Source organism: Pleurodeles waltl, chromosome 11 (genome assembly GCF_031143425.1).
Source record: "Pleurodeles waltl isolate 20211129_DDA chromosome 11, aPleWal1.hap1.20221129, whole genome shotgun sequence".
Taxonomy (NCBI): Eukaryota; Metazoa; Chordata; class Amphibia; order Caudata; family Salamandridae; genus Pleurodeles; species Pleurodeles waltl.
In genome coordinates, this window is record NC_090450.1 from 2,266,689 (window position 1) to 2,338,777 (window position 72,089).

The following is a 72,089-nucleotide window of genomic DNA, read 5'->3' on the forward strand; positions in this document are numbered from 1 at the left end:
CACAAACTCAAAAACTCCCTGCTACCTGCTAGGTTTTGCTACATTTAATACAATACGATACAATAACTTTATTCGAATACGAAAGTATCCATAAAAGTGCAAACACAACAGAAAATACATACAGAATAAAAAAAATGCATAAAATAGGTTAAAGAGTCTTAAAATAAAAAGCTACAAACAAAAGCTGTGCAGGGACATCCGGACAGCTGTGCAATAATAATTTCATCAAACTTAATGAGTGTTCATGGAGCGTCGGGCACGCGCTGCTGCGCTCAGGAGCGCGCCAACACGAGCAATTCATCATCATTGCCAAGTTGCAAAAAAGAACCAATGGAAAGCACGAGCGGTACCCAATGTACCCCCCTGAACAACAAGCTCCGACCCCATCGGCCCATTAATCTACGCGCGTGCCCCACGGTGCATTATGGAATTCAGGGAAGCGGCCAGGCTGGACCTCCCCAGGTCTCTGGACATCCTTTTTGAAGATCCGGGCTAACAGGGCAACTGCAGCTGCTGTTTATTGATGGTAAGGTTGCTCTCAGGATTCATCAAACATGGTGAAAGCCGGGGGATCTCAGCGCCTTTGTCAAAACCAAGGCAGTCCCCGATGACATCTCTTGGAGGCTCGCTTGTTCCTCCACGCTGCATCCATGTTAGGGGTGGGAGGGCTCGGCTAGACATTGCTAAGCACGGGATGCCACATTCCCTTGGGCAGGACAGACGGGGAGATGAGATCGGGGACCCCAGCACCTTTTACAGAACCTGTTTTCTTTGATCTGTATTCTGTTGTGTTTTTGGACACCCCAGATCCCTGTGAGGTACATTGGGAAGGTAAACACGGCAGTTTATAAATTTTTAATAATGGGATAAGTGCAGCCCCACCCCAAGGTTGTTGCAAGCTAAGCCAAGCACTAGTTGCCCTTGTTAGCTTTATCCTGCAATGGGCAGCATGTGGCACTCAGGAACCAGTGCAGCAGAGGTTAGACCTAAGTAAGTTTCAAGCTGCTGTCGCCAGCGTCTGCTGCAGGCAATTGATATTTCTTCGGGACACAGGCCATGATATAGGATCTGGCAAAATTTGGCTGCAGACCTAATTCAGTCATAAAGCCCACAAAACCCTGAATTAAAAGGTGCAGAACTATTGGGGTTTGTGCCATTAATCCAGCATTGTCCGCATACAGGAGTGGCGTCACCATGTGTTTAATCTAACCCTGGCCTTCACCTCTGTGTGCAAATAAGCTAAAAAAATGCACTAATGCTTTGTTCATTCCAAATGCAAGAAGATTCAACCACAGCTTCCAGCAATTAATGCTGTCAAAGGCTGATGTCAAATCCATAAAAGCCAAATACATCCTCCAGCACTGGGGGGTCACGGATGCTCACGCCCAGTGACTAGGACGGGTTCCCGTAGAGGCGGAGGGTGTTCCAAACATGGCGGCTGGAAGCTTGCAGTTGCGCAACTGCTGAGGGGAATGGAGCAAAAGTGCATGCTGTCGGCCGGTGGTAGACGGCGATCCTGCCGTACATTGAACTCAGGTGAGCTCAGTTGAAGTCAGATGGTCAGCAGGAACGGTGTTTCCCGCCATTGGGAGCTACGCGTAACAAGCAACACAACCAACACAACCAACAAGCAACACTTCCAGATGGCTGCAGGGGGGCGAAGTAAAAAGATATCTCGGATTTAAAGCTGAGCGGTAAGGCAAGTGCAGCCTGGGCAGCAAGACGTGACTAGTCGTGGTAAAATTGCATTGTGGTGATCTCCAGTGACATTGGAACTAAATCTATGTATTTTCCTGGAGGGGCTTCAGCTAAAAGCCTATACCCCTGTTTGAGCCCCAATAAACAAGTGATGGTGACACCTGACGGGGTCACTTTCTTGTAAATTGGCAATACATGGCCACCTGGGGGCTCAGTAGGGACAAGATGGGCTGGGTGAGGAACCGGATGGCATAGTCGTGGGTGTGGTTTCCTGCCACCAAGCTATACATTCTTTCCTTTTTCGATCACACTAATCTTGTATTTCACCATAACCCTACGCTCGATAAGAGACGAAACACAAGCTTGAAGCATGACAAAGAGGCTATCAAGGGAAACTTCACTGTGCCCCCACACCATCGGCAAAACATCAAAGACTCCGGGGGTCAGTACTTCCAATAGCCCCAAGGCATGAAAATATGGGAGATTTAGCTAGTTTTATAATCAAGTCAGAGACCACCCTACATTCTGCCTCGCCAGAAAGCACTAAGTTGGAGGGCCTACCGTTATCAGGAACATCGCAATGCCCCTTTCAAAAATATTGCAGGTCCCATGCGAGAAAGTCCCTACTGAACATATTGTTGCAGAAAGAGTGGAGAGAATAGTGCAAACCTGGTCTACCGACAGAACTAATAATACAGTAACTGTTGTAGAACACAGGACAGAAAGTTTTGCAACGTGAGTGGGAAATATATCAAGAACCCTATTAAAATATCCCATATTCTCTGCCACAAATACAGGGAACCCGCAGGCCCTGCAAGATCAGTTAATAGAACAATAAGCCACATGCAAGAGTGGGCAAGAATGAGCCATCTCACCACAATGAACAGTTGATCTGGAGAATATTGATGGAACCTTCACTCAAACAACTCCTGGTACTGAAGCTGGGCCTCCTAGTGTCACAAGGGGGCCCCTTGCTTGAATCCTTGAGGAAAGTGGGGGATTGAATGCATCATCCTTGGCTCCTCCCTTGCATACCGGCTCTGGATGATCAGGGACAGTTTCAACCCCGTTGTCTACACTCTCAGTAGAAACTCTTCTGCATCAGGTCTTGGGAGAAGTTGGTGAGGTGAAGATACCTCAGAAAGAGGCCTGTAAGAAAACAAACAAACAACTCAGTCAACTTAATTCAAATATACAGCTTTTAAATACTGGTATGTCTCAGGCAGATCAAAGAATTTCAGACTTGGAGGACTTTAAACAGAAGACAGATCTAGCAACTTTAAAACTACAGTTTGAGTTGGCAGATATTCAATGGAAGCTCGATGATTTGGAGAACCGATCTCGCAGGTCCAATATGCGCTTCCTTGGTGACACGGAAGGAGGAAAGAGTGGGACCACCGTTACAGCAGTTCTTTCTGAGCTCATTTATAATTATGTATGCCCTGACTTGGCAGTTAAAGAAGTGGATCTTACCATGTCTAGAGCACATCTTATGGCTTCAAACCAGAACCCCAATTTCCAGCCCACACAAACCATTTTGGTTAACTTTGGAGATTTCTGGATAGAAGAACTGAGCCTATCACAATGAAAAAGAAGGTATATCATACAGCAGACAATTTTGTGTTCAGAGTGTTTCCCAACATGTCACTCATGGCAGCTCAACACCTCAAAGAACTGAAAGGGAATGATTGATACCTTCAAAGCATTAGGGGCACCAGTGGAAATGGTCCAACAGTCAAAACTGAAAGTCCTCTATAAGGGACACTCCCATATCCATCAGTCAGTAGAACAAGGCAAAACGTTTTTGGACCGAATTCGCTTGAACTTATAAACTGTACAGTGGGTGGTTTCTCTTTTCAGGAATCAGGCTTTTTGTGTCGCAGGTGGCAATAAGGGTTATATGGGTCAGGCTTTTGAGGGCAACTAAACAATATCTACCTGAATCACTGAGGGTTGGGAAGTCCGTAGCATCCTCTGACTTTCCTTCTCCTTGAAACCTGCCCCAGGCGCCATGTCAGTGTGTCGCAATTCAAGGAAGGTCGCTGCGGGGGCAGGAGGACGGATGGGGGTGGAAAGGATCAAGTGGGGGGCGTGTAATGGGGTGGGTCCTCCCAGAGACCCTAGGTGGGGAGGGTTTCAGGTACAGGGAGCGTGGGGGAGTGGTCAAGGGAGGTGGAAGGACACAGGGTGGGGGAGCCTATATGTTAAAAATTATAACCAGAGTAAAGCACTCAGTAGCATCAAGGGCCCCACCAGGCCAAAAGCTTATCCAAGCTGTAAGGACAAAGGCAGGCCATGTTTAGGCTGAGAGTTGGGAATAGATTGGCATGGCTAAGCTAACGGTAAAAAGTGTTCAGAGATATTTCATGCAATAGCAATGGTTTTAATAACCCAAATAACCGTAGGTCCATCGTGTCATGGCTTTAATCAACAGGAGCACAAGGAATTTTTCTTCAGGAAACACACTTAAAGATAACCGCAAAACAAACGGCTCTGCCACCAATGTAGCGGTGGGGGGAGTCACTATTCTACCTACCCAAAAGTTGACATGGGAAGTATCACAGGTGGAGCACAATCCTAAATCTCGATGGACTCTGGTGTGTGTAAGAACTAATAACATAAATATCCATCTTGTTAGCTTTATGGAACCAGAGAAGATGAGTAGACTTCATGCCAGGGATTGCATGATCTTTTCCTCCCTCCGACTGGCTTAATCCTAATTGGCTGGGATTTTAATCTCATAGAATAAACCACTCTGGATTGCTCTCAGTAGAGCAAAGTACAGAGTAAACCAACACCAGTAAGAGAATTGGTACAGATTAAATGGGGTCTTGTCTTGATTGATCCATGGAGAACGGACTACCCCACTGTGTGGGAATTTTGATGTTTTCCTAAATGTTTCCATGCTGCGTCCCGCATTGATTACTTCTTGATAACCCATAGCTGTGGAAGAACAGGATCTGGCATTTTCTCAAGTCCATTTACCGATCATTCAGCCCTTATCCTAAAACCAGTAGGTGAATGAAGCGGGCAACACAATGGACCCCAGAATGGTCCTTGCTGACTCAAGAGGGGTGGGCTGCCAATATGCAGGTGGCACTAACACAGTTTCTACAAACATACCAGGGTTCTGCCTCAAGGTATGACCTGGGGGGCATGTAAGATCTTAATACGAGGCTACAGCATTGCCTTTGCAGCTTGGCAACATTCAGAAAGATGCAAAGAAATGGGTGTGCTTCATTGGGAGTTCGTTGAGGTTAGCAGGGTGGATAACAGGCTAAAGACAGCCCAATCTCGCACCAGCGCTCGGGCAGGGAAATGCAGAGTTCTGATTGGCTGCCAGCACTTCAACCTGGAAGTGTTGGGAGCCATCTTGAGACTCTGCATCAACCAAGAACTAAAAGATTATTTTGTGTTACATTATTAGTCAAAAGACCTGTTTCCAGAGAGTTTATGAGGAAAGCGATCATACTGGGCGCCTCCTAGCATAGTCAATTAAAAAACAGCGTAACAAAGGGATAATTTGAGCTATATTTGATCCTAACAATAGGGTGGTAACAACTGAAAGTGATCAAATAGGACGACCCTTTTTGGAACACTATGGTGATTTGTACTCCAACAGTGACTCTCCTCCACCTGACTTCGTTAATACTTTTCACAACTCAGACAGATTTCCAGTATTAAAAAAGGACTTATAGAAATGCATTATCACAGCTGCAGTTATCCCCGCCGTGAATGGGCCCATATGGGCTTTCTCTGTCCCAAACTATTTGAGATTTGCAATTAAATCTATTGCTTTATGAGTTACAATCCACAGGTTCAAATTAAACCAGATTTATGGGGAGCCCTATTTAGAACCCCCCCGCCAATTGCCAACTGGATCTGCAAGAGCAACAATTCTTTTTTATCCGCTGATTCTGCAAAAATGGAAGTCCACAAGTTCTATATTTGAAACTTGGATCACTAAAATGAGTCAGGTTCAGAGGCTAGAAGAAACATACGCACAAAGAGTGGGGGCAAGGAGAAAAGCCATAGGTAGTTGGAAATATATGGGGGGAAGGGAGGAGGAATCTTGCAATTTAGTATTTTTACTACACAATGAATTAACTAACTTAGATGCATATTTACAAGAAAGAGACACATCAGTCCCAATGCGCCACTTTTCTTGCGTCACCAGTGTCCCACCTATTTGCAATATGGTTGTTCGGACAAAAGAGTCAACATTTTGGACTATTGTGGGGCTTTGGTGCACTAGTGTAAAAAAATCTGATGCTAGTCCAGCAAAGCACAGGGAGGCTCATTGGTTAAAATGGGTGCATCATTTTAATGCCTGCTGTGATCAGACGCTAAAAACGATGGAAAAAAATTCACAGTGAAATGTTGTAAATTCACTGCGCCATTTATTCGGTCCTCCCTGTGTCAGAACAACCCGCTTGTATACTTTATGCCTGTCGCAGGCATAATGTGGCACAAGGGTTTACAAAGTGGTGCAAAGCAAGCATTGTACCACTTTGTAAATACGGCGCAGGAGAAAAGCCTCCTTAACCCCTTCGCTGCCAGGCCTTTTCCCCCTCCTGTGCCGAGCCTTTTTTGGCTATTTGGAACAGTTCGCGCTTAGGCCCTCATAACTTTTTGTTCACGTAAGCTACCCATGCCAAATTTGCGTCCTTTTTTTCCAACATCCTAGGGATTCTAGAGGTACCCAGACTTTGTGGGTTCCCCAGAAGGAGGCCAAGAAATTAGCCAAAAAACAGTGAAAATTTCGTTTTTGTAAAAAAAATTGGAAAAATGGGCTGCAGAAGAAGGCTTGTGGTTTTTTCCCTGAAAAGGGCATCAACAAAGGGTTTGCGGTGATAAAATCACCAGCTTCCCAGCTTTCAGGAACAGGCAGACTTGAATCAGAAAACCCAATTTTTCAACACAATTTTGGCATTTTACTGGGACATACCCCATTTTTATGATTTTTTGTGCTTTCAGCCTCCTTCCAGTTAGTGACAGAAATGGGCATGAAACCAATGCTGGATCCCAGAAACCGCAACATTTCTGAAAAGTAGACAAAATTCTGAATTCAGCAAGGGGTAATTTGTGTAGATCCTACAAGGGTTTCCTACAGAAAATAACAACTGAAAAATATTGAAATTGAGGTGAAAAAAACATCCATTTTTCTCTAGGTTTTACTCTGTAATTTTTTCCTGCAATGTCAGATTTTCGAAAGCAATATACCGTTACGTCTGCTGGACTCTTCTGGTTGCGGGGATATATAGGGCTTGTAGGTTCATCAAGAACTCTAGGTACCCAGAGCCAATAAATGACCTGCACCCTGCAGTGGGTTTTCATTCTATGCCGGGTATACAGCAATTCATTTGCTGAAATATAAAGAGTAAAAAATAGCTATCAAGAAAACCTTTGTATTTCCAAAATGGACACAAGATAAGGTGTTGAGAAGCAGTGGTTATTTGCACATGTCTGAATTCCAGGGTGCCCATACTAGCATGTGAATTACAGGGCATTTCTCAAATAGATGTCTTTTTTACACACTGTCTTACATTTGGAAGGGAAAAATGTAGAGAAAGACAAGGGGCAATAACACTTGTTTTGCTATTCTATGTTCCCCCAAGTCTCCCGATAAAAATGATACCTCACTTGTGTGGGTAGGCCTAGCGCCCGCGACAGGATACGCCCCAAAACACAACGTGGACACATCGCAGAAAACAGACCTGTTTTTAGCAAAGTGCCTACCTGTAGATTTTGGCCTGTAGCTCAGCCGCCACCTAGGGAAACCTACCAAACCTGTGCATTTCTAAAAACAAGAGACCTAGGGGAATCCAAGATGGGGTGACTTGTGTGGCTGGGACCAGGTTCTGTTACCCAGAATCCTTTGCAAGCCTCAAAATTTGGCTAAAAAAACACATGTTCCTCACATTTCTGTGGCAGAAAGTTCTGGAATCTGAGAGGAGCCACACATTTCCTTCCACCCAGCGTTCCCCCACGTCTCCCGATAAAAATGATACCTCACTTGTGTGGGTAGGCCTAGCGCCCGCGACAGGAAACGCCCCAAAGCGCAACGTGGACACATCACAGAAAACAGACCTGTTTTTAGCAAAGTGCCTACCTGTAGATTTTGGCCTGTAGCTCAGCCGCCACCTAGGGAAACCTACCAAACCTGTGCATTTCTGAAAACTAGAGACCTAGTGGAATCCAAGATGGGGTGACTTGTGTGGCTGGGACCAGGTTCTGTTACCCAGAATCCTTTGCAAACCTCAAAATGTGGCTAAAAAAACACATGTTCCTCACATTTCTGTGGCAGAAAGTTCTGGAATCTGAGAGGAGCCACAAATTTCCTTCCACCCAGCGTTCCCCCACGTCTCCCGATAAAAATGATAACTCACTTGTGTGGGTAGGCCCAGCGCCCACGACAGGAAACGCACCAAAGCGCATCGTGGACACAACCAAATTTTTGAAGGAAAACAGAGGTGTTTTTTGCAAAGTGCCTACCTGTAGATTTTGGCCTGTAGCTCAGCCGCCACCTAGGGAAACCTACCAAACCTGTGCATTTCTAAAAACTAGAGACCTGGGGGAATCCAAGATGGGGTGACTTGTGTGTCTGGGACCAGGTTCTGTTACCCAGAATCCTTTGCAAACCTCAAAATGTGGCTAAAAAAACACATGTTCCTCACATTTCTGTGGCAGAAAGTTCTGGAATCTGAGAGGAGCCACAAATTTCCTTCCACCCAGCGTTCCCCCACGTCTCCCGATAAAAATGATACCTCACTTGTGTGGGTAGGCCTAGCGCCCGCGACAGGAAACGCCCCAAAGCGCAACGTGGACACATCACAGAAAATAGACCTGTTTTTAGCAAAGTGCCTACCTGTGGATTTTGGCCTGTAGCCCAGCCGCCACCTAGGGAAACCTACCAAACCTGTGCATTTCTGAAAACTAGAGACCTAGGGGAATCCAAGATGGGTTGACTTGTGTGGCTGGGACCAGGTTCTGTTACCCAGAATCCTTTGCAAACCTCAAAATTTGGCTAAAAAAACACATGTTCCTCACATTTCTGTGGCAGAAAGTTCTGGAATCTGAGAGGAGCCACACATTGCCTTCCACCCAGCGTTCCCCCACGTCTCCCGATAAAAATGATACCTCACTTGTGTGGGTAGGCCTAGCGCCCGCGACAGGAAACGCCCCAAAGCGCAACGTGGACACATCACAGAAAACAGACCTGTTTTTAGCAAAGTGCCTACCTGTAGATTTTGGCCTGTAGCTCAGCCGCCACCTAGGGAAACCTACCAAACCTGTGCATTTCTGAAAACTAGAGACCTAGGGGAATCCAAGATGGGGTGACTTGTGTGGCTGGGACCAGGTTCTGTTACCCAGAATCCTTTGCAAACCTCAAAATGTGGCTAAAAAAACACATGTTCCTCACATTTCTGTGGCAGAAAGTTCTGGAATCTGAGAGGAGCCACAAATTTCCTTCCACCCAGCGTTCCCCCACGTCTCCCGATAAAAATGATAACTCACTTGTGTGGGTAGGCCCAGCGCCCACGACAGGAAACGCACCAAAGCGCATCATGGACACAACCAAATTTTTGAAGGAAAACAGAGGTGTTTTTTGCAAAGTGCCTACCTGTAGATTTTGGCCTGTAGCTCAGCCGCCACCTAGGGAAACCTACCAAACCTGTGCATTTCTAAAAACTAGAGACCTGGGGGAATCCAAGATGGGGTGACTTGTGTGTCTGGGACCAGGTTCTGTTACCCAGAATCCTTTGCAAACCTCAAAATGTGGCTAAAAAAACACATGTTCCTCACATTTCTGTGGCAGAAAGTTCTGGAATCTGAGAGGAGCCACAAATTTCCTTCCACCCAGCGTTCCCCCACGTCTCCCGATAAAAATGATACCTCACTTGTGTGGGTAGGCCTAGCGCCCGCGACAGGAAACGCCCCAAAGCGCAACGTGGACACATCACAGAAAATAGACCTGTTTTTAGCAAAGTGCCTACCTGTGGATTTTGGCCTGTAGCCCAGCCGCCACCTAGGGAAACCTACCAAACCTGTGCATTTCTGAAAACTAGAGACCTAGGGGAATCCAAGATGGGTTGACTTGTGTGGCTGGGACCAGGTTCTGTTACCCAGAATCCTTTGCAAACCTCAAAATTTGGCTAAAAAAACACATGTTCCTCACATTTCTGTGGCAGAAAGTTCTGGAATCTGAGAGGAGCCACACATTGCCTTCCACCCAGCGTTCCCCCACGTCTCCCGATAAAAATGATACCTTACTTGTGTGGGTAGGCCTAGCGCCCGCGACAGGAAACGCCCCAAAGCGCAACGTGGACACATCACAGAAAACAGACCTGTTTTTAGCAAAGTGCCTACCTGTAGATTTTGGCCTGTAGCTCAGCCGCCACCTAGGGAAACCTACCAAACCTGTGCATTTCTGAAAAATAGAGACCTAGGGGAATCCAAGATGGGGTGACTTGTGTGGCTGGGACCAGGTTCTGTTACCCAGAATCCTTTGCAAACCTCAAAATGTGGCTAAAAAAACACATGTTCCTCACATTTCTGTGGCAGAAAGTTCTGGAATCTGAGAGGAGCCACAAATTTCCTTCCACCCATCGTTCCCCCACGTCTCCCGATAAAAATGATACTTCACTTGTGTGGGTAGGCCTAGCGCCCACGACAGGAAACGCCCCAAAGCGCAACGTGGACACAACCAAATTTTTGAAGGAAAACAGAGGTGTTTTTTGCAAAGTGCCTACCTGTAGATTTTGGCCTGTAGCTCAGCCGCCACCTAGGGAAACCTACCAAACCTGTGCATTTCTGAAAACTAGAGACCTGGGGGAATCCAAGATGGGGTGACTTGTGTGTCTGGGACCAGGTTCTGTTACCCAGAATCCTTTGCAAACCTCAAAATGTGGCTAAAAAAACACATGTTCCTTCCATTTCTGTGGCAGAAAGTTCTGGAATCTGAGAGGAGCCACAAATTTCCTTCCACCCAGCGTTCCCCCACGTCTCCCGATAAAAATGATACCTCACTTGTGTGGGTAGGCCTAGCGCCCGCGACAGGAAACGCCCCAAAGCGCAACGTGGACACATCACAGAAAATAGACCTGTTTTTAGCAAAGTGCCTACCTGTGGATTTTGGCCTGTAGCCCAGCCGCCACCTAGGGAAACCTACCAAACCTGTGCATTTCTGAAAACTAGAGACCTAGGGGAATCCAAGATGGGGTGACGTGTGTGGCTGGGACCAGGTTCTGTTACCCAGAATCCTTTGCAAACCTCAAAATTTGGCTAAAGAAACACATGTTCCTCACATTTCTGTGGCAGAAAGTTCTGGAATCTGAGAGGAGCCACAAATTTCCTTCCACCCAGCGTTCCCCCACGTCTCCCGATAAAAATGATACCTCACTTGTGTGGGTAGGCCTAGCGCCCACGACAGGAAACGCCCCAAAGCGCAACGTGGACACAACCAAATTTTTGAAGGAAAACAGAGGTGTTTTTTGCAAAGTGCCTACCTGTAGATTTTGGCCTGTAGCTCAGCCGCCACCTAGGGAAACCTACCAAACCTATGCATTTCTGAAAACTAGAGACCTGGGGGAATCCAAGATGGGGTGACTTGTGTGTCTGGGACCAGGTTCTGTTACCCAGAATCCTTTGCAAACCTCAAAATGTGGCTAAAAAAACACATGTTCCTCACATTTCTGTGCCAGAAAGTTCTGGAATCTGAGAGGAGCCACAAATTTCCTTCCACCCAGCGTTCCCCCACGTCTCCCGATAAAAATGATACCTCACTTGTGTGGGTAGGCCTAGCGCCCGCGACAGGAAACGCCCCAAACCGCAACGTGGACACATCACAGAAAATAGACCTGTTTTTTGCAAAGTGCCTACCTGTGGATTTTGGCCTGTAGCTCAGCCGCCACCTAGGGAAACCTACCAAACCTGTGCATTTCTGAAAACTAGAGACCTAGGGGAATCCAAGATGGGGTGACTTGTGTGGCTGGGACCAGGTTCTGTTACCCAGAATCCTTTGCAAACCTCAAAATTTGGCTAAAAAAACACATGTTCCTCACATTTCTGTGGCAGAAAGTTCTGGAATCTGAGAGGAGCCACACATTGCCTTCCACCCAGCGTTCCCCCACGTCTCCCGATAAAAATGATACCTTACTTGTGTGGGTAGGCCTAGCGCCCGCGACAGGAAACGCCCCAAAGCGCAACGTGGACACATCACAGAAAACAGACCTGTTTTTAGCAAAGTGCCTACCTGTAGATTTTGGCCTGTAGCTCAGCCGCCACCTAGGGAAACCTACCAAACCTGTGCATTTCTGAAAAATAGAGACCTAGGGGAATCCAAGATGGGGTGACTTGTGTGGCTGGGACCAGGTTCTGTTACCCAGAATCCTTTGCAAACCTCAAAATGTGGCTAAAAAAACACATGTTCCTCACATTTCTGTGGCAGAAAGTTCTGGAATCTGAGAGGAGCCACAAATTTCCTTCCACCCATCGTTCCCCCACGTCTCCCGATAAAAATGATACTTCACTTGTGTGGGTAGGCCTAGCGCCCACGACAGGAAACGCCCCAAAGCGCAACGTGGACACAACCAAATTTTTGAAGGAAAACAGAGGTGTTTTTTGCAAAGTGCCTACCTGTAGATTTTGGCCTGTAGCTCAGCCGCCACCTAGGGAAACCTACCAAACCTGTGCATTTCTGAAAACTAGAGACCTGGGGGAATCCAAGATGGGGTGACTTGTGTGTCTGGGACCAGGTTCTGTTACCCAGAATCCTTTGCAAACCTCAAAATGTGGCTAAAAAAACACATGTTCCTTCCATTTCTGTGGCAGAAAGTTCTGGAATCTGAGAGGAGCCACAAATTTCCTTCCACCCAGCGTTCCCCCACGTCTCCCGATAAAAATGATACCTCACTTGTGTGGGTAGGCCTAGCGCCCGCGACAGGAAACGCCCCAAAGCGCAACGTGGACACATCACAGAAAATAGACCTGTTTTTAGCAAAGTGCCTACCTGTGGATTTTGGCCTGTAGCCCAGCCGCCACCTAGGGAAACCTACCAAACCTGTGCATTTCTGAAAACTAGAGACCTAGGGGAATCCAAGATGGGGTGACGTGTGTGGCTGGGACCAGGTTCTGTTACCCAGAATCCTTTGCAAACCTCAAAATTTGGCTAAAGAAACACATGTTCCTCACATTTCTGTGGCAGAAAGTTCTGGAATCTGAGAGGAGCCACAAATTTCCTTCCACCCAGCGTTCCCCCACGTCTCCCGATAAAAATGATACCTCACTTGTGTGGGTAGGCCTAGCGCCCACGACAGGAAACGCCCCAAAGCGCAACGTGGACACAACCAAATTTTTGAAGGAAAACAGAGGTGTTTTTTGCAAAGTGCCTACCTGTAGATTTTGGCCTGTAGCTCAGCCGCCACCTAGGGAAACCTACCAAACCTATGCATTTCTGAAAACTAGAGACCTGGGGGAATCCAAGATGGGGTGACTTGTGTGTCTGGGACCAGGTTCTGTTACCCAGAATCCTTTGCAAACCTCAAAATGTGGCTAAAAAAACACATGTTCCTCACATTTCTGTGCCAGAAAGTTCTGGAATCTGAGAGGAGCCACAAATTTCCTTCCACCCAGCGTTCCCCCACGTCTCCCGATAAAAATGATACCTCACTTGTGTGGGTAGGCCTAGCGCCCGCGACAGGAAACGCCCCAAACCGCAACGTGGACACATCACAGAAAATAGACCTGTTTTTTGCAAAGTGCCTACCTGTGGATTTTGGCCTGTAGCTCAGCCGCCACCTAGGGAAACCTACCAAACCTGTGCATTTCTGAAAACTAGAGACCTAGGGGAATCCAAGATGGGGTGACTTGTGTGGCTGGGACCAGGTTCTGTTACCCAGAATCCTTTGCAAACCTCAAAATTTGGCTAAAAAAACACATGTTCCTCACATTTCTGTGGCAGAAAGTTCTGGAATCTGAGAGGAGCCACACATTGCCTTCCACCCAGCGTTCCCCCACGTCTCCCGATAAAAATGATACCTTACTTGTGTGGGTAGGCCTAGCGCCCGCGACAGGAAACGCCCCAAAGCGCAACGTGGACACATCACAGAAAACAGACCTGTTTTTAGCAAAGTGCCTACCTGTAGATTTTGGCCTGTAGCTCAGCCGCCACCTAGGGAAACCTACCAAACCTGTGCATTTCTGAAAAATAGAGACCTAGGGGAATCCAAGATGGGGTGACTTGTGTGGCTGGGACCAGGTTCTGTTACCCAGAATCCTTTGCAAACCTCAAAATGTGGCTAAAAAAACACATGTTCCTCACATTTCTGTGGCAGAAAGTTCTGGAATCTGAGAGGAGCCACAAATTTCCTTCCACCCATCGTTCCCCCACGTCTCCCGATAAAAATGATACTTCACTTGTGTGGGTAGGCCTAGCGCCCACGACAGGAAACGCCCCAAAGCGCAACGTGGACACAACCAAATTTTTGAAGGAAAACAGAGGTGTTTTTTGCAAAGTGCCTACCTGTAGATTTTGGCCTGTAGCTCAGCCGCCACCTAGGGAAACCTACCAAACCTGTGCATTTCTGAAAACTAGAGACCTGGGGGAATCCAAGATGGGGTGACTTGTGTGTCTGGGACCAGGTTCTGTTACCCAGAATCCTTTGCAAACCTCAAAATGTGGCTAAAAAAACACATGTTCCTTCCATTTCTGTGGCAGAAAGTTCTGGAATCTGAGAGGAGCCACAAATTTCCTTCCACCCAGCGTTCCCCCACGTCTCCCGATAAAAATGATACCTCACTTGTGTGGGTAGGCCTAGCGCCCGCGACAGGAAACGCCCCAAAGCGCAACGTGGACACATCACAGAAAATAGACCTGTTTTTAGCAAAGTGCCTACCTGTGGATTTTGGCCTGTAGCCCAGCCGCCACCTAGGGAAACCTACCAAACCTGTGCATTTCTGAAAACTAGAGACCTAGGGGAATCCAAGATGGGGTGACGTGTGTGGCTGGGACCAGGTTCTGTTACCCAGAATCCTTTGCAAACCTCAAAATTTGGCTAAAGAAACACATGTTCCTCACATTTCTGTGGCAGAAAGTTCTGGAATCTGAGAGGAGCCACAAATTTCCTTCCACCCAGCGTTCCCCCACGTCTCCCGATAAAAATGATACCTCACTTGTGTGGGTAGGCCTAGCGCCCACGACAGGAAACGCCCCAAAGCGCAACGTGGACACAACCAAATTTTTGAAGGAAAACAGAGGTGTTTTTTGCAAAGTGCCTACCTGTAGATTTTGGCCTGTAGCTCAGCCGCCACCTAGGGAAACCTACCAAACCTGTGCATTTCTGAAAACTAGAGACCTGGGGGAATCCAAGATGGGGTGACTTGTGTGTCTGGGACCAGGTTCTGTTACCCAGAATCCTTTGCAAACCTCAAAATGTGGCTAAAAAAACACATGTTCCTCACATTTCTGTGCCAGAAAGTTCTGGAATCTGAGAGGAGCCACAAATTTCCTTCCACCCAGCGTTCCCCCACGTCTCCCGATAAAAATGATACCTCACTTGTGTGGGTAGGCCTAGCGCCCGCGACAGGAAACGCCCCAAACCGCAACGTGGACACATCACAGAAAATAGACCTGTTTTTTGCAAAGTGCCTACCTGTGGATTTTGGCCTGTAGCTCAGCCGCCACCTAGGGAAACCTACCAAACCTGTGCATTTCTGAAAACTAGAGACCTAGGGGAATCCAAGATGGGGTGACTTGTGTGGCTGGGACCAGGTTCTGTTACCCAGAATCCTTTGCAAACCTCAAAATTTGGCTAAAAAAACACATGTTCCTCACATTTCTGTGGCAGAAACTTCTGGAATCTGAGAGGAGCCACAAATTTCCTTCCACCCAGCGTTCCCCCACGTCTCCCGATAAAAATGATACCTCACTTGTGTGGGTAGGCCTAGCGCCCACGACAGGAAACGCCCCAAAGCGCAACGTGGACACAACCAAATTTTTGAAGGAAAACAGAGGTGTTTTTTGCAAAGTGCCTACCTGTAGATTTTGGCCTGTAGCTCAGCCGCCACCTAGGGAAACCTACCAAACCTGTGCATTTCTGAAAACTAGAGACCTAGGGGAATCCAGGATGGGGTGACTTGTGTGGCTGGGACCAGGTTCTGTTACCCAGAATCCTTTGCAAACCTCAAAATGTGGCTAAAAAAACACATGTTCCTCACATTTCTGTGGCAGAAAGTTCTGGAATCTGAGAGGAGCCACAAATTTCCATCCACCCAGCGTTCCCCCACGTCTCCCGATAAAAATGATACCTCACTTGTGTGGGTAGGCCTAGCGCCCGCGACAGGAAACGCCCCAAACCGCAACGTGGACACATCACAGAAAATAGACCTCCTCCACCTGACTTCGTTAATACTTTTCACAACTCAGACAGATTTCCAGTATTAAAAAAGGACTTATAGAAATGCATTATCACAGCTGCAGTTATCCCCGCCGTGAATGGGCCCATATGGGCTTTCTCTGTCCCAAACTATTTGAGATTTGCAATTAAATCTATTGCTTTATGAGTTACAATCCACAGGTTCAAATTAAACCAGATTTATGGGGAGCCCTATTTAGAAACCCCCTGCCAATTGCCAACTGGATCTGCAAGAGCAACAATTCTTTTTTATCCGCTGATTCTGCAAAAATGGAAGTCCACAAGTTCTATATTTGAAACTTGGATCACTAAAATGAGTCAGGTTCAGAGGCTAGAAGAAACATACGCACAAAGAGTGGGGGCAAGGAGAAAAGCCATAGCTAGTTGGAAATATATGGGGGGAAGGGAGGAGGAATCTTGCAATTTAGTATTTTTACTACACAATGAATTAATTAACTTAGCTGCATATTTACAAGAAAGAGACACATCAGTCCCAATGCGCCACTTTTCTTGCGTCACCAGTGCCCCACCTATTTACAATATGGTTGTTCGGACAAAAGAGTCAACATTTTGGACTATTGTGGGGCTTTAGTGCACTAGTGTAAAAAATTCTGATGCTAGTCCAGCAAAGCACAGGGAGGCTCATTGGTTAAAATGGGTGCGTCATTTTAATGCCTGCTGTGATCAGACGCTAAAAACGATGGAAAAAAAATTCACAGTGAAATGTTGTAAATTCACTGCGCCATTTATTCGGTCCTCCCTGTGTCAGAACAACCCTCTTGTATACATTATGCCTGTCGCAGGCATAATGTGGCACAAGGGTTTACAAAGTGGTGCAAAGCAAGCATTGTACCACTTTGTAAATACGGCGCAGGAGAAAAGCCTCCTTAACTCCTTCGCTGCCATGCCTTTTCCCCCTCCTGTGCCGAGCCTTTTTTTGGCTATTTGGAACAGTTCGCGCTTAGGCCCTCATAACTTTTTGTTCACGTAAGCTACCCATGCAAAATTTGATTCCTTTTTTTCCAACATCCTAGGGATTCTAGAGGTACCCAGACTTTGTGGGTTCCCCAGAAGGAGGCCAAGAAATTAGCCTAAAAACAGTGAAAATTTTGTTTTTTTTAAAAAAATTGGATAAATGGGCTGCAGAAGAAGGCTTGTGGTTTTTTCCCTGAAAAGGGCATCAACAAAGGGTTTGCGGTGATAAAATCACCAGCTTCCCAGCTTTCAGGAACAGGCAGACTTGAATCAGAAAACCCAATTTTTCAACACAATTTTGGCATTTTACTGGGACATACCCCATTTTTACGATTTTTTGTGCTTTCAGCCTCCTTCCAGTCAGTGACAGAAATGGGCATGAAACCAATGCTGGATCCCAGAAACCGCAACATTTCTGAAAAGTAGACAAAATTCTGAATTCAGCAAGGGGTAATTTGTGTAGATCCTACAAGGGTTTCCTACAGAAAATAACAACTGAAAAAGAAAAATATTGAAATTGAGGTGAAAAAAACATCAATTTTTCTCTAGGTTTTACTCTGTAATTTTTTCCTGCAATGTCAGATTTTCGAAAGCAATATACCGTTACGTCTGCTGGACTCTTCTGGTTGCGGGGATATATAGGGCTTGTAGGTTCATCAAGAACTCTAGGTACCCAGAGCCAATAAATGACCTGCACCCTGCAGTGGGTTTTCATTCTATGCCGGGTATACAGCAATTCATTTGTTGAAATATAAAGAGTAAAAAATAGCTATCAAGAAAACCTTTGTATTTCCAAAATGGGCACAAGATAAGGTGTTGAGAAGCAGTGGTTATTTGCAGATGTCTGAATTCCAGGGTGCCCATACTAGCATGTGAATTACAGGGCATTTCTCAAATAGATGTCTTTTTTACACACTGTCTTACATTTGGAAGGGAAAAATGTAGAGAAAGACAAGGGGCAATAACACTTGTTTTGCTATTCTATGTTCCCCCAAGTCTCCCGATAAAAATGATACCTCACTTGTGTGGGTAGGCCTAGCGCCCGCGACAGGATACGCCCCAAAACACAACGTGGACACATCGCAGAAAACAGACCTGTTTTTAGCAAAGTGCCTACCTGTAGATTTTGGCATGTAGCTCAGCCGCCACCTAGGGAAACCTACCAAACCTGTGCATTTCTAAAAACAAGAGACCTAGGGGATTCCAAGATGGGGTGACTTGTGTGGCTGGGACCAGGTTCTGTTACCCAGAATCCTTTGCAAACCTCAAAATTTGGCTAAAAAAACACATGTTCCTCACATTTCTGTGGCAGAAAGTTCTGGAATCTGAGAGGAGCCACACATTTCCTTCCACCCAGCGTTCCCCCACGTCTCCCGATAAAAATGATACCTCACTTGTGTGGGTAGGCCTAGCGCCCGCGACAGGAAATGCCCCAAAGCGCAACGTGGACACATCACAGAAAACAGACCTGTTTTTAGCAAAGTGCCTACCTGTAGATTTTGGCCTGTAGCTCAGCCGCCACCTAGGGAAACCTACCAAACCTGTGCATTTCTGAAAACTAGAGACCTGGGGGAATCCAAGATGGGGTGACTTGTGTGTCTGGGACCAGGTTCTGTTACCCAGAATCCTTTGCAAACCTCAAAATGTGGCTAAAAAAACACATGTTCCTTCCATTTCTGTGGCAGAAAGTTCTGGAATCTGAGAGGAGCCACAAATTTCCTTCCACCCAGCGTACCCCCACGTCTCCCGATAAAAATGATACCTCACTTGTGTGGGTAGGCCTAGCGCCCGCGACAGGATACGCCCCAAAGCGCAACGTGGAAACATCACAGAAAATAGACCTGTTTTTAGCAAAGTGCCTACCTGTGGATTTTGGCCTGTAGCCCAGCCGCCACCTAGGGAAACCTACCAAACCTGTGCATTTCTGAAAACTAGAGACCTAGGGGAATCCAAGATGGGTTGACTTGTGTGGCTGGGACCAGGTTCTGTTACCCAGAATCCTTTGCAAACCTCAAAATTTGGCTAAAAAAACACATGTTCCTCACATTTCTGTGGCAGAAAGTTCTGGAATCTGAGAGGAGCCACACATTTCCTTCCACCCAGCGTTCCCCCACGTCTCCCGATAAAAATTATACCTCACTTGTGTGGGTAGGCCTAGCGCCCGCGACAGGAAACGCCCCAAAGCGCAACGTGGACACATCACAGAAAACAGACCTGTTTTTAGCAAAGTGCCTACCTGTAGATTTTGGCCTGTAGCTCAGCCGCCACCTAGGGAAACCTACCAAACCTGTGCATTTCTGAAAACTAGAGACGTAGGGGAATCCAAGATGGGGTGACTTGTGTGGCTGGGACCAGGTTCTGTTACCCAGAATCCTTTGCAAACCCCAAAATGTGACTAAAAAAACACATGTTCCTCACATTTCTGTGGCAGAAAGTTCTGGAATCTGAGAGGAGCCACAAATTTCCTTCCACCCAGCGTTCCCCCACGTCTCCCGATAAAAATGATACCTCACTTGTGTGGGTAGGCCTAGCGCCCACGACAGGAAACGCCCCAAAGCGCAACGTGGACACAACCAAATTTTTGAAGGAAAACAGAGGTGTTTTTTGCAAAGTGCCTACCTGTAGATTTTGGCCTGTAGCTCAGCCGCCACCTAGGGAAACCTACCAAACCTGTGCATTTCTGAAAACTAGAGACCTGGGGGAATCCAAGATGGGGTGACTTGTGTGTCTGGGACCAGGTTCTGTTACCCAGAATCCTTTGCAAACCTCAAAATGTGGCTAAAAAAACACATGTTCCTTCCATTTCTGTGGCAGAAAGTTCTGGAATCTGAGAGGAGCCACAAATTTCCTTCCACCCAGCGTTCCCCCACGTCTCCCGATAAAACTGATACCTCACTTGTGTGGGTAGGCCTAGCGCCCGCGACAGGAAATGCCCCCAAAGCGCAACGTGGACACATCACAGAAAATAGACCTGTTTTTAGCAAAGTGCCTACCTGTGGATTTTGGCCTGTAGCCCAGCCGCCACCTAGGGAAACCTACCAAACCTGTGCATTTCTGAAAACTAGAGACCTAGGGGAATCCAAGATGGGGTGACGTGTGTGGCTGGGACCAGGTTCTGTTACCCAGAATCCTTTGCAAACCTCAAAATTTGGCTAAAAAAACACATGTTCCTCACATTTCTGTGGCAGAAAGTTCTGGAATCTGAGAGGAGCCACAAATTTCCTTCCACCCAGCGTTCCCCCACGTCTCCCGATAAAAATGATACCTCACTTGTGTGGGTAGGCCTAGCGCCCACGACAGGAAACGCCCCAAAGCGCAACGTGGACACAACCAAATTTTTGAAGGAAAACAGAGGTGTTTTTTGCAAAGTGCCTACCTGTAGATTTTGGCCTGTAGCTCAGCCGCCACCTAGGGAAACCTACCAAACCTGTGCATTTCTGAAAACTAGAGACCTGGGGGAATCCAAGATGGGGTGACTTGTGTGTCTGGGACCAGGTTCTGTTACCCAGAATCCTTTGCAAACCTCAAAATGTGGCTAAAAAAACACATTTTCCTCACATTTCTGTGGCAGAAAGTTCTGGAATCTGAGAGGAGCCACAAATTTCCTTCCACCCAGCGTTCCCCCACGTCTCCCGATAAAAATGATACCTCACTTGTGTGGGTAGGCCTAGCGCCCGCGACAGGAAATGCCCCAAACCGCAACGGGGACACATCACAGAAAATAGACCTGTTTTTAGCAAAGTGCCTACCTGTGGATTTTGGCCTGTAGCTCAGCCGCCACCTAGGGAAACCTACCAAACCTGTGCATTTCTGAAAACTATAGACCTAGGGGAATCCAAGATGGGGTGACTTGTGTGGCTGGGACCAGGTTCTGTGACCCAGAATCGTTTGCAAACCTCAAAATTTGGCTAAAAAAACACATGTTCCTCACATTTCTGTGGCAGAAAGTTCTGGAATCTGAGAGGAGCCACAAATTTCCTTCCACCCAGCGTTCCCCCACGACTCCCGATAAAAATGATACCTCACTTGTGTGGGTAGGCCTAGCGCCCGCGACAGGAAACGCCCCAAAGCGCAACGTGGACACATCACAGAAAACAGACCTGTTTTTAGCAACGTGCCTACCTGTGGATTTTGGCCTGTAGCTCAGCCGCCACCTAGGGAAACCTACCAAACCTGTGCATTTCTGAAAATTAGAGACCTAGGGGAATCCAAGATGGGGTGACTTGTGTGGCTGGGACCAGGTTCTGTTACCCAGAATCCTTTGCAAACCTCAAAATTTGGCTAAAAAAACACATGTTCCTCACATTTCTGTGGCCGAAAGTTCTGGAATCTGAGAGGAGCCACAAATTTCCTTCCACCCAGCGTTCCCCCACGTCTCCCGATAAAAATGATACCTCACTTGTGTGGGTAGGCCTCGCGCCCACGACAGGAAACGCCCCAAAGCGCAACGTGGACACAACCAAATTTTTGAAGGAAAACAGAGGTGTTTTTTGCAAAGTGCCTACCTGTAGATTTTGGCCTGTAGCTCAGCCGCCACCTAGGGAAACCTACCAAACCTGTGCATTTCTGAAAACTAGAGACCTAGGGGAATCCAGGATGGGGTGACTTGTGTGTCTGGGACCAGGTTCTGTTACCCAGAATCCTTTGCAAACCTCAAAATGTGGCTAAAAAAACACATGTTCCTTCAATTTCTGTGGCAGAAAGTTCTGGAATCTGAGAGGAGCCACAAATTTCCTTCCACCCAGCGTTCCCCCACGTCTCCCGATAAAAATGATACCTCACTTGTGTGGGTAGGCCTAGCGCCCGCGACAGGAAACGCCCCAAAGCGCAACGTGGACACATCACTGAAAATAGACCTGTTTTTAGCAAAGTGCCTACCTGTGGATTTTGGCCTGTAGCCCAGCCGCCACCTAGGGAAACCTACCAAACCTGTGCATTTCTGAAAACTAGAGACCTAGGGGAATCCAAGATGGGTTGACTTGTGTGGCTGGGACCAGGTTCTGTTACCCAGAATCCTTTGCAAACCTCAAAATTTGGCTAAAAAAACACATGTTCCTCACATTTCTGTGGCAGAAAGTTCTGGAATCTGAGAGGAGCCACACATTTCCTTCCACCCAGCGTTCCCCCACGTCTCCCGATAAAAATGATACCTCACTTGTGTGGGTAGGCCTAGCGCCCGCGACAGGAAACGCCCCAAAGCGCAACGTGGACACATCACAGAAAACAGACCTGTTTTTAGCAAAGTGCCTACCTGTAGATTTTGGCCTGTAGCTCAGCGCCACCTAGGGAAACCTACCAAACCTGTGCATTTCTGAAAACTAGAGACCTAGGGGAATCCAAGATGGGTTGACTTGTGTGGCTGGGACCAGGTTCTGTTACCCAGAATCCTTTGCAAACCTCAAAATTTCCTCACATTTCTGTGGCAGAAAGTTGTGGAATCTGAGAGGAGCCACAAATTTCCTTCCACCCAGCGTTCCCCCACGTCTCCCGATAAAAATGATACCTCACTTGTGTGGGTAGGCCTAGCGCCCGCGACAGGAAACGCCCCAAAGCGCAACGTGGACACAACCAAATTTTTGAAGGAAAACAGAGGTGTTTTTTGCAAAGTGCCTACCTGTAGATTTTGGCCTGTAGCTCAGCCGCCACCTAGGGAAACCTACCAAACCTGTGCATTTCTGAAAACTAGAGACCTGGGGGAATCCAAGATGGGGTGACTTGTGTGTCTGGGACCAGGTTCTGTTACCCAGAATCCTTTGCAAACCTCAAAATGTGGCTAAAAAAACACATGATCCTTCCATTTCTGTGGCAGAAAGTTCTGGAATCTGAGAGGAGCCACAAATTTCCTTCCACCCAGCGTTCCCCCACGTCTCCCGATAAAAATGATACCTCACTTGTGTGGGTAGGCCTAGCGCCCGCGACAGGAAACGCCCCAAAGCGCAACGTGGACACATCACAGAAAATAGACCTGTTTTTAGCAAAGTGCCTACCTGTGGATTTTGGCCTGTAGCCCAGCCGCCACCTAGGGAAACCTACCAAACCTGTGCATTTCTGAAAACTAGAGACCTAGGGGAATCCAAGATGGGGTGACGTGTGTGGCTGGGACCAGGTTCTGTTACCCAGAATCCTTTGCAAACCTCAAACTGTGGCTAAAAAAACACATGTTCCTCACATTTCTGTGGCAGAAAGTTCTGGAATCTGAGAGGAGCCACAAATTTCCTTCCACCCAGCGTTCCCCCACGTCTCCCGATAAAAATGATACCTCACTTGTGTGGGTAGGCCTAGCGCCCGCGACAGGAAACGCCCCAAAGCGCAACGTGGACACATCACAGAAAACAGACCTGTTTTTAGCAAAGTGCCTACCTGTGGATTTTGGCCTGTAGCTCAGCCGCCACCTAGGGAAACCTACCAAACCTGTGCATTTCTGAAAACTAGAGACCTAGGGGAATCCAAGATGGGGTGACTTGTGTGGCTGGGACCAGGTTCTGTTACCCAGAATCCTTTGCAAACCTCAAAATTTGGCTAAAAAAACACATGTTCCTCACATTTCTGTGGCAGAAAGTTCTGGAATCTGAGAGGAGCCACACATTTCCTTCCACCCAGCGTTCCCCCACGTCTCCCGATAAAAATGATACCTCACTTGTGTGGGTAGGCCTAGCGCCCGCGACAGGAAATGCCCCAAAGCGCAACGTGGACACATCACAGAAAACAGACCTGTTTTTAGCAAAGTGCCTACCTGTAGATTTTGGCCTGTAGCTCAGCCGCCACCTAGGGAAACCTACCAAACCTGTGCATTTCTGAAAACTAGAGACCTGGGGGAATCCAAGATGGGGTGACTTGTGTGTCTGGGACCAGGTTCTGTTACCCAGAATCCTTTGCAAACCTCAAAATGTGGCTAAAAAAACACATGTTCCTTCCATTTCTGTGGCAGAAAGTTCTGGAATCTGAGAGGAGCCACAAATTTCCTTCCACCCAGCGTACCCCCACGTCTCCCGATAAAAATGATACCTCACTTGTGTGGGTAGGCCTAACGCCCGCGACAGGAAACGCCCCAAAGCGCAACGTGGACACATCACAGAAAATAGACCTGTTTTTAGCAAAGTGCCTACCTGTGGATTTTGGCCTGTAGCCCAGCCGCCACCTAGGGAAACCTACCAAACCTGTGCATTTCTGAAAACTAGAGACCTAGGGGAATCCAAGATGGGTTGACTTGTGTGGCTGGGACCAGGTTCTGTTACCCAGAATCCTTTGCAAACCTCAAAATTTGGCTAAAAAAACACATGTTCCTCACATTTCTGTGGCAGAAAGTTCTGGAATCTGAGAGGAGCCACACATTTCCTTCCACCCAGCGTTCCCCCACGTCTCCCGATAAAAATGATACCTCACTTGTGTGGGTAGGCCTAGCGCCCGCGACAGGAAACGCCCCAAAGCGCAACGTGGACACATCACAGAAAACAGACCTGTTTTTAGCAAAGTGCCTACCTGTAGATTTTGGCCTGTAGCTCAGCCGCCACCTAGGGAAACCTACCAAACCTGTGCATTTCTGAAAACTAGAGACCTAGGGGAATCCAAGATGGGTTGACTTGTGTGGCTGGGACCAGGTTCTGTTACCCAGAATCCTTTGCAAACCTCAAAATTTGGCTAAAAAAACACATGTTCCTCACATTTCTGTGGCAGAAAGTTCTGGAATCTGAGAGGAGCCACACATTTCCTTCCACCCAGCGTTCCCCCACGTCTCCCGATAAAAATGATACCTCACTTGTGTGGGTAGGCCTAGCGCCCGCGACAGGAAACGCCCCAAAGCGCAACGTGGACACATCACAGAAAACAGACCTGTTTTTAGCAAAGTGCCTACCTGTAGATTTTGGCCTGTAGCTCAGCCGCCACCTAGGGAAACCTACCAAACCTGTGCATTTCTGAAAACTAGAGACCTGGGGGAATCCAAGATGGGGTGACTTGTGTGTCTGGGACCAGGTTCTGTTACCCAGAATCCTTTGCAAACCTCAAAATGTGGCTAAAAAAACACATGTTCCTTCCATTTCTGTGGCAGAAAGTTCTGGAATCTGAGAGGAGCCACAAATTTCCTTCCACCCAGCGTACCCCCACGTCTCCCGATAAAAATGATACCTCACTTGTGTGGGTAGGCCTAACGCCCGCGACAGGAAACGCCCCAAAGCGCAACGTGGACACATCACAGAAAATAGACCTGTTTTTAGCAAAGTGCCTACCTGTGGATTTTGGCCTGTAGCCCAGCCGCCACCTAGGGAAACCTACCAAACCTGTGCATTTCTGAAAACTAGAGACCTAGGGGAATCCAAGATGGGTTGACTTGTGTGGCTGGGACCAGGTTCTGTTACCCAGAATCCTTTGCAAACCTCAAAATTTGGCTAAAAAAACACATGTTCCTCACATTTCTGTGGCAGAAAGTTCTGGAATCTGAGAGGAGCCACACATTTCCTTCCACCCAGCGTTCCCCCACGTCTCCCGATAAAAATGATACCTCACTTGTGTGGGTAGGCCTAGCGCCCGCGACAGGAAACGCCCCAAAGCGCAACGTGGACACATCACAGAAAACAGACCTGTTTTTAGCAAAGTGCCTACCTGTAGATTTTGGCCTGTAGCTCAGCCGCCACCTAGGGAAACCTACCAAACCTGTGCATTTCTGAAAACTAGAGACCTAGGGGAATCCAAGATGGGGTGACTTGTGTGGCTGGGACCAGGTTCTGTTACCCAGAATCCTTTGCAAACCCCAAAATGTGACTAAAAAAACACATGTTCCTCACATTTCTGTGGCAGAAAGTTCTGGAATCTGAGAGGAGCCACAAATTTCCTTCCACCCAGCGTTCCCCCACGTCTCCCGATAAAAATGATACCTCACTTGTGTGGGTAGGCCTAGCGCCCACGACAGGAAACGCCCCAAAGCGCAACGTGGACACAACCAAATTTTTGAAGGAAAACAGAGGTGTTTTTTGCAAAGTGCCTACCTGTAGATTTTGGCCTGTAGCTCAGCCGCCACCTAGGGAAACCTACCAAACCTGTGCATTTCTGAAAACTAGACGCCTGGGGGAATCCAAGATGGGGTGACTTGTGTGTCTGGGACCAGGTTCTGTTACCCAGAATCCTTTGCAAACCTCAAAATGTGGCTAAAAAAACACATGTTCCTTCCATTTCTGTGGCAGAAAGTTCTGGAATCTGAGAGGAGCCACAAATTTCCTTCCACCCAGCGTTCCCCCACGTCTCCCGATAAAACTGATACCTCACTTGTGTGGGTAGGCCTAGCGCCCGCGACAGGAAACGCCCCAAAGCGCAACGTGGACACATCACAGAAAATAGACCTGTTTTTAGCAAAGTGCCTACCTGTGAATTTTGGCCTGTAGCCCAGCCGCCACCTAGGGAAACCTACCAAATCTGTGCATTTCTGAAAACTAGAGACCTAGGGGAATCCAAGATGGGGTGACGTGTGTGGCTGGGACCAGGTTCTGTTACCCAGAATCCTTTGCAAACCTCAAAATTTGGCTAAAAAAACACATGTTCCTCACATTTCTGTGGCAGAAAGTTCTGGAATCTGAGAGGAGCCACAAATTTCCTTCCACCCAGCGTTCCCCCACGTCTCCCGATAAAAATGATACCTCACTTGTGTGGGTAGGCCTAGCGCCCACGACAGGAAACGCCCCAAAGCGCAACGTGGACACAACCAAATTTTTGAAGGAAAACAGAGGTGTTTTTTGCAAAGTGCCTACCTGTAGATTTTGGCCTGTAGCTCAGCCGCCACCTAGGGAAACCTACCAAACCTGTGCATTTCTGAAAACTAGAGACCTGGGGGAATCCAAGATGGGGTGACTTGTGTGTCTGGGACCAGGTTCTGTTACCCAGAATCCTTTGCAAACCTCAAAATGTGGCTAAAAAAACACATTTTCCTCACATTTCTGTGGCAGAAAGTTCTGGAATCTGAGAGGAGCCACAAATTTCCTTCCACCCAGCGTTCCCCCACGTCTCCCGATAAAAATGATACCTCACTTGTGTGGGTAGGCCTAGCGCCCGCGACAGGAAACGCCCCAAACCGCAACGGGGACACATCACAGAAAATAGACCTGTTTTTAGCAAAGTGCCTACCTGTGGATTTTGGCCTGTAGCTCAGCCGCCACCTAGGGAAACCTACCAAACCTGTGCATTTCTGAAAACTATAGACCTAGGGGAATCCAAGATGGGGTGACTTGTGTGGCTGGGACCAGGTTCTGTGACCCAGAATCGTTTGCAAACCTCAAAATTTGGCTAAAAAAACACATGTTCCTCACATTTCTGTGGCAGAAAGTTCTGGAATCTGAGAGGAGCCACAAATTTCCTTCCACCCAGCGTTCCCCCACGACTCCCGATAAAAATGATACCTCACTTGTGTGGGTAGGCCTAGCGCCCGCGACAGGAAACGCCCCAAAGCGCAACGTGGACACATCACAGAAAACAGACCTGTTTTTAGCAACGTGCCTACCTGTGGATTTTGGCCTGTAGCTCAGCCGCCACCTAGGGAAACCTACCAAACCTGTGCATTTCTGAAAATTAGAGACCAAGGGGAATCCAAGATGGGGTGACTTGTGTGGCTGGGACCAGGTTCTGTTACCCAGAATCCTTTGCAAACCTCAAAATTTGGCTAAAAAAACACATGTTCCTCACATTTCTGTGGCAGAAAGTTCTGGAATCTGAGAGGAGCCACAAATTTCCTTCCACCCTGCGTTCCCCCACGTCTCCCGATAAAAATGATACCTCACTTGTGTGGGTAGGCCTCGCGCCCACGACAGGAAACGCCCCAAAGCGCAACGTGGACACAACCAAATTTTTGAAGGAAAACAGAGGTGTTTTTTGCAAAGTGCCTACCTGTAGATTTTGGCCTGTAGCTCAGCCGCCACCTAGGGAAACCTACCAAACCTGTGCATTTCTGAAAACTAGAGACCTAGGGGAATCCAGGATGGGGTGACTTGTGTGTCTGGGACCAGGTTCTGTTACCCAGAATCCTTTGCAAACCTCAAAATGTGGCAAAAAAAAACACATGTTCCTTCAATTTCTGTGGCAGAAAGTTCTGGAATCTGAGAGGAGCCACAAATTTCCTTCCACCCAGCGTTCCCCCACGTCTCCCGATAAAAATGATACCTCACTTGTGTGGGTAGGCCTAGCGCCCGCGACAGGAAACGCCCCAAAGCGCAACGTGGACACATCACAGAAAATAGACCTGTTTTTAGCAAAGTGCCTACCTGTGGATTTTGGCCTGTAGCCCAGCCGCCACCTAGGGAAACCTACCAAACCTGTGCATTTCTGAAAACTAGAGACCTAGGGGAATCCAAGATGGGTTGACTTGTGTGGCTGGGACCAGGTTCTGTTACCCAGAATCCTTTGCAAACCTCAAAATTTGGCTAAAAAAACACATGTTCCTCACATTTCTGTGGCAGAAAGTTCTGGAATCTGAGAGGAGCCACACATTTCCTTCCACCCAGCGTTCCCCCACGTCTCCCGATAAAAATGATACCTCACTTCTGTGGGTAGGCCTAGCGCCCGCGACAGGAAACGCCCCAAAGCGCAACGTGGACACATCACAGAAAACAGACCTGTTTTTAGCAAAGTGCCTACCTGTAGATTTTGGCCTGTAGCTCAGCCGCCACCTAGGGAAACCTACCAAACCTGTGCATTTCTGAAAACTAGAGACCTAGGGGAATCCAAGATGGGTTGACTTGTGTGGCTGGGACCAGGTTCTGTTACCCAGAATCCTTTGCAAACCTCAAAATTTGGCTAAAAAAACACATGTTCCTCATATTTCTGTGGCAGAAAGTTCTGGAATCTGAGAGGAGCCACAAATTTCCTTCCACCCAGCGTTCCCCCACGTCTCCCGATAAAAATGATACCTCACTTGTGTGGGTAGGCCTAGCGCCCGCGACAGGAAACGCCCCAAAGCGCAACGTGGACACAACCAAATTTTTGAAGGAAAACAGAGGTGTTTTTTGCAAAGTGCCTACCTGTAGATTTTGGCCTGTAGCTCAGCCGCCACCTAGGGAAACCTACCAAACCTGTGCATTTCTGAAAACTAGAGACCTGGGGGAATCCAAGATGGGGTGACTTGTGTGTCTGGGACCAGGTTCTGTTACCCAGAATCCTTTGCAAACCTCAAAATGTGGCTAAAAAAACACATGTTCCTTCCATTTCTGTGGCAGAAAGTTCTGGAATCTGAGAGGAGCCACAAATTTCCTTCCACCCAGCGTTCCCCCACGTCTCCCGATAAAAATGATACCTCACTTGTGTGGGTAGGCCTAGCGCCCGCGACAGGAAACGCCCCAAAGCGCAACGTGGACACATCACAGAAAATAGACCTGTTTTTAGCAAAGTGCCTACCTGTGGATTTTGGCCTGTAGCCCAGCCGCCACCTAGGGAAACCTACCAAACCTGTGCATTTCTGAAAACTAGAGACCTAGGGGAATCCAAGATGGGGTGACGTGTGTGGCTGGGACCAGGTTCTGTTACCCAGAATCCTTTGCAAACCTCAAAATGTGGCTAAAAAAACACATGTTCCTCACATTTCTGTGGCAGAAAGTTCTGGAATCTGAGAGGAGCCACAAATTTCCTTCCACCCAGCGTTCCCCCACGTCTCCCGATAAAAATGATACCTCACTTGTGTGGGTAGGCCTAGCGCCCGCGACAGGAAACGCCCCAAAGCGCAACGTGGACACATCACAGAAAACAGACCTGTTTTTAGCAAAGTGCCTACCTGTGGATTTTGGCCTGTAGCTCAGCCGCCACCTAGGGAAACCTACCAAACCTGTGCATTTCTGAAAACTAGAGACCTAGGGGAATCCAAGATGGGGTGACTTGTGTGGCTGGGACCAGGTTCTGTTACCCAGAATCCTTTGCAAACCTCAAAATTTGGCTAAAAAAACACATGTTCCTCACATTTCTGTGGCAGAAAGCTCTGGAATCTGAGAGGAGCCACAAATTTCCTTCCACCCAGCGTTCCCCCACGTCTCCCGATAAAAATGATACCTCACTTGTGTGGGTAGGCCTAGCGCCCACGACAGGAAACGCCCCAAAGCGCAACATGGACACAACCAAATTTTTTAAGGAAAACAGAGGTGTTTTTTGCAAAGTGCCTACCTGTAGATTTTGGCCTGTAGCTCAGCCGCCACCTAGGGAAACCTACCAAACCTGTGCATTTCTGAAAACTAGAGACCTAGGGGAATCCAGGATGGGGTGACTTGTGTGGCTGGGACCAGGTTCTGTTACCCAGAATCCTTTGCAAACCTCAAAATGTGGCTAAAAAAACACATGTTCCTCACATTTCTGTGGCAGAAAGTTCTGGAATCTGAGAGGAGCCACAAATTTCCTTCCACCCAGCATTCCCCCACGTCTCCCGATAAAAATAATACCTCACTTGTGTGGGTAGGCCTAGCGCCCGCAACAGGAAACGCCCCAAAGCGCAACGTGGACACATCACAGAAAACAGACCTGTTTTTAGCAAAGTGCCTACATGTGGATTTTGGCCTGTAGCTCAGCCGCCACCTAGGGAAACCTACCAAACCTGTGCATTTCTGAAAACTAGAGACCTAGGGGAATCCAAGATGGGGTGACTTGTGTGGCTGGGACCAGGTTCTGTTACCCAGAATACTTTGCAAACCTCAAAATTTGGCTAAAAAAACACATGTTCCTCACATTTCTGTGGCAGAAAGTTCTGGAATCTGAGAGGAGCCACAAATTTCCTTCCACCCAGCGTTCCCCCATGTCTCCCGATAAAAATGATACCTCACTTGTGTGGGTAGGCCTAGCGCCCACGACAGGAAACGCCCCAAAGCGCAACGTGGACACAACCAAATTTTTTAAGGAAAACAGAGGTGTTTTTTGCAAAGTGCCTACCTGTAGATTTTGGCCTGTAGCTCAGCCGCCACCTAGGGAAACCTACCAAACCTGTGCATTTCTGAAAACTAGAGACCTAGGGGAATCCAAGATGGGGTGACTTGTGTGGCTCGGACCAGGTTCTGTTACCCAGAATCCTTTGCAAACCTCAAAATTTGGCTATAAAAAAACACATGTTCCTCACATTTCTGTGGCAGAAAGTTCTACAATCTGAGAGGAGCCACAACATTCCTTCCACCCAGCGTTCTCCGATGTCTCCCGATAAAAATGATACCTCACTTGTGTGGGTAGGCCTATCGCCCGCGACAGGAAACGCCCCAAAGCGCAACGTGGACACATCACAGAAAATAGACCTGTTTTTAGCAAAGTGCCTACCTGTAGATTTTGGCCTCTAGCTCAGCCGCCACCTAGGGAAACCTACCAAACCTGTGCATTTCTGAAAACTAGAGACCTAGGGGAATCCAAGATGGGGTGACTTGTGTGGCTCGGACCAGGTTCTGTTACCCAGAATCCTTTGCAAACCTCAAAATTTGGCTATAAAAAAACACATGTTCCTCACATTTCTGTGGCAGAAAGTTCTACAATCTGAGAGGAGCCACAACATTCCTTCCACCCAGCGTTCCCCGATGTCTCCCGATAAAAATGATACCTCACTTGTGTGGGTAGGCCTATCGCCCGCAACAGGAAACGCCCCAAAGCGCAACGTGGACACATCACAGAAAATAGACCTGTTTTTAGCAAAGTGCCTACCTGTAGATTTTGGCCTCTAGCTCAGCCGCCACCTAGGGAAACCTACCAAACCTGTGCATTTCTGAAAACTAGAGACCTGGGGGAATCCAAGATGGGGTGACTTGTGTGTCTGGGACCAGGTTCTGTTACCCAGAATCCTTTGCAAACCTCAAAATGTGGCTAAAAAAACACATTTTCCTCTCATTTCGGTGACAGAAAGTTCTGGAATCTGAGAGGAGCCACAAATTTCCTTCCACCCAGCGTTCCCCTAAGTCTCTCCATAAAAATGGTACCTCACTTGTGTGGGTAGGCCTAGCGCCCACGAAAGGAAATGGCCCAAAACACAACGTGGACACAACATATTTTTTCACAGAAAACAGAGGTGTTTTTTGCAAAGTGCCTACATGTGGATTTTGGCCTCTAGCTCAGCCGGCCCCAGGGGGGGGGGAAATGCCTAAAATAAATTTGCCCCCTGAACCCCCCCTCCCCCCCCCCCCCGGAGCGACCATTGCCTACGGGGTCGCTCCCCCTGCGTGACATTGGCGCCAAAAAACAAATCCCCGGTGCCTAGTGGTTTCTGCCCCCTTGGGGCAGATTGACCTAAAATCGACCAATCTGCCCCCAAGGGGGGCAGAAATGGTCTAAACACAGTTTGCCCCCCAGGGGAGCGACCCTTGTCTGATGGGTCGCTCCCCATCTCTAAAAAAACAAACAAACTAAAAAAAAAAACACAAACATTTTTTTGCCCTGGCAACAAGAGGTTTCTGCCCCCAGGGGGGGCAGGAATGGCCTAAAATAAATTTGCCCCCTGAACCACCCCCCCCCCCCGGAGCGACCATTGCCTACGGGGTCGCTCCCCCTGCGTGACATTGGCGCCAAAAAACAAATCCCGGTGCCTAGTGGTTTCTGCCCCCTTGGGGCAGATTGACCTAAAATCGACCAATCTGCCCCCAAGGGTGGCAGAAATGGTCTAAACACAGTTTGCCCCCCAGGGGAGCGACCCTTGTCTGATGGGTCGCTCCCCATCTCTAAAAAAACAAACAAAAACAAAACAAAAAAATTGCCCTGGCGCCTACAGGTTTCTGCCCCCCCCTGGGGGCAGATCGGCCTAATAATAGGCCGATCTGCCCCCAGGGGGGGCAGAAATGGCCTAAAATAAATTTGCCCCCGAACAACCACCCCCCCCACCCCCCGGAGCGACCCTTGCCTACGGGGTCGCTCCCCTTGCGTGACATTGGCGCCAAAAAACAAATCCCCGGTGCCTAGTGGTTTCTGCCCCCTTGGGGCAGATTGACCTAAAATCGACCAATCTGCCCCCAAGGGGGGCAGAAATGGTCTAAATACAATTTGCCCCCCAGGGGAGCGACCCTTGCCTGATGGGTCGCTGCCCATCTCTAAAAAAAAAAAAAAAAAAAACACGAAAACAAAATTTGCCCTGGCGCCTAGAGGTTTCTGCCCCCCCTGGGGGTAGATCGGCCTAATACCAATAGGGCGATCTGCCCCCAAGGGGGGCAGAGATGGCCTAAAATAATTTGTCCCCCCCACCCCCCCGGGGAGCGACCCTTGACTACAAGGTCGCTCCCCTTGTGTGACGGCGCAAAAAAAAGATCCCTGGTGCCAGTGGTTTCTGCCCCCCATGGGGGCAGATTGACCTAAAATCGGCCGATCTGCCCCCAAAGCGGGCAGAAATGGCCTAAATACATTTTGCCCCTCCAGGGGAGCGACCCTTGTCCAAGGGGGTCGCTCCCCATCTGTAAAACAGAAAAACAAAAAAATCCCTGGTGCCTAGTGGTTTCTGCCCCCCTTGGGGGCAGATCAGCCGAATCAAAATAGGCTGATCTACCCCCCCCAGGGGGGCAGAAATGGCCTAAAATTATCCCCCCCCCCCAGGGAGCGACCCTTGCCTAAGGGGTCGCTCCCCTTGCGTGAAATTCACGCAAAAAAAAAACTCCCTGGTGTCTAATGGTTTCTGCCCCCCTTGGGGGCAGATTGGCCTCATCAAAATAGGCCAATCTGAAAAAGAAAACATAACAAAAAGCAAAAAAAAAAAAAGATCCCTGGTGCCTAGAGGTTTCTGCCCCCCCTGGGGGCAGATCGGCCTAATAATAGGCCGATCTGTCCCCAGGGGGGGCAGAAAAGGCCTTCCCAAAAAAATGCCCCCCCTGGGAGCGACCCTTGCCAAAGGGGTCGCTCCCGTTGCGTGAAATTCGCGCGCGTAACAAACTCCCTGGTGTCTAATGGTTTCTGCCCCCCTTGGGGGCAGATTGGCCTCATCAAAATAGGCCAATCTGCCCCCAAGGGGGGTAGAAATGGCCTAAATATATATTGCCCCGTAGGGGAGCGACCCTTGCCTAAGGGATCGCTCCCCACCTAAAAAAAAAAGAAATCATCACAAAAAAAAAAAAAAAAAAAAGGGTCCCTGGTGCCTAGAGGTTTCTGCCCCCCCCGGGGGCAGATCGGCCTAATAATAGGCCAATCTGCCCCCAGGGGAGGCAGAAAAGGCCTTCCTAAAAAAATGCCCCCCCGGGAGCGACCCTTGCCCAAGGGGTCGCTCCCTTTTGCCAATTTCACTGAAAAAAAAAAAAATCCCTGGTGTCTAGTGGGGTTTCAAAAGCCGGATTGCAAGCAATCCGGCTTTTGAAACCTGTGAGAGACTTCAAAGGGAAGGAAATACATTTCCTTCCCTTTGAAGCCTCTCGGGGCCTCCCCCATGGGATTGAAAAAGAAATGCAAAAGCATTTCTTTTTCAATCGCGCTGGAAGCTCTGCTTCCAGCGCGATGGGGGAGACCCTGTGACTAATCAGCGCGCGCTCGCGCGCTGACGTCACAGGGGGGGTTGGGGGGGTTGGGGGGGGTCGGGGGTGGGAGGGGAAGGGCTTCCACTTCCATCCCTGACTTGGGGGGGTGGGGGGGAACCCCACAGAGGGAGCGAGAGCGCTCCCTCTGGGCTCTGTGCACAGGACGGAATGGTTACGTCCTGGGCACAGCAGCACTGTGCCTCAGGACGTAACCATTACGTCCTGGGCACAGAAGGGGTTAACGCCGCCTTAGCATAAACAAAAATGATGCTGAGCGGTGCAAGGTGGCGCTAGCGGCTTGTAAATATGCACGTTATTATTTTTACTAAACAGTAAATGAATTAACTTATTATACTTCCAAATATTTTCTCTTTTAGTTTCATTTTTGGATGCTTAGTTCCTGCTATAATGATATATATTGAAAGCCAAATGCTTATAATCCTGATCATCTAATAAAAAGATGAAATAAAAAAGCCAAATACAGGGGCTTTGTTTAGCGATGGTACATTTCCCAATTCTCAGGGACAGACTTAAGCATTGCTCAGGAGTGCCAATGTGGCTCCTAAAGCTTCTTCTCGATCCGTCCCTTGAATCCTGTTGTACAGAAATCTGCCCAAGATCTTAACCGTGGTATCGATTAGGAAGATGGGCTTGTAGCACCCTGGCTGTAACCAGTCGCCCTTTTTAAAATTTGGGAGAATGATAGAGGTTGTCCATGAGCTTGGGAGTTGGCAGTGGGCAACACCGTTAAAAATGTTCTTGTGTAATGGTGCTCAAAACCATTAAATCAATGGGAATGCCATGAGGCCCGGATGCCCTGCCTTCGATGCTCTGTGCTATGGCCTCGTCCACTTCATTCAAGGATGGATACCTCTACTCCCCTTGGGTTAGATCTCACTGAGAAGTCACTTAAAGCTGAGGAGCAGTATAGATTCTAGCAAAATTAGCTGTCAAACAGGTCCCACTGTCAAACAGCGGAGCGTTCATCTTTGTTTCCGGCACGCATGCAGTGAACAGAGATAAAGGCTTTAAGGCTTCCCCCGTGGTGCCATGTAGCCCATAAAGGGCATTTTGTAAAAATATAATAAATAAATACATATGTAGGGACCATGGGGGAGCCCTTGAGTGCTCCCTTGCGGTCCCAGATAGCCCAAAAATGGCTAAAAGAAAACATAATAAAATAAGAAAAGCCATATCCCAGTGTAAAGGTCATAGACCTTCACAATGAGCAATCAGGGTTCAAGTCCAGCTGGACTAATTTCCCTCTTTTTTATTTTTTTACATAAAGTACAAATTATTATATTTTTTAAAGATACAAAAACATGTTTTACTTTAAATTGCACACAAATATCCAATTCTAAGTAAATCACACATCAAAGCCTAAACAACTATGGCCCTCATTTCAACCCTGGCGGCTGGTGTTAACTTGGCGGTAGCACTGTCAACAGGCTGGCTGTAATTACCTCCAAATTGTGACATTGGTGGTTTGGAACATGCCAAACCGCCAATGTACCACACTGTCCGCCACGGCGGTAATGACCGCCAGGCTGGAGACAACGGTTTCCAGCCCAGCGGCCTTCACTAGTCCACCTGCGGAATAATTACTCCGCATAGCGCAATGGTTTTCGTGGTTTCTGTACCGCCACGAAAACCATGGCGGTAGGCACTATTAGTGCCAGGGAATTCCATCCCTGGCACTGATGGGGTCTCCCCCGCCCCCCTCCCCAGAGTCCTCCCTCAACAGCCACGACCCCCCTACCACCTCCTAGAGGTGGTAGTGCCCCCTCCCCTCCCACATCCCCAAAATCCATGGGCCCCCCAGACATAACCCCATCCCCCCACTCATGCATGCACACACCACTCACACACAAACATGTGCACAAACATGCATATATACATCCCCCCGACACACATCACCCTCTGCATACATACACGTACTCACACCCTCACTCTAAACACTCACAGTCACACCCCCATTCACGCACACACCACACAATACCTCCCCACCCCCCAATGCTGTCGGACGATGACCCTACCTGCCTCAGTGGATGTCTGGGAGGGAACGGGTTCCATGGGGCCTGCTCCGCCGCCAGCACCCGGTCACCAGAGCACCACCACGCAGAATACTGAAACGTAATTTGGTGGGCGGTGTTCTGATGACGTGGCAGTGGCGGAGGAGCAACTGCCAACCGCCAAAAAAGTGTACCGGTTATTCTTGTTGCACACAGAAAGTTTTGGAGTGATCTGTCAAGCAGGGGCCGAGGAAAAGAGGGGGATCAAAAAAGTTGTGTTTACTATGTTAATTTCCATAGGACCTTTGAACACGACTACAGCCCAAACCACTGAACAAAATTACACCAATTGTGGCTGAAAGCAAGCTGTCGGTACGTAGATTGTGCACTGGGGGTTTGGTGTAAATCTGTTCATTGGTTTAGAAGAAATGAAAGGAAAGACACATTTCTGTAACTGAGGTCAGGAAGACTTCTCAAATCATAATAAGCTCATGCAGGGAAATGCAGGGCTCTGATTGGCTGCCAACAGTTCAAACAGGAAGTGTTGGCAGCAATCTTGTGACTCAGCAGCAGCTGAGTCCCTCAAAAAAGTTTTAAAAAAGACAAGGGGCTAGGGTAGAGTCACCAGGACCACTCAGCTCCGGTGTGGGGTCCTAGAGAGTTCCCCTCTGAGCAAAAAACATATATTTAAAAAAACGTTTCCTGCCAATTCTTGAAGACGTAGTGAATTTGAGAAAAATAAAGAAATAAATAAGTGTGGGCTCCAGAGCTTGTGTTTTAGAAGACCCCGAGTGGGCTAGGTCCCGGGGGGATTAAAATTTTCTATGCGGCGGAATGCCCAGCCCCCCAAAGCCCCGGCCACCACCACCTTCCCAGGGCACTTAATTAAAATAATGCAGGGAGGGCACCATGCCCCACCCTCAGCCTCAGGGACCGCCCCCTCCCTGGGGCACTGAAGAAAAATAATGCAGGGGGCCTGGGGATCGCCACCTCCCAGGGACTTTGAAGAAATATGAAGCAGGTGGGCCGTGTGACCTCCGCGCAGTCCTGGGGACTGCCAACTCCCCAGGGCTTTAAAGAAATATCATGTGGGGGCGTTGGATACCCCCACAGCCGTTGGGACCACCACATTCCTTGTGTTTCTCGTAAATACAGTGCTGAAGGGCCGCACAGCTCTCTGCACACCCGGGGGCTGCCACCTCCCCAGGGCTACAATAAAAGAGTGACGGGTCAGTTTCGGACCCCAGAGCTCCGGGGACCACCACCTCCCCAGGACAATGCTCGTTGAAGCCAGTGATGGCCTGGGGACTGCCACCCCTCACGGCTGGTTTTGCTTGATAGGAGCCTAAAGATGAAAGGTGATCTCACTCTTTTTAATTGACAAATACATTTTTCTTTTCAATTTGTCCAGAAATATCTCATTCTAAGTATGTTATCCATGAAAGTCTAAAAAACTCTTTCTCTCTCTCTTTCAATATCTTTGATTTCAATATCTTTCTCCCTCTCACACACCCACTCAGACCCTTACTCACCCACTCACAGACCCACTCAGACACTCAGGCACCCACTCACAGACCCACTCAGACCCTCGTGCACCCACTCACAGCTGCACTCAGATCCTCACAACCCAACTCACAGACCCACTCAGACTAACACACACCCACTGAAATCCTCATGCACCCACTCACAGACCCACACAGACACTGACGTACTCACTCACAGACCCACCAACACTCTGATGCACCCACTCTCCCACCCAGACAGACGCTCTCACATCCAGATACACCCTGTCACACCTATTCTTACACCCAGAAAGACAGGCTGCGACCAACTCCTGCTCTGCACAGCCATAGGCCATGCGCTGCATGGGGTTTGGTGGTTGGGGGGCTGGCTGCAGAATCTGGCCACAGGCCAGACCCTGCGGCCGTCCTGTTGATTGGTGTGAGTTATAGTTACCTTAGGGCACGAGTTATAGTTACTTGAGATAACTCTAACTATGATTGGTAAATTTCCAGGTTACGTATGTTTAAAATGTGAGCCTAACTATAACAACCCTGTAACTTTTGTTTTTATGAGTGAAAAAAAAATATTATATTTGTATTTATATATATATATATTACATATTTCTAAATTGATTATATAATAGCCTCTTTGGAATTTAAAAATAATGTAACCATAATTGTTTTACAATAATTACATTCATTTTAATTATTTTATTGATGGGAACTTTTTTTTTTAATTTAAAGTTCAGGAAAATAATGTTAATTTAATTTAACAATTTTACAATGCTAATGTAAGCACTGGGCTGACACGTTAATGTAAGCACTGGGCTGACAGTGTTAATGTAAGCACTGGGCTGACAGTGTTAATGTAAGCACTGGACTGACACCATAATGTAAACAATGGGCTGACACATTAATATGAACACTGGGCTGACATGTTAATGTAAGCACTGGGTGACACGTTAATGTAAGCACTGGGCTGACAGTGTTAATGTAAGCACTGGGTGACACGTTAATGTAAGCACTGGGCTGACAGTGTTAATGTAAGCACTGGGCTGACAGTGTTAATGTAAGCACTGGACTGACACCATAATGTAAACAATGGGCTGACACATTAATATGAACACTGGGCTGACATGTTAATGTAAGCACTGGGTGACACGTTAATGTAAGCACTGGGCTGACAGTGTTAATGTAAGCACTGGGCTGACACGTTAATGTAAGCACTGGACTGACACCATAATGTAAACAATGGGCTGACACATTAATGTAAACACTGGGCTGACATGTTAATGTAAGCACTGGGTGACACGTTAATGTAAGCACTGGGCTGACACATTAATATGAACACTGGGCTGACAATGTTAATGTAAGAACTGAGCTGACAATGTTAATGTAAACACTGGGCTGACATTGTTAATGTAAGAACTGAGCTGACAATGTTAATGTAAGAACTGAGCTGACAATGTTAATGTAAGAACTGAGCTGACAATGTTAATGTAAGAACTGAGCTGACATTGTTAATGTAAACACTGGGCTGACATTGTTAATGTAAGCTCTGGGCTGACAATGTTAATGTAAACACTGGGCTGACAATGTTAATGTAAACACTGGGCTGACATTGTTAATGAAAGCTCTGGGCTGACAATGTTAATGTAAACACTGGGCTGACAATGTTAATGTAAACACTGGGCTGACATTGTTAATGTAAGCTCTGGGCTGACATTGTTAATGTAAACACTGGGCTGACAATGCTAATGTAAGAACTGGACTGACACCATAATGTAAACAATGGGCTGACACGTTAATGTAAGCACTGGGCTGACAGTGTTAATGTAAGCACTGGACTGACACCATAATGTAAACAATGGGCTGACACATTAATGTAAACACTGGGCTGACATGTTAATGTAAGCACTGGGTGACACGTTAATGTAAGCAGTGGGCTGACACATTAATATGAATACTGGGCTGACAGTGTTAATGTAAGCACTGAGCTGACAATGTTAATGTAAGCACTGCGCTGACCATGTTAGTTTAAGCACTGAGCTGACAATGTTAATGTAAGAACTGAGCTGACAATGTTAATGTAAGAACTGAGCTGACAATGCTAATGTAAGCTCTGGGCTGACAATGTCAATGTAAACACTGGGCTGACATTGTTAATGTAAGCTCTGAGCTGACAATGTTAATGTAAGCACTGCGCTGACCATGTTAGTTTAAGCACTGAGCTGACAATGTTAATGTAAGAACTGAGCTGACAATGTTAATGTAAGAACTGAGCTGACAATGCTAATGTAAGCTCTGGGCTGACAATGTCAATGTAAACACTGGGCTGACAATGCTAATGTAAGCTCCGGGCTCTTAAGTCCTTATGTTGCCCATATTTCCCATTACTCCCGTTTTTGATACTAAGCATAATGTTAAAACCACGCGCCCAATGCTCTATTAACGTATTAACTTTCACGTTCTGCTTCATCTAGCATACTTGGATCTTCATCCTTACTCGCGTGTTTGTATATTTTTTATTTACCTATAGCAACTTACATTTGGACCTACCAGGGTCCCTCTACTTAGATGAACAACCTCGCACGGGTCTTTTTTGGAATTTCCACTATATGCTGATGACGATTACCTAGAGGTATTTTCCCAATAAACACTTGGTTTATTTCGTTCTCTTGTATTACGTATAGGAGAACAACTAGGCTTAGGATAACACTACTCACCAAGCATATTATATTTTATCATTATTTTCCCCTTTTTGTTTCCCCTTTTCTACTTCCCCTCTGTGTAGATTACCAAGTTAATATTTGTGCTTTCATAGGTCCTGAGATGCATTGGACCTTTTTTCATATAACCTTTGTCGTTATTCTTCGGGTAGGTTTTTTCTCTTTCGTTTTTTCTCTTTCTTTTTCTTCTTCTTTTTCTTTTCTTTTTCTTTTTCTTTTCCTTCTTCTTTCTTTTGGAACCTGCTAGGCTTAGGCGCCTATGGTACACTTCTTCTAGCCATGCTTTGGTCTACTCTTAGCCATGTCCTTCACGGTCCAACAGTTCTCACTCTTTCCTAATTTCTCTGACCTTGTCACATTTCACGTATAGTTCTGTATACACAACTTCACTACCTTGTCACAATATAATCATGTTCTGTACTGATTTGCTACACTGACATCAGGCATATATGTACATGTTTATTCACAGCCTTGAAAAAGTCACTGGTGTGACGAAACACGTGTTGAGATTACCAAGTTAATATTTGGACTTTCATAGGTCCTGAGATGCATTGGACCTTTTTTCATATAACCTTTGTCGTTATTCTTCGGCCTTGAAAAAGTCACTGGTGTGACGAAACACGTGTTGGCTGTCTTGGAAAGATGCTTTCTGTCTTACTGAACGTTACTTCGCTTTGAATAAATGAACTTCTTTCTGAAGACAAGACTTGAATACCGATATGTGTGATTGCTTCATTCAACCTAATACATTACGACAAAAATGTCTCAATCTCGTTCATATTTGACCATTGTATATTGTGTGCTGTGATCTCTTTTGTATGCTATTATCTGTGTATTAACCCTACACATTATTGTTGCCCAAGGGTAGTAGGGCATCTGATCACCTGCACCACGTCCTGTTTTCCAGACTTACAGTTCTTATGTACATTCGCCTTGAGTGCGGCCAACTCTCACCCTTACTACCCATCATATTTATTACTTTAAGCTCCGGGCTGAAAGGTTAATGTAAGCACTGGGTGACACATTAATGTAAGCACTGGACTGACATGTTAATGGAAGCACTGCGCTGAAACGTTAATGTAAGCACTGGGCTGACCATGTTAATGTAAGCACTGGGCTGCCCATGTTAATGTAAGCACTGGGCTGACACGTTAATGTAAGCACCAGACTGACCATGTTAATGTAAGCACCGGGCTGACAATGTTAATGTTAGCACTGGGCTGTCCATGTAAGCACCCGGCTGACTATGTTAACGTAAGCAGCCGGCTGACTATGTTAACGTAAGCACCCGGCTGACTATGTTAACGTAAGCACCGGGCTGACCATGTTAATGTAGGCACCCGGCTTTAGGAGGCTGGCCTGGCTTGTAGTGGGTACCAGAGGTACTTACACATTGTGCCAGGTCCAGTTATCCCTTATTAGTGTAGAAGAGGTGTTTCTAGCAGCTTAGGCTGATAGAAGGTAGCTATGGCAAAGCAGCTTAGGCTGAACTAGGAGACATGTAAAGCTCCTACTATACCACTGGTGTCATATGCACAATATCATAAGAAAACACAATACACAGAAGTACTAAAAATAAAGGTACTTTATTTTTATGACAATATGCCAAAAGTATCTCAGTGAGTAAAGACTGCAAACAAGCCTTGCTAGCTGCAAGGGTCGCGGTTAGGGTTTTTGGATGCTGCTGTGGCCCAGGAGGGACCACGATGTTGCCACTTGGAAGAGGAGACAGAGGGGGCACCCAGCAAGTCAGGGAGCCCTCAAAGAAGCAGGCAGAACCCGCAGAAGTACCAGAACAGGCACTTAGAAGAGGAGTGAACCGGAGTCCACGCAAAGTCACAAAACAGATTCCCACGACGCCGGAGGACAACTCAGAAAGTTGTGCACTGCAGGTTAGAGTGTCGGGGACCCAGGCTTGGCTGTGCACGAAGGAAATCCTGGAAGAGTGCACAGGAGCCGGAGCAGCTGCAAATCACGGGGTACCCAGCCATGCAGTCTAGCATGGGGAGGCAAGGACTTACCTCCACCAAACTTGGACTGAAGAGTCACTGGACTGTGGGAGTCACTTGGACAGAGTTGCTGAGTTCCAGTGACCACGCTCATTGTGCTGAGAGGGGACCCAGAGGACCGGTGATGCAGTCTTTTGTTGCCTGCGGTTGCAGGGGGAAGAGTCCGTTGACCCACAGGAGATTTCTTCAGAGCTCCTGGTGCAGAAAGGTGGCAGGCTACCCCCAGAGCATGCACCACCTGGAAACAGTCGAGAAAGCCAGCAGGATGAGCGATACAAGTTTGCTAGTAGTCGTCTTTGCTACTTTGTTGCGGTTTTGCAGGCGTCCTGAGCAGTTAGCGGTCGATCCTTTGGCAGAAGGTGAAGAGGGAGATGCAGAGGAACTCTATTGAGCTCTTGCATTCGGTATCTGAAGAATTCCCCAAAGCAGAGACCCTAAATAGCCAGAAAAGGAGGTTTGGCTACCTAGGAAGGACGATTGGCTACTAAGAGAGTTAAGAGCCTATGAGAAGGAGTCTCTGACGTCACCTGCTGGCACTGGCCACTCAGAGCAGTCCAGTGTGCCAGCAACACCTCTGTTTCCAATATGGCAGAGGTCTGGGGCACACTGGAGGAACTATGGGCACCTCCCCTGGGAGGTGCAGGTCAGGGGAGTGCTCACACCCCTTTCCTTTGTCTAGTTTCACGCCAGAGCAAGGCTGGGGGATCCCTAAACCGGTGTAGACTGGCTTATGCAGAGATGGGCAGCATCTGTGGCCATCAAAGCATTTCCAGAGACTGTTGGAGGCTACTCCTCTCCAGCCATCAAACCTATTTCCAAAGGGAGAGGGTGTCACACCCTCTCTCAGAGGAAATCCTTTGTTCTGCCTTCCTGGGCCAGGGCTGCCTGGACCCCAGGAGGGCAGAAATCTGTCTGAGGGGTTGACAGCAGCTGCAGTGGAGACCCCGGAAAGGCAGTTTGGCAGTACCCGGGTTCTGTGCTAGAGACACGGGGGATCATGGAATTGTCTCCCCAATGCCAAAGTGACAATTCCATGATCTTAGACATGTTACATGGCCATGTTCGGAGTTACCATTGTGACGCTATACATAGGTAGTGACCTATGTATAGTGCACGCGTGTAATGGTGTCCCGCACTCACAAAGTCCGGGGAATTTGCCCTAAACAATGTGGGGGCACCTTGGCTAGTGCCAGGGTGCCCACACACTAAGTAACTTTGCACCCAACCTTCACCAGGTGAAGGTTAGACATATAGGTGACTTATAAGTTACTTAAGTGCAGTGGTAATTGGCTGTGAAATAATGTGGACGTTATTTCACTCAGGCTGCACTGGCAGGCCTGTGTAAGAATTGTCAGATCTCCCTATGGGTGGCAAAAGAAATGCTGCAGCCCATAGGGATCTCCTGGAACCCCAATACCCTGGGTACCTCAGTACCATATTCTAGGGGATTATAAGGGTGTTCCAGTATGCCAACGTGAATTGGTGAAATTGGTCACTAGCCTGTTAGTGACAATTTGGAAAGCAGAGAGAGCATAACCACTGAGGTTCTGGTTAGCAGATCCTCAGTGAGACAGTTAGTCATCACACAGGGAACATATACAGGGCACATACTTATGAGCACTGGGGCCCTGCCTGTCCCAGTGACGCATACACTAAAACAACATATATACAGTGAAATATGGGGGTAACATGCCAGGCAAGATGGTACTTGCCTACACCGGCTGACTATGGTAATGTAAGCACTGAGCTGAGACGTTAATGTAATCACCCGGCTGACCATCTTTATGTTAGCAGTGGGCTGTCCATGTTAATGTAAGCACCCATTTGACCATGTTAATGTAAGCACCGGGCTGACATTGTTAATGTATGCACTGGGCTGTCCATGTTAATGTAAGCACCTGCATGACAATGTTAATGTAAGCACTGCGCTGACACGTTAATGTGAGCACCAGGTTGACCATGTTAATTTAAGCACTGGGCTGACGTCAGAGCAGGGCAGCTAAGAGTTTATGTAGCCATGAATGAGCTGCCTGATTAGCTCTAGAAGTGGTCCTACCAGTTTTCTGACTTTCACAATCCACCCTTACGGATTTGCTGCCAAGAATCATAGCCTGACGTCATTAATTGTCTCAGAAGTGCATTTAACGTGGGTGGGTATTGAAGCTTTCAGGAAATATCAGTCTTATCCCCATTAAACAAGCACATGAATGAAGTGCTTAAAAGGGCGACATAAATCTTAATGACACACACACCCTTCACTTTACATAAACCACTCACAATGGTTTGTATACTAATACAGATGGCAGTTACACAGATGTCAGAAATGATCTTCAGTTAGCTGGAGTGGCGGCTTGTAATATCCATGTTTTCATCCTTGACATGTACAGCCCCCTCTCAAGCTGCACATTTGCATATCACTGTGCAGGGACTGTTGACTCTTTCTAGCTGTGGTCATCCACAGCAGCCATATTGGAGGTGCTCCTACTTCCGCTGTGTGTGACGCTGGTGTATCGCCATTTTAATGTAAGCACTGCAGTGACCACATTAACATAAGCACTGGGCTGTTCAGGTCTCTCACGCTGCACATTTGCTTATCACTGTGCAGGGACTGTTGACTGGTTCTAGCTGTGGTGTGGTCGTCTACGGCAGCCATCTTGGAGGTGCTCCTTCTTCCGCTGTGTGTGACGCTGGTGTATCGCCATTTTTATGTAAGCACTGTGCTGACCACATTAATGTAAGCACTAGGCTGTTCAGATCCCTCTCAGGCTGCACATTTGCTGATCACTATGCAGGGACTGTCACCTCTTTCTGGTTCTGGTCGATTGCGGCAGCCATCTTGGGCATCATCCTACATCCACTGTGTTTGCCACTGGTGCATCACCATGTACATGTAAGCACTGAGATGACAATGTTAATGTAAGCACTGTGCTCACCACCTTAATGTAAGTACTGGGCTTTTTCCACTCCCTCTGACAGTTGAATAGTTGTTGCCGACTTCTGGCTGTGTTGGCTATGGCAGCCATCTTGGAGGTGGTCCTTCTTCCGCTGTGTGTCACGCTGGTGTATCGCCATTTCAATGTAAGCACTGCGCTGACCACATTAATGTAATCACTGTGCTGTTGAGCTCCCGCTCATGCTGCACATTTGCTTATGACTTTGCAGGGACTGTCGCCTCTTTCTGGCTCTGGTCGTCTGTGGCAGCCATCTTGGAGGTGCTCCTTCTTCTGGTGTGTGTGAAACTGGTGTATCACCATTTTAATGTAAACACTGCGCTGACCGCATTAATGTAAGCACTGGGCTTATTCAGTTCCCTCCCATAGTGCAATGGCTGTCGCGTCATTCTGGCTGTTATTGTCTACGGCAGCCATCTTGGAGATGCTTCTACTTAGCTCTGTGTGACACTGGTGTATCACCATGGCATAGTGTAGGAAGCTGGACTGGCTTGTAGTGGGTACCAAGAGGTACTTACACCTTGCACCAGGCCCAGGTATCCCTTATTAGTGTAGAGGGGTGTCTAGCAGCATAGGCTGATAGAAAAGGTAGCTTAGCAGAGCAGCTTAGGCTGAACTAGGAGACGAGTGAAGCTCCTACAGTACCACTAGTGTCATATGCACAATATCATAAGAAAACACAATACACAGATATACTAAATATGCCAAAGTATCTCAGTGAGTACCCTCAGTATGAGGATAGCAAATATACACAAGATATATGTACACAATACCAAAATATGCAGTAATAGCAATAGAAAACAGTGCAAACAATGTATAGTCACAATAGAATGCAATGGGGGCACATAGGGATAGGGGCAACACAAACCACATACACTAGAGGTGAAATGCGAACCACGAATGGACCCCAAACCTATGTGACCTTGTAGAGGGTCGCTGGGACTATAAGAAAACAGTGAGGGTTAGAAAAATAGCCCACCCCAAGACCCTGAAAAGTGGGTGCAAAGTGCACCTAAGTTCCCCAAAGAGCACAGAAGTCGTGATAGGGGAATTCTGCAAGGAAGACCAACACCAGCAATGCAACAACAATGGATTTCCTGATGAGAGTACCTGTGGAACAAGGGGACCAAGTCCAAGAGTCACGATCAAGTCGGGAGTGGGCAGATGCCCAGGAAATGCCAGCTGTGGGTGCAAAGAAGCTGCCACTGGATGGTAGAAGCTGTGGATTCTGCAAGAACGACAAGGGCTAGAAACTTCCCCTTTGGAGGATGGATGTCCCTCGTCGTGAAGAGTTGTGCAGAGGTATTTCCGTGCAGAAAGACCGCAAACAAGCCTTGCTAGCTGCAAGGAATGTAGTTAGGGTTTTTGGATGCTGCTGTGGCCCAGGAGGGACCAGGATGTCGCCAATTGCGTGAGGAGACAGAGGGGGCGTCCAGCAAGACAAAGAGCCCTCGCAAAAGCAAGCAGCACCTGCAGAAGTGCCGTAACAGGCACTACAAAGTGGAGTGAACCAGAGCTCACCCGAAGTCACAAAGGAGGGTTCCACGACACCGGAGGACAACTCAGGAAGTCGTGCACTGCAGGTTAGAGTGCCGGGGACCCAGGCTTGGGTGTGCACAAAGGAAATCCTGGAAGAGTGCACAGGAGTCGGAGTAGCTGAAAAAAACACGCGGTTCCCAGCAATGCAGTCTAGCATGGGGAGGCAAGGACTTACCTCCACCAAACTTGGACTGAAAAGTCACTGGACTGTGGGAGTCACTTGGACACAGTTGCTGAGTTCAAGGGACCTCGCTCGTCATGCTGAGAGGAGACCCAGAGGACCGGTGATGCAGTTCTTTGGTGCCTGCGGTTGCAGGGGGAAGATTCCGTCGACCCACGGGAGATTTCTTCGGAGCTTCTAGTGCAGAGAGGAGGCAGACTACCCCCACAGCATGCACCACCAGGAAAACAGTCCAGAAGGCGGCAGGATCAGCGTTACAAGGTCGCAGTAGTCGTCTTTGCTACTTTGTTGCAGTTTTGCAGGCTTGCAGCACGGTCAGCAGTCGATTCCTTGGCAGAAGGTGAAGAGAGAGATGCAGAGGAACTCTGATGAGCTCTTGCATTCGTTATCTCAGGAATTCCCCAAAGCAGAGACCCTAAATAGCCAGAAAAGGAGGTTTGGCTACCCAGGAGAGAGGATAGGCTAGCAACACCTGAAGGAGCCTATCAGAAGGAGTCTCTGGCGTCACCTGCTGGCACTGGCCACTCAGAGCAGTCCAGTGTGCCAGCAGCACCTCTGTTTCCAAGATGGCAGAGGTCTGGAGCACACTGGAGGAGCTCTGGGCACCTCCCAGGGGAGGTGCAGGTCAGGGGAGTGGTCACTCCCCTTTCCTTTGTCCAGTTTCGCACCAGAGCAGGGCTGGGGGATCCCTGAACCGGTGTAGACTGGCTTATGCAGAGATGGGCACCATCTGTGCCCATCAAAGCATTTCCAGAGGCTGGGGGAGGTTACTCCTCCCCAGCCCTGACACCTTTTTCCAAAGGGAGAGGGTGTAACACCCTCTTTCTGAGGAAGTCCTTTGTTCTGCCTTCCTGGGCCAAGCCTGGCTGGACCCCAGGAGGGCAGAAACCTGTCTGAGGGGTTGGCAGCAGCAGCAGCTGCAGTGAAACCCCGTGAAAGGTAGTTTGGCAGTACCCGGGTCTGAGCTAGAGACTCGGGGGATCATGGAATTGTCTCCCCAATGCCATTCTGGCATTGGGGAGACAATTCCATGACCTTAGACATGTTACATGGCCATGTTCGGAGTTACCATTGTGACGCTATACATATGTTGTGACATATGTATAGTGCACGCGTGTAATGGTGTCCCCGCACTCACAAAGTCCGGGGAATTTGCCCTGAACAATGTGGGAGCACCTTGGCTAGTGCCAGGGTGCCCACACACTAAGTAACTTAGCACCCGACCTTTACCAGGTAAAGGTTAGACATATAGGTGACTTATAAGTTACTTAAGTGCAGTGGTAAATGGCTGTGAAATAACGTGGACGTTATTTCACTCAGGCTGCAGTAGCAGGCCTGTGTAAGAATTGTCAGAGCACCCTATGGGTGGCACAAGAAATGCTGCAGCCCAGAGGGATCTCCTGGAACCCCAATACCCTGGGTACCTCAGTACCATATACTAGGGAATTATAAGGGTGTTCCAGTATGCCAATATAAATTGGTGAAATTGGTCACTAGCATGTTAGCGACAATTTGGAAAGAAAATGAGAGAGCATAACCGCTGAGGTTCTGGATAGCAGAGCCTCAGTGAGAAAGTTAGTCATAACACAGGTAACACATACAGGGCACACTTATGAGCCCTGGGGCCCTGGCTGGCAGGGTCCCAGTGACACATACAACTAAAACAACATAAATACAATGAAATATGGGGGTAACATGCCAGGCAAGATGGTACTTTCCTACACATAGCACCAGACATGGTACTAACAATGTCATCCATCAGGACAGCCCTAACCATGCCCCACAACCACAACATCACGGACCATAAGGAAAGGAAGGAATTGGGCTCCAGGCTGCTGTTTGAAGTGTGAAATACAGCAATAATCAGGATTCACTGGCCCTAGTGACCCTGCACCTGAAGTACCAATGGAATTTAGAATGTATGACTGAAATGTACAAGCATTAAAAACACTAACACAACACTAACACGCAGACTTGAGCATACACATGCACCTAAAGTTAAACTTAGGACTTCTTCTGAGTCGAAACTATAATAACAGATTGAATGACTTCAAATGCTCTAAGGAAATGCAAGATCAGATTCTGAACTCCAAAGTGGCACCCAATTAATATTTCAAATTGAGATTATTTAAAGTGCTATCAGTGGAATACCTTACCTAAGGCGGGAGACAACATAAGGGAACTATTAAAATAATTTAACATGCTATGAGAGCAAACTCTATGTCAAGACGTGCAACTTACTGCTGTGAATGAGACTATATTTTGGGGCGAGGGACCAAGACCAAAAAGTAGAGCTCCCTGATGGAACCAGTGGCTCGACTCACAAAGTTTAGACCAAAAGTGTAAGTTTAGACCCAAAGTCACTTTACTGCTAGTAGACATGTCACGCGCCTAAATATAAATATTGAGTTAAGTTTGCGCTGAATTAGCATCCAAAAAATTGACGCTAATTCAGTACAAACAGAGAATAAATATGTCCCTTAAAGCCTGAAATATGTTGATGAGACAGCGCTGACTGACCAGACCCCCATCGACTGGCGGGACTGCTCAGTGGACTGGCCCATCACTGAGAGCTGGACAACCTCCTCAATAGCTGAGCTAAGTACAAGGTCATGATTATTTTGGCACAAATTGATTAAAAGAGTCTCTTGATCCTTGCATAATGAAAAGACAGAGAAAGTGCCAGTCTTTAAATATCCAGGGCCAGATTTACTAAAAAGAGGCGCAGCGCCAAAATTGGCAGCGCCACGCTGCGTCACTTTAGAAACACAGGTATGTGCCGTATTTACTAGAATATGGCTCATACCTGCATTTCCCCCTGCGCTGGCGCTAAATTTAGCTGCCAGCGCAGACATCCTTGCACTATCGTGCTGTCACCTTCCCACACATGAACTATCAGTTCTGTCATTTTGCTCTTTCTTTGCATGGAAGAGGTGTGCAGTGGGTGTTGCTGTGGGCGTGCCACAGTAACGTCCATTGCATTTTGACGCTGCCTCAGATTTACGAGTTTTCGTAAACCTGAGGCAGCACCAAAATCTTACGTCGCCCCATGGGTGGCGTTGGCAAAGCACAACAAGGAGGAATACTTTTATTGGTCCTCATTTTTTGCTTTTTCTATGTGTGCTGCATTCTGCAGCACACAAAGAAAGAGCGAAATGCCAGAAATTATAGTTTGAGTGGGAAGGTGTACCTTCCTGCACATAAACAATCATTTCAAAATGTTGCTTTGCCACTTCTATGTGTGTTGCATTCTGCAGCACCCACAGAAGTGCCAAAGCACCATTAGAGATTGTTTATGTACGGGAAGGGACACCTTCCCTCACTTAAACAATCAAACCCCTCAACGCAGACATCCTTGGCAGCTAAATTTAGCACCAGCGCAGGGGGAAACGCAGGGATGTGCCATACTCGAGTAAATACGGCACATCCCTGCGTTTCTAAAGTGACACAGCGCTGCCAATTTTGGCGCTGCACCACTTTTTTCTCTGCTTTTCATTATGCAAGGAACAAGAGATTATTTTAATCAATTTGTGCCAAATTATCATGACCTTGGATTTAGCTCAGCTATTGAGGAGGTTGTCCAGCTCTCAGTGATCGGCCAGTCCACTGAGCAGTCCCTGCCGGCTGATGGGGGTCTGGTCGGTCAGCGTTGTCTCTTCAACATATTTCAGGTTTAAGGGGCATATTTATACTCTGTTTGCAACTAATTAGCGTTAATTTTTTTACGCTAATTTAGCTCAAATTTAACTCCATATTTATATTTTGGTGCTAGACATGTCTCGTGCCAAAATATTGGAGTTAAAGTCATTTTTTGCCTGCGGAAATCTACCTTGCATCAATGAGATGCAAGGTAGGTGTTCCTGGGTAAAAAATCACTTTAAGGCCCTAGCGCCTTATTTATCCTCCCGTGCAAAAATGGTGCAGGGGAGGAAGGCAGGCCTAAATAATGGTGCTAAGCTTTCTTAGTGCCATTATTTAACACCTGAGTCAGGGCAGGCATAAGGGGACCTGTGGGCCTATTTCCATGGTGAAACACCATGGAATAAGCCCACAGGTGCCCTCCCCAGACCCCAGGGACACCCCCACCCACCCCATCCCAGGAAAGTATAGGTAAGTAGAGGTAAGTATTTCTGTATTTTCTTAAAAGTGCCATTGAGGGCCCTGAAATGGGACCCCCCCACATGGCACTGGGTGAAATGGCCATGCCCAGGGTCCCTTGTCCCTTGGCTTTTGGGGTGGTGGGCATGACTCCTGTCTTTTATAAGACAGGAGTCACGTGGTGTGGATGGTTTTGCGTCAAGAAATGACTGATTAGAGTAATCTTTTTTGCCTCTAACCAGCCTAACGTCATTTTTTGGTGAAAAAACCCCTTTTCCCATACCGCCACCCCCACTCGGCTAACGTCATTCTCCATGACGTTAGCCCACCCTTTGCGCCGGATTGCGTCACTCCATAAATAGGCTGCCCAGCCGGTGTCTTGGAATGGCGCTAGCCAGCGGTATACTTTTTGATGCTAAACTGCCTTAGCGCAGTTTAGCGTCAAAAGGTATAAATCAGGGCCTAAATTCTCTTGCCTGCCTGACTTGGCTGAAGAGCCTGTGCGTCATCCAGGTGGGATTTTAACCTGCAAAGTAAACATTAAATAGCAAAGGTTTGAGAATGCGCCCTTGTTTTAACCTTTGTTGACAACTAATGTTTCTGAGGGGTCCCCTTTTGAGCCATGGGTTGGAACACAGGGTAATTGTTGCAAGAGGGGTGACAGGACGCCCATAAATCTAGTTTAGCCCTTAGATTTTCTTTTGACACATTACCAAAGGCGGCGATGGAGGTGCAGAAAGGGAACCCGCACCCGTCACACAAGGAGGCAACAGTCCACCTCTCCTGGGGACCCCACTACCCTTCATGCTTGCCTCTAACTCTTTACAGCGCCCTGCTCGTGTTTAGTTGGGTTTGCATTATACAAAGTCCACATACATACATACACACATGCATTCATACATAAATACACACCCATACATGCATACATACATACACACATGCATATGTACATTTATACAGACACGTACATTCAGACATACATAAACACAAATACATCCATGTGTTCATACATACACACATACACTCATACATTCAGACATTCATACATACACACACACATACACACATACTTTCATACATACATAGATGCACACATGCATACATACATACATACATTCATACAAACATGGACACATAAATACATTCATGCACATATAAATGCATCCATTGACACATACATATGTACATTCATACATACATAAATACATACTAATTGCATACATACATTCATACATGCTTTCATACATGCACACAGACATACATACATGCATGCATACATACACGCAGACATACATACATTTATACATACACGCAGACATACGTACATTCATACATTCACGCACGCATATATACATTGATACATACATACGTACATTCATACATACATACACACATACATACATACATAATTTCACACATACATACATACATTCACACACACATGCAGACATACATCCATACATACACACACGCATACATACATACATACGTACATACAGAATTAATAACAGAAGCATTACCCTCACACCCGTTTTTCCACATCCCAGTGCTAACTAAACTGACGTCCTCAGAGGGAAAACATTGGAGGAAGCCAGATAATGTCACTTCCAGAAAGCTCAACCTTCTCCCCTTAATATTATGCAACTTCACATCACCATAGAACTCAGCGCAGCCCCTCCACTTATATGTCTCTGACTCCCATAGAGCCATTGCTTTTAAGCTTGTCCAGAAAAATATGGGACATTTTACAAGAAAGTGGAGAATCAGTCCTGAGGCACCACTTTTCTTGCTTCGCCCTGCACCCCCTCACGACGCCATGTGTGCGTCATATTTACAGTATGGTGCACCGCGGTGCACACTTGGCCAATAACGTGAAAAACGTTGATGCTATTGTGGCGAATCTCGCAAAGTCAAGGAAGGCCCACTGAAAACAACGGCAGCGTCACTTTCATGCCTGCCTCAGAAAGACGTTAAAAATGATGCTAAAAATAGCGCAGTGAAAGCTTGTAAATTTCACTGTGCTATTTTTCGGGCCTCCCTGGGTGGGAACACCCTCCTTACATACATTATGGCCCTCGTTATGTCAATGGCGGTAATGACCGCCTACCGCCGCGGCCACTGCTGCCAAAACACCGCCCCGTGGCTACCTACCATCCGCCATATTATGACCATAACCGGAATTCTACCAGAAGGCTGGTGGAATTCCGGCTACGTTCATGGGGGCAGACGGCAGTAAAGTGGCACTGCTGCCAGCAGCAGCGCCATGCCAGTAGACCACCGCAGACCTTATCATGATCCATGATATGGCCTGGCGGTGTTCTGCCGGCGGACGCTGCTGCTTGCAGCAGCACCACGTCCCGTCTCCTGGCGGAGAACCCCCTGCAAGCAGGTAAGTCAGATGCTCCGACATGGGAGGGGGGTGTTGTGTGTGTGTGTGTGTGTGTTGTATGTGTCCGTGGGTGTGTGCGGTGTGGAAAGCATGTGTGCATGAATGGGTGTGAGTGAATGTTGTGTGAATGCGTGTGTGCTTGTATGCATGTCAGTGTGTGTGGATGTGTGTGTGAATATATGTATGCATGCGTGGGTGAATGTGGGTATGAGTGTGTATAGGTGTGTATGTTGGGGCATGAATGTGCGTGTATGTCATGGGGGGTCCGGATGGGGAGGGTGGGGGAGGACTCTGGGGAGGGGGGGCGGGGAGACCCCTATCATTGTCTGGGGAGGAATTCCCTGGCACTGATAGTGCCTATCGCAATGGTTTTCGTGGAGGTAAGGAAGCCACGAAAACCATGGCGGTAGGCGGGGTCAAAACCCCTTGGGTGGTACAGTGACAGACGTCTGGCTGGAGACTGAAGTCTCCAGCCCGGTGGCTGTTACCACCATGGCGGACAGAGTGGTACATTGGCAGTTTGGCTTGAGCCAAACCACCAATGTCATATTTTGGGGAAAGGTACCGCCAGCCTGTTGGCAGTATGTTTCTCCAAAATACTGCCGTCTGCCAGGGTTGTAATGAGGGCCTATGTCTGGAGCAGGCATAATGTGCCGCAAGGGTTTGCAAAGTGGTGCAGTGCAAGCATTGTACGACTTTGTAAAAGTGGCATGGGGGCAAAGCCACTTTAGTAACGCCTTAGCATAAAAAGAATATGGTGCTATGGCAGCGCTAAAGTGGTGCTAAGGGCTCCTAAATATGCCTCTGTTTTTTTGTTTTTTTTTCTTCTAACACCTGTAATTTTGTGAGCCATAGCCCAGGCGGCTCAGCTGTGGTGGGTGAGTCTGGGCGGTGTTTTCCTCCCACTTGGCAGAAGCCAGGGAAGGGCAAACTTTAGAAACATATGACACTACTCTCAGGGCAGGGGATTCTGTGGTGTTGATTCTTGCAATGCTTGTGTCTGTCTGCTGTGTTTAGGTGTAGTGACAGAGTAGGGCTAAACTTCACAAATAAACACCCTGCTCTAGAGGGCATCTTCATTCACCACAAAGTCCTCTACCAGGAGGACGTCGGACACCAGGGTCATTGTTAGGAGTGTGCAAAATTTGCACTATTTGCTTTTGTTTTACAAATCTGTCATTTAGCACTGTATTTTAGTGTGAAAGGGTCCCCCAGGCCAATTGTTGAAGCCAAGACATAACTAAAGATAGAAAAACTAGCGTGAAAAGCACAATTATTGCAAACAAAGAGCGGGGGCCGAGGGAGGTGAAGCCGGACCAGGTGGGGACCCGTGGCGAATGCCTCCAGTGCGTGGGAACAACTTGGTGGGAGGCCAGGTAGCCTGTGAAAAGGGGCAGCAGCGTTTGGCGGGTATGTTTTGAAACAGCCAATCATTGCAAAGGAACCAGGCCTGAGCCAGGTTTAAGAGGGAGACAAGCGACCTCATTGTCCACTGCACCTTCTGGTACAGGATCATCAAACCCCTCCTTTCCCCATTTCGATTTCTCATGGACGACGACGCCAGGTACAAACTAAGAACACCGCAAGACCAGCAGCAAAGGACTGGTTCTACAGCGAAGCGGGAAGAAACCTTTGTCTTTGTCGGGTCCCTTCAGGGACGCTGCTGGCATTGGAGCACTGCAGCCACCTGGATGGCAGGAAGCAGCTCACACAGAGGTGAGCTGTGGTCATGGCAGTGGTGACACAAGCTGCAACACCTCCCAATCAGGCATGCATGCAGAGGATCCAGAAGGCAGCTTCTCAGCGCTTGCTAACAGGTAGCAGTTCCGTCAACTGGATACTTTGTTTCTTTTCCCAAAAGGTGGCAACTGAATATTTCATAAAAAGAAGCAGGTGAACTGGCTGAGTAGTGGTCTCCTAAACAAAGCCCTCATGAGGCGGATGTGGCATCATGCTTGCAAGGTGAACAACTGAACTGTATTGCGACAAGCGGTCTTTTAAGCAAAGCCGGTGAACATGCTGGAGGTGGCCTTTTGTAGCTGTTTGGCTGCACTGCTACAATTGTTGGAGCCTCCCCTGGAGCAAGTGAAGGAGGACCACGCAGCACAAGAAGGATCCACATAGGAGGCAGGTGGGATCAGAACCAACAGCACATCACAGGGAGTATGCAGGGCAGGTATGTGACGGGATATGTCCCATGCACTTCCTAGATGATGAGGTGGAACCATCAGCCAAGCAAAGAGGGGAGCCTAGGGCATACATCACCACAACTCCGGAACTGGACGATCACCTCCAGGTGATGCTGATGAACGCAAGGCAGCTGGAGGCCAGACAAGGCAATCATTGGGTGAGCGCACAAGGTTTCAGGACAACAGAACAGTAGCCAAACGGAAGACAAGGGCCCACAAAGTGCCACAGGGAACTCAGAAGGGTAGAAGCAGAGGTGGGCCAAAGGATCCAACGACAAGAAGGTGAGGGGCAGACAGACACCACATGGAACGGGTCCTTCACAGTGACAACAAGGAGGTCTGGGACCTGTGTCACATGGGGCCTGTAAGGCGATGGATGCAGCTCAACAAGAAATGACCGGCAATGGTGAGACATATGTGAAGAGCGATGATTGCTTACAAAAAGGTGCAGGGGTTGACAGCGGGGAGATAACTCATTTTGGAACACAAGTAGGGGTGGTGAATGCAACGTAATAGGGGTCTCAAGGACTCCTTGATTCTCTACCCCTGGTGGCACCTATCCAAGCGAGCCCGTGCCCCAGGAGGGCTAGTTTTCTGGTCTTCCCACACACAACATTCAACAACTTTTCTAAACATACCCTGGTAGGTGTGGCTGGGGGTCTTGGGCAACCTTCCGTTGGGCTTTCCTCCAATCTTCTAGCCAGACGGACACTCCAAGCCCAGCATGGCAGCGGGGAACGTGGGAAACGGGTCCCCAGCATCAGCTCCTGCCCCAGGGGAAATAGGGAATTCTGCAGCTACACAGAAAAGGAAGGGCACTGACAGTGACCCCCCCACAAGGGAGCCCGTCCAATAGTAAAGAACAGGGCAAGGACAAGGAGGAGAATAAGGGTGATCAAGCAAGGTCAGAAAAAAGCAAGGAGTATGACCCCACAAAAGCGTGGTTGAAGGGAATGGCGCAGAGGTCAGGTGAAGGCAAACCAGTGACCGGTTCATCCATACATCCCTGGGTTATCCTCCCACAATGGCAAGAGAAACTGATCAGGCAAGCCTCAACCTCCTAGCAGTAAATGAGAGGATATGACGAAAGAAGTTTATTGACATTTTCTCACTCCTTGAAGTGTGTAAGGCAGGGATGGATCCAACAATACATGACAAGAAAGGCGACAAAAAAAAAAGGGATAGATCAGGCAAAGGGTAGAGTGATCAACAGAAAAATGTCTCTTAGCATTTGGAACCCTAGCAGGCATTTTCATAGAGGAGTTCCCAGAGAGCGCGGCTGCCCTGTTCTTCCACGAGCAACAAGTACATGTGGCTCAGCAAAAATACCAAGGGGACGCATGGCTCCACTACGACGAAGGGTTTAGTGAAAAAATGCAAACTTCGCTGGTCAATAAATGGGAGCAACAAGATGTAGAGGGCTTCACGAACCACATGGTGGGTGCCACGGAGAGGGAGCGCTCACAAGAGCAAGGGTTTAGCCCGCAGGAAGGGAAATACAACTTCTCACGGGCGCAAAAAATAAGACCCCAGCGGGGGATTAAGCTACAAAGGAGCAGGCCAGCGACTTGCTGGGAGTATGACAAAGACAAGTGTAACTGTGGACAGGCCTGCAAATGCAGGCACTGCTGGTGGGGGAATCACCCCCTGCTGTTGACTGTAAAAAAACAAAAGGGGCGGGAGAGCACAAGGACAACAAGAAATAGTACACTCCCCGGGGAGGTCAGGGCCCAGGGGAATGAATAGCGTGCACCCCCATAAAAACCCACCTACTGTTAAGGGCGCTCAGCAGGTATCCCAAGAAAAAACATACTAACTGCACACTCCCTTTTCCTAGTTAAGGTTACAATGTTTGCGCTTTAGAAGATGCAAGCGCATGAACACTAGCGCTTATCTCTGTGGTGAGCCAGCACAACTCTTCATGATACCGTTTTATCTGAGGGTAAACTCCATGTCGGGCAAGAGTACCCCACCTCTTCATTCTTGGACCCCATTATTGGGGACTGTTATACTGTGTTCAGTGGTCAGCAGTTGAGCTGTGGTAGTCGCACCCTTGTTCAGCACCACCAGTGCCCATCCTGACCCAGCTCCTTCTTGTGACCATAAGCCTTCTGAGGATGAGTGCTGAGGTGACCGTGGGACACCTTCTAGAACCTAACCACAGAGGACAAGAAGAACCAGCAGGAGTGGGGACACCTCTCCCAGGAGGGGGGAATCCAAGCTTGGAGCGACAAGAAGCTGATGTAAATGGTGACTGGATACACCACAAATTGCCACAGCAGTGTGTTTGGGGGAGGGTGAGTGGCAGGGCTTTAACACGGGTAGGATTTAGGGCAGGGCATTCTGCAACACCACTTCGTAATATATCTATAAATTGTGTGGTTTGGTCTATCACCTGCCTCGTTGTCCATGTTTCCACCCTGGCAACACGCTGAGCAGTATCTGAGAAGAAATCTTATCTTTTCTACAATAACATGCTGAGCGGTATCTGAGAAGAAATCTTATCTTTTCTACAATAACACGCTGAGCGGTACCTGAGAAGAAATCTTATCTTTTCTACAATAACACGCTGAGCGGTATCTGAGAAGAAATCTTATCTTTTCTACAATAACACACTGAGCTGTACCTGAGAAGAAATTTTGGGCCAGATGTGCAAAGCTGTTTAGCAGTTGCAAATAGCAAAATTTGCCGTTTGCGACCGCTAAGTGGTCTTGTACAATGTACCAACCCTATTTTGCGAGTCGGTACCTATTACCCACTCGCAAAAAAAGGTTTGCGACTCAAGGCCAAGGCACCCCTTCTTAATAGTGAGTTGCAGGGGAATGTACGATTGTTTTGTGACCAGGAACACGGTGACAAAACAACTGCAGTAACCAACAATTTCAAATTGGTGATAACCCATTCACAAGCAGGAAGGGATCCCCTTTATGAATGGGGGATTCCAAAACTTTTTCTGAGCAGGCATTGGTCCCACAGACCACTGCCACCTCTGAAAAAATTAAAAGAAAGCTTTTCTTTTTGTTTTTTTGTAATGCATCCCATTTTCCTTTAAGGAAACGGGCTCCATTTGAAAACAAGCATCGGTAAATGCATTAGATTTTGCCTATGTGGTTAATAATTTGGATTTTGTTTTTTTGTAATTTGTAGATTGTGAGTAATTGTTCAATGTAAGTTACTGAAACCATGTTCATGTTTTATGAGTTCTTTATTGAGAAAGGCAATATATTGTGCTGTCTCTGGCGGTATTATAGAGCAGGTGTATTAGGTAACGAGGGGAGGTCAAAGTGAAAAAGATTAACCTGATAAATAGGGCTAATCTGAGTGCTGTCATCAGCAGATTAGTTAAAGGGCGGATGAAAAACAAATCAAGCACAATGTAAGTGCTGTGCAGGCACAACCTTAAAAAATAGTTTAACAGAAATAGTTGAAAAGGTGTCCTTGGGTTATTGGCTTTTGATAATGTAAACAAATGAAGTACAACTGTTGTTTTTGTGATGAGCATGTGGCCTGTTGTGTAATGTAAGTGAAAGAAACACACTGATGGTGTTTTGAGTGTTTTATTGAGAACAATATGCATATGATTTTTTGCCATCATGCGGAGTATTTTTTTTCTTTTAAGAAATCTGGGTAGATTAGATTGAAACGGCACCTGCCAGGTGGTCTCATGCCATGTGGGACACCTAAAGGCACTCCTGGACTGCACTTCTGTGTGTTGTAATCTCGCCCTCACGGTTGATTACCAATGTTAGTAAATCTGAAAGCACATAAAGTGTTGTTGTTTATAGTGCATAATGTGGGAGGCACACTGGCCCAGCCACAGAAGTGCCCATGAAAAGTGTATTCCAGTCTCTGCCTACCATAGGGTATACAACTCAGTTGTTGGTCACCCAAAACGAATTACGAACAGACTCAAAAGAATATATACTTGTCTTGTGTTTAAACATGGGATGAACACTCCTGTATAAATTGAGCCCCTGCACCTCCGACAAAGCCCATCGCTCACCATCTCAGGAAGAACCTCAAGACTTGGCTCTTCCTAGGAGTCCCCTCCCCTAACCCCCCAGCACCTTGAAACCCTCACGGGTGAATAGCCGCGCTTTACAAAAACTGATTGATTGAAAGGGAGCTGGTGAAAGGGTCAATTGAGTGCATAACTATCCTTCCTGACAGATCTATTGTGAGAACATGTTCCTACAGCTGGCAGTGTTGCACCCGCTTGCCTCTGCAGTGTAACATGGTCAAAATATGTGTTTCTGAGGCATTACATTGTGTCAAAGGTTAATATGAACAGACTTTTGATTGCTTTTGTTTAGAACTAAGTGCAATGTGAACTTCTGAGCAAACATTCTGATGTACAAAGAATGTGCTATTTGTTTATCATGTGAAAGAAAGCAATGGGTTGTCCGTGTTCACTTTACTCAAACATGCGCATAGCATCTTTCCTTTTTTTATAACATAATGTGTACACTTTTAAGTGTAAACTGGATTAATCCCAGAATGCTGCTGAGAATAAACATATCTTCCTATAGATGGTGTGAGGGTGATGAGAAAGGCCTTGCATTTCTAATAAACGTGTTTACAGATGCAGAGCAGAATACGTTGCCTGACCGGGTTTGTTAAAAAGACTTCTCAGTGTTACCACATGTTGGCGCACAGAGCAGCAAACTTCCAAATCCCATTACTGGACTACAGGCTTGTTTTCCAGCCGGGTGACCTGTGTCAGTGCCAAGGGAACTTGAAGTGCGCTCGCTGCATGGAAGTCTGTCAGTGGCTGACATAACCTTTGGGTGACGCAGGCAGACCCCTTACCAGAGCCAAGTGCTGGACACCAGTGTTCGCAACAAAGAGGACGCATTAATCAGAAAGGAGTAATCCCATTTCCTCACAAATCTTGCTGGAGAGGGCATATTTAAGAGATCTGTTGAAGAGATTGCGAATCTAGGGAACAGGTAGAAAAGAAAAAACCTCAAAAGTGTGAACCTTTAGATAATTTCTATGGAAAGTTTCCAGCTATTACTGGACAATATAAAACAAAAAACAGAAGAGCTGACAAAACCGAAACCAAAGTGGATGAACGCAGTACCTGGGCCTTGGGAGGCTTATAATAGCAAACACAAGTGGTACAAGTATTGGTAAATGGAAGAAAATGGTGTGACAGCCAATAGAAATGGAAGAAAAGCAAGTGGCAAACACAGGTACCAATGAAAGCAAGGAAAGCAATGGGGCGGGATTTAAGCCTCTTTTAAGATTTATGTTACATAAAATAGATTTCACAAGCACAGCACAAGTGCTGTGCATGCGAAATGTAAAAAAAAAAAAAGCTTCATTTAAAAAGCAGTCCCAGATATGGTGGTCTGATGACCCAAGTAGGCCACCATTCCTGTGAGTGCTGGACAGTCCCAAATGGGTCGCAAATTACGACCTGCCTCATGACTAATAATGAGGCAGGTCCCTTGCAATCTATTTGGGAATCGCAAATAGTGTTGAAGACACTGTTGTACATTAGGGATTGCGATTCGCAATCTGAGAATCATTAACATTTGCAAGTTGTGAGTCGAAATCAATAGTAGCCATACATCTGGCCCCTTATCTTTTGTACAAACACACTCAGAGAGGTATTCAGAATAGAAATCTTACCTTTGGCTGAGGCACTCAACCACAGAGGGGTGTTCAGAGAAGATATCTTTCCATTTGCATACACACGCTGAGAGGCACTGAGAAAAGTGAATGATCTTTCCTAACCTTACTTGCTTAGAGGTATCAGAGAAGAAATCATATATTTTCTGCACTCACAAGCTGAGAAGTATCCCTCAAAGAAATCGTACCCTATCTAAAGTCACACACTGAGAGGTATCCAAGAAGAAATCTTAACTTTTGCCCACACACACTGAGAGATATTTAGAATAGAAATCTTACCTTTTATTCACACTCACGCTCAGAGATATCAAAGAAGAAAGCTTACATTTTGCACACAAGCTGAGTGGTATCCGAAAAGAAAGCTTACATTTTGCACACACACCCTTAGAGGTATTCAGGAAGAAAGCTTACATTTTGCACACAAGCTGAGAGGTATTCAAGAAGAAATCTTACCTTTTGCACATAGATGCTGGGAGATATCCAAGAAGAGTTTTACATCTTGCACGCACACGCCGAGAGGATTCAAGAAGAAATCTTAACTTTTTCACACACAATCTGAGAGGTATCCAGGAAGAAAGATTACATTTTGCACACACACGCTGAGAGATATTCAAGAAGAAATTTTACCTTTTGAATACCCATACCAGGAGATATCCTAGAAGAAATCTTACCTTTTGCACATGCACACACTGGGAGATATCCAAGACAAAATCTTACCTTTTGCACATGCACACACTGGGAGATATCCAAGAAGAAATCTTACCTTTTGCACACACACACACTGGGAGATATCCAAGACGAAATCTTACCTTTTGCACACGCACACACTGGGAGATATCCAAGAAGAAATCTTACATTTTGCACACACACACTGGGAGATATCCAAGAAGAAATCTTACCTTTTGCACACACATGCTGAGGGGTATCCAAGAAGAAATCTTACCGTTTGCACACACACACACACACACACAGTGAGGTATCCAAGAAGAAATCTTATGTTTTTTACACACAGGCTGGGAGATATCCAAGAAGAATTCTTACATTATGCACACTTATGCTGAGTGATGCTTAGTGATATCCAAGTAGAATGCTTACCTTTTGCACACATAGGCTGAGAGATATCCAAGAAGAAATCTTAAATGTTGCACACAGGCGCTTAGAGATAGCCAAGACAAATTATTTCCTTTTGCACACACACACTGAGAGGTTTTCAGAGAAGTTATATTATTATTTTTTACCCTTACTTGCTGAGAGGTATCACATGAGGAATCTTATGCTACCTTTTCTACACTCACAGACTGCAGACATATTGGTGCTTCCTTGCATGTGTCCAGCTTAATCGCATGGTGATTCAGCTCCATGGGGGGATCTGTGCAGTCAGCGTGAATATCAATATTGCCCCATTGCATTAAGAGTCTATTGTGTGCTACTGAGAAAAAGAAACAGTTTTATATTGGTGGTCTTCTCCTGAACCCAAGAAACAATCTTATAGCGATGGTCTTCTCCTGAACTCAAGAAACAATCTTGTAGCGATGGTCTTCTCCTGAACCCAAGAAACAATCTGTAGCAATGGTCTTCTCCTGAACCCAAGAAACAATCTATAGCGATGGTCTTCTCCTGAACCCAAGAAACAATCTTATACCGATGGTCTTCTCCCGAACAGCGATTGTCTTCTCCTGAACCCAAGAAACAATCTTATAGCGATGGTCTTCTCCTGAATCCAAGAAACAATATTATAGCGATGGTCTTCTCCCGAACCCAAGAAACAATCTTATAGCAATGGTCTTCTCCTGAACCCAAGAAACAATCTATAGCGATGGTCTTCTCCCGAACCTAAGAAACAATCTATAGCGATGGTCTTCTCCCGAACACAAGAAACAATCTTACAGCAATGATCTTCTCCTGAATCCAAGAAACAATCTTATAGCGATGGTCTTCTCCCGAACACAAGAAACAATCTTACAGCAATGATCTTCTCCTGAATCCAAGAAACAATCTTATAGCGATGGTCTTCTCCTGAACCCAAGAAACAATCTATAGCAATGGTCTTCTCCTGACCCCAAGAAACAATCTATAGCGATGGTCTTCTCCTGAACCCAAGAAACAATCTTATAGCGGTCTTCTCCTGAACCCAAGATACAATCTTGTAGCGATGGTCTCCTCCTGAACCCAAGAAAACATTCTTATAGCGATGGTCTTCTCCCGAACCCAAAAAACAATCTTGTAGTGATGGTCTTCTTCTGAACCCAAGAAACTATCTTATAGCGGTCTTCTCCTGAACCCAAGATACAATCTTGTAGCGATGGTCTTCTCCTGAACCCAAGAAACAATCTTATAGCGGTCTTCTCCTGATCCCAAGAAACAATCTATAGCGATGGTCTTCTCCCAAACCTAAGAAACAATCTATAGCGATGGTCTTCTCCTGAATCCAAGAAACAATCTTATAGCGATGGTCTTCTCCTGAACCCAATGCAAGCAGTGTTTTAGCGACTGCACCTCTTGAAAGGATGAGAGGTCTTGCTCCCCTGTAGTAGCACTGCTGTTTCTTCTCGTCACCCTCTCTTTTTCAGGCAGACGTGGTTTATAGCTCCATGTACCGAATCGAGGGCTTGTTGGTGTGGGGAAGATTTGTGTGAGAAATACATTATTTATTTTAGATTTTTCAATACCTATCACAGCAAAGCAGGGACAAGGATACTCAGGTTATGCAGAAGGTACAACAGCTGTGGTTAATAAGCGCATATACTCAGTAGCTGTTTTATAAGAGGTGCGTTTTCGTGGCCTTCAGGAATATAAGGAAGGTTGGTATAGTCTTACATTTTTCTGGGAGTGAATGCCCAGTTTGGGGGTACAACAAGAGATGGTTGATTTGCAGTAATTTCACAGTGTGTGTTTGGGGTTCAAGAATGTGATAGCCTTTGCCATTTGAAAGACAATGCACACAGTAAATGATGTGTGAATGAGTTAATATGATCGGAATAATGTACTTGATGGTGCGGCCTCCTTAAATATAGGGCTCTTTCCCATGACATGCTATAGATAAGTTAAAGTCCCACTATGGCTGGGGATTAACCATTATTATCCCAGAAGGTCTGTAATATCTCTTGTGTCAACAGTGCAGAACTGTGGAGTAAACCTGCTGTTATGCTATGCTACATTAGGTTATGTCATATTGTGTTATGCTATGTGTGTATAACACACAACTCACCCAGGAGGTTTGTTGACCCTGAAGCAGGAGGTGTGTGGGCCAGTTGAAGGGCCAAGTATTCAGTTTCTTGTGGGATTCAAGAGCTGCGGAGGAGGCTCACATGTGCGCGGTGTCACCTCAGGGTTTAGGAAGGTAGGAGACGGGACAGCTGCCCGTTCTAGTTCTGCACCCGAAGGAGTGGCAGAGGTAGCTAGGAGTCTGGTAGGTTTGTGAAAGCATATGCTGTTGTTGTGGTATGCTGGGCTAGTGATATGTAAAGCTTTGAACCTGTGCACAGCAGTTTAAAAAGTGTTCATTTGTGGATTTGGAGCCAGTAGAGCTCTTTGAGGTGGAGCGTGATGTGAGCACGGGCTGGGAGGTTGATGGGAGCCTAGCCTCACAGTTTTGCGTGGTCTGTACAGTCCGTAGTCTTCTGGTCAGTTGAGCATAGAGTGCATAGCCATAGTGCAGCTTACTGGTGAAGAGAGCTTGTGCATCTGTTCTGTGATTGTTGGTGGAGGGGGGCATTTAACTATCTTCTTATGCATCTTGAATGTGTGGAAGCAGGAGACACAGACTGTTCAGAAGGCCGGTAACAGTCGGTAATTGTGAGCTGGTTGTCAATCACTATTCTGAGAAGGGTGTGGGTCCGAATTCAGGAAGCCTTCAGGTGGAGCCCCAGAATGAGGTATTTTTGTTGACGATCACTATTACATCTTGTCTGTGTTGAGCTTAAATCAGATATTCTTTATCTATCTAGCAACTTTAGTCATGCAGGTGGAGAAACTGGTCAGGGTGTTTGGAGTCTTGTCTGAGAGGGAGAGTACAAGCTGGATGTCATCAGCATAGGATATGATGTTTATTCCTCTGTGCACTGATGATGCAAGTGAGTGGGGTCATGCAGGCACTGAACAGAGTAGGGCTGAGTAAGAATCTTTGTGGAGCTCCGCAGATGTGGTTGGTGGCATCTGAGGTGAAAGGGGCCAGTCTGACTGACTGGGTGCAACTTGTAAGGAAAGAACAAATCCAGTGAAGTGTGGGACCTTGGATGCTGGCTTTGTGCAGTCGCTGAATAAGGATGTGGTGGGGTTTTATTTGAGAACTGCACCAAGACTGGGACCCAGATAAAAAGACAGCCCTAAGACCCTCATGATGAGTGAGTGGCTATTAATTCTGTAAGGTCTAGAACCACCGATTCCCCTCATGTAATTCCCCAAAAGCATGCAATCCCTGCTAGTTGTATTAACAAGACTCTTGGCAACTGTAACTTTGTGCTGGAAAACCACAGATTTTACTAGGCCATTCATGAAGAGCTTTAACTGACTGACTGAGCCTTTCATGCAGAAATTTGAAGTTTGATGGGAGAATGCCAACAAGTTCTCATACGGTTTTGTTGCTTTCGGAATGATTGAACAATGCTCGTGCCCAGTGTGCCAAAAACAGTAATAGCTTGCACTCACTGCAGTGTCCTGGGGTGAGATGTGCCCCTCATCTTCTTTGGCCTCATCACCCTCAAACTCCCCTCCATGTTTACTGCAGGCGTGAAATGCTCCTTCTTGACATCATCCATCTATCAAACCTTGTGATTTACTGAGCGCCCCCCTCTTTCCCCAGGAGCTGAAAAGTGGTCTGGGTGACGAGTTTGTTCTTAGAATTCAATTAAATAAGCTGAATACAGAAAACTGCCCTACACTACAAAAACACGTGTGTGCTATAGACTCCAAGAAATGAAGCACATTCACAAAACCAAGAAAACAATTGCATGAACCCTACTTCTTCAAAACGTAGGTACCCTAAGGCCCAGATTTATACTTGCTTTGCGCTGAATTAGCATCATTTTTTTTTTTACGATAATTCAGTGCAAACTTAATTAAAAATGTATACTTTGGTGCTAGACCCGTCTAGAGCCACCGTTTTGGAGTTAAAGCCATTGTTTGCTAGAGTGAACCTACCCTGCTCACTGACATGCAAGGTAGGCGTTTCTGGGCAAAAACTGACTCTAAGGCTCAGGCGCCTTATTCATCATCCTGTGCAAAAATGGTGCACAGGAGGGAGGCGGGCCTAAATAATGGCGCTAAGCCTGCTTAGCGCCATTATTTAACACTAGGGTCAGGGCAGGCGTTAGGGGACCTGTGGGCCTATTTCCATGGTCAAACACCATGGTATAAGTCCACAGGTGCCCACCACAAGCCCCAGGAACGCCCCCACCCACAGCAGAGGGACACCAGGGGTTGGGAGACCCCATCCCAGATAAGTATAGGTAAGAGTAGAGGTAAGTATTTCTGTGTTTTTTAAAGTGCCATTGGGGGCCACGAAATGGACCCCCATACATGGGTGCAATGGCCATGCTTAGGGGGACCCTTGTCCTCTGTGCTGGCCATTGGGGTGGTGGGCATGACTCCTGTCTTTTATAAGACAGCAGTCATGTGGTATGGTAGGTTTAGCATCAAGAAATGACACTGGTTAGAGTCGTCTTTTTTTACTCTAACCAGCCTAATGTCATTTTTTGGTGCAAAACCCCCCTTCTTTCATACCACCACCCTCACCCGGCTAACGTAATGTTTCATGACGTTAGCCCACCGGATTGCGCCATTCCATAATTAAGAGGCCCGGCTGGCGTCTTGGAATGGGGATAGCCGGCAGTAAACTTTTTCACGCAAAACTGCGTTGCATGAAAAAGTATAAACATGGGCCGGAGTGCCACCGGAGTTTGAATGAATGCCGTGGTCACATGGCTCTCAGAATGACCACCCGCGTTCTTGCCTTTGGCAGGTGGTGCTATGAAGGACAGGTGGAAGCATATGCTCACTTCAGAGCAAGCTGTGCCCGACCATTCACTGCGACTGAAGGTTCACGTACAGGTGGCTGAGAAAGCTGAGAAGGGTTGTTGAGGGAGACCTATTGCTGATGAGTAACTTGTCATCAGTAATGGCCACTGTTTATGTCAAGAAGAAAATGCCTGGAAAACTCTCACACGCTTTTGTAGGAGGTCAAACAAGAGCAGAAAGAAAAGAAGAAACACTAAGGCCTGTATTTATATTTTTTGACGCTAAACTGCGCTAACGCAGTTTAGCATCAAAAAAATTTGCGCTGGCTAACGCCATTCTGAAGCACCATGCGGGCGCCGTATTTATTGAATGGCGTTAGCCGGCGTTAGCCGGCGTTAGCCGACCGGCGCTGCCTGGTGTGCGTGAAAAAAAACCACATACACCAGGCAGCGCCGGCGTAGGGGAAAATGGTGTATGGGCGTCTCAAAATGGGGCAAGTCAGGTTGAGGCAAAAAAATCGTCTTAACCCGATTTGCGCCATTTTTTTTGGGCGCCCATCCCCCATCAACATGACTCCTGTCTTAGCAAAGACAGGAGTCATGCCCCCTTGCCCAATGGCCATGCCCAGGGGACTTCTGTCCCCTGGGCATGGTCATTGGGCATAGTGGCATGTAGGGGGGCACAAATCAGGCCCCCCTATGCCACAAAAAAAAAAAAAAAAAATACTTACCACAACTTACCTTTTCTTCCCTGAGATGGGTCCCTCCATCCTTGGGTGTCCTCCTGGGGTGGGCAAGGGTGGCAGGGGGTGTCCCTGGGGGCATGGGAGGGCACCTCTGGGCTCATTCTGAGCCCACAGGTCCCTTAACACCTGCCCTGACCCAGGCGTTAAATTCAGGCGCAAATGCGGGGTTTTTGCCCCGCCCACTCCCGGGCGTCATTTTTGCCCGGGAGTATAAATACCACGCACATGCCTGGGAGTCATTTTTTTAGACGGGAACGCCTACCTTGCATCTCATTAACGCAAGGAAGGTGTTCACGCCAAAAAATGATGCTAACCCCATGAACTTTGGCGCTAGACGCGTCTAACGCCAAAGTATAAATATGGAGTTAGTTTTGCATCTAATTTGCGTCTAAATAAACAACGCAAATTCGGCGCAAACGGAGTATAAATATGCCCCTAAACTCTTACATAAGAGTCCTTTAATCCTGCTAATAATCACACAGACTGAGTGTTATGGGATAATGCAGCACAGGATGTTAATACCATGTACACAGAGAAGGGGAGTGTGGGGAGTTGTCGGTCTTCGTAGGCCGACTATGGGTAAAGGTGGGATGAATGTTCCACCTCTTGCTGAATCCTTTTAAACACCCTGTGCCACAGGCGTCTGGCCAGCACCTGCTGGGAAGGTGGTTTCAACGAGAAGGACACAATTACATCTGCTTATTTTTGATGACAGGGACCTATGCTGGATTGTCACAAGGTTAGACTGCTGTTGACCTCTCCATCTCTGGGCCAACGGTGTGAAATATTCTTCACATCTGGCTGAACGCCACGTTGCTTATGTTCTATGGTCCCCATGTGTTCACAGCAAACGTTTACCATGAGTGGCATATTCACTGTGAATTTTCAATGCAAATGGCAGATATTTACGCAGAGAGGCATGGTGGCAAAGGTTTGGGAAGTTTGCGAAACAACTAAAATATGCCAGTGGATTTAGATTTCACCGAGGCCTAGTAATCGCATTGAAAGCAGTAGGTGGATTGGAGCAGGAGGTTGCTCGGCTTTAAGACCTCTCTGGATAAACATCAGCTCTTAACAGAGCCATTCACAGCCTCCTCCCATTGTGACAGTGGATCTATAGTCTAACTATGCGCATTGCCCCACAGTCCTGCAACTGTTGACTTAGTTCCATTCTTCAGAAAGACATGTCTCCAGCTTCCTAGCATCTTCAACTGGAAGTGAGTACTTGACCACTGTCATTATGGAAAATATTTTCAAAAACTATTCTGTGTAGGTAGATATTAAAGGAAAAGTCATCAGATATGATTTTAATTAACTCAGGTATTTGACCCGTGCAATAAGAACCACGATCTTGTAAGATTCTTGACTTTTTGTCAATGGTAATTAAGGAACACGAAAGGTTTCCCTGACTGAGACTGAGATTCCTGGTAGATGTCAAATTGTATTCAAATGAGGTGCAGTTAGCATGATTTAGTTCTCTAATTTGGATGATTGAATTGGAAAGAAAGTTCCTATCAAAATGTTTCTGCAAGAAAAACCAAAGCATGGACCCCCATGTTTGCACCTCAAAGTCAGAGTTCATACATTTGGAGATCCGACTTCCAATAGATGTTTATTAGAATCAGGAGAGGCCAAGTTGTTTCAGCCTCCAACCTTTTAGCAAAATTGTTATCAGACTTTTTGGGTTTCAAATAAGGGCGGTTATAAGGGATAGTGATTTCTTGAAAAGGCGTTCCAGGATACAACATGCAGTGGCCAGTGAGAGATATAGAAAAGCAATATGGGCAATATTGTCACCAGATTATTCCACCAACAAGGGCAGTGGTAGATTGCCCGAAATCAGACTCTTCTGCAAAATGAGGGGAACCTTAGATTCCGAGTAGATATCAGATTATGTTAGTGGTTAATAAGCACGATTTTCTTCTCAAAATTAGATGATTCAATTGAAAAGAAAGATCTTATGAAGATAGTTCTGCAAGAAAGGCAGCAGGATGAACCAGGATCTTGCCCACCAAAGTCAGCGTTCATACATTTACAGGTCCAACTTCCAGGGTTACCAATTCAAAATAGGAGCGGCCACGTAGTTTCAGCCCTCCAGCAGTTTGGCAAAACATTTTATCAGGCTATTGTTGGATCTCAAATAAGAGATTGAAAAGGCACTGCTGGATACCACAGGTAATGCCTAGAAAGAGGTATGGGAAAGCAGTGCACTCCTTTTATAGACCCTACCTCCTGAAAGGTGTGAGGACCTCCACTCATCCAACAGCACTGGTGCTGGTCTGACCAGACCTCTCTTCTAAGGGCAGGCACAGGTTGCAGTTATATGTACAGAAGAGATGAGCAGAGTTGGAGGGGGAATTTTGCTTGAGGAGTATACAATTCATTATAGTTTTTCCATTAAAGTACTTAAACTTAAAAAGTGCTGCATAATCAGATAGTGGTGCCCTGTAGGGGTGCATGTACACAGAATTACCATTTCACCTTCAAACATGGAAAAACACACCCAGCATGTATAACAGGCGCAGGAGCTGCGGTGTAACAGGCATGTGTCTGGAACACAGTGAGAATTGGGCAAGAATTTTATTTTTTTGAGAGAACATACCCTAAATTGAGGTGAGAGGGAGAGAAGCTTGATTTGCAACATTTGCTCTTTATGTCCTTTGGTTTCCAGCAAGAGGTACAATTTGTACGATGCACGTGTGTAATCATTTAATGAGTTGAGATCATTATAATGTACTGAATGGCATGGCCTTTGTTTCCTATGGTTTCATGAAACTTTGTAAATGAGTTAAGTCCCATCTCTGGGCTGGAGCATAAACCTTGTCATCCCAGAGACACATCAGTATGTCTTGTATCCAGGGTGCACACTTGTTTGGACAACCAGCTGTGACTTGGAAACTGCATCAGGCCCACAGCCACTATAGGAATGAGGCACTTAGGACTTCGACCTCACCAAAACATGTGATCCGGTGATTTTCATGCTCATAGATTTACTGAGCTTCTTGGCAGCTTGGTGACTGTAACAATGAGTGCTTTAAAAGTTATCAAGTCAAGAACTCTGGCTTACTGATAAGGCCTTACACGCAGTAGTTGGAAGTTTGCCTGGAGAATGCCAACAAGTCCTGATACTGTTTCATTGATCACTGACAGGACTAAACAAGCATTGTCAAAGCCAATAAGTCAGGTGTTGTGCCCAACTCTTTTTGGAATGATATATTTTTTTCACAGCTTTTGCAAAATTTTATTGTTTGGAAAGCTGCTGCATGTTTGACAATCCAAAAAAAACAATGACTAAAGGCAAAAATGTTTTTTGGTATCAAAAAAGCACACATTACCATGGTACTCTGAAGGGAACTACTTTGTGTGTGGAGGTGCTCCTTATAAAAGAGAAACAGCCCGTAACTCACCTTCAAGTCAGTCAATGGCTGAAGTGGGTTGACATGTTGAACCTTGATGCATTCTTGAGTGGGCTGGAGAAAAATGTGAATGACACAACCACAAACAAATGAATGAAGTGTGGCTCAAAACCCATTTGAGGGCTTCATTATGAGTTTGGCGGTTGGACAAGCCGAACACCAAACTCACAGGGAGGATGCCACCGCCAATGCGGTGGTGTTCCCCCGACCATATTACAATGATCCTGCCGGGCTGACTGGCA